This window comes from Ylistrum balloti, unplaced genomic scaffold, assembly GCF_031769215.1.
Source record: "Ylistrum balloti isolate Yb309-2 unplaced genomic scaffold, AGI_CSIRO_Ybal_v1 Utg370700, whole genome shotgun sequence".
Lineage (NCBI taxonomy): Eukaryota > Metazoa > Mollusca > Bivalvia > Pectinida > Pectinidae > Ylistrum > Ylistrum balloti.
In genome coordinates this window covers 854,882-915,970 of record NW_026782420.1, presented here as the reverse complement: position 1 = coordinate 915,970, position 61,089 = coordinate 854,882, and the positions used below count along the sequence as shown (strand labels likewise).

Sequence of the window (61,089 nt, the reverse complement as noted above, 5' to 3'; positions counted from 1 at the left end):
CTATCAGCAATCTGTCCTGGCTCATTCTAACACTTCTATACTACTACAATAGCACTTCTATACTACTATCAGCAATTTGTCCTGGCTCATTCTAACACTTCTATACTACTATCAGCAATTTGTCCTGGCTCATTCTAACACTTCTATACTACTATCAGCAATTTGTCCTGGCTCATTCTAACACTTCTATATTACTATCAGCAATTTGTCCTGGCTCATTCTAACACTTCTATACTACTATCAGCAATTTGTCCTGGCTCATTCTAACACTTCTATACTACTATCAGCAATTTGTCCTGGCTCATTCTAACACTTCTATACCTTAGACAGTTTGTTTTATTGTAGAGTAGTTGGGCTAGGAAACATTATGTATAGACCTGGAGTAGCTGGTCTGATGTACATGCTTTAAGGAGTTGCTGGCCCTAGTGTTGAATACCCAGCTATATAGGACAGCTGTTTGTAGTAAGTATAGCTATAACAATCTTGTTTCTATTGGGAATAAACTGTGGTTCTTCTCTGCTGATTATTATCTCATCATATTGAATCTATTCTATGATTTTGTCTTTGTATGTTGGACACTATACTGATAATATTTGGTTATATTTTAACATGTAATGTTCTGTATGGATGCAAAGGAATGGTTATTAATCTTTAAGACTTTTGCGATGAGTTGATAAAGTGTCATATAATTAAAAGTATGATTAATACCTGTAAGTGATGTTTCCTCATTTCCAGATCACCAGGTAGCATCCTGAATAGTACATTAAACACTTACAGACCTGCAGAATTCATGAACTAATAAGGCCATACCAATTTGAAAAGTAGTTCATCGCAAAATTTTAGAAGAAAAAAAAACAGGAACGAGAGGGTGTTTTTTTCTCATATATTTTTTTTCTAATTTTGGTCAATTTTGGTGCGAGCGGAAGTAAAATTTCACAGCTATGAATTTCAGTGCCTGAAAAGGTGCACACTTAGGCTAATTACATGATATTGGACTGTAAGTAATGTTTTTTCATGCTTTTAAGTGATTGCCTTTATACTAGGTACATTCAAAGACAGTTTTTTTCATTCTCACAAATGATAGATATATTTGGAAATGACATCCATTTTTCACTGCACAGTACTTCCACTGGTTCACACTAGATAAATTCAGTTATTAGTGGAATGGTAAAAAAAAAACAAAAATAAAGAAATCCAAAGTGACAAATTACAAGAAAAATAAATGCAGGAATTCTTACTTTAAATTCTGGATTTATTTAAAAGCATATCAGCTAGTACAAAGTTTGATGTTTACTGTCACACATGAGCATGAGACAAATCTTAGGAATAAATTATATTGGCATAACATATGTATAATCATTTTCTTCTTAGAAAAAGACAAGGTAAAAATAAAAAGCAAAAATAGTAGTCAATCCCAAACCCATAGGTTATACAGCTTCATAACAATTTCCACTTATATCACAATGTTAAGTTATGAAACATATGTTTTCATAGTAGATTCTCAAGCTTACATTACTTAGGTGCAATAGCCCAGTTTTATATTTGAATACCCATGCTTTAAACAGAACACAAAATTAAGTAACTATGAATTATTTTTGATTTGGTTGATGCAAAAATGTACACATCATCAGCAGCTATATAGAAATACATAGAAGACATATCGATAGCATCTATACCAAGAACAAATGGACACAGAAAGACAAAATGCACATTAAGGCCCATATCAAAAGATGTTATGATAAAAGTTTTCCTGTTTTAAATATGAAGTCTATCAAAACGTCTCTTCCTTAGCTCAGGGAAAATAGCAATAAACATGAAGATTTGAGAGTACTTAACTTTTAGTGTGCCATGAGTAGTAAACTCAATTTAATACATAAGTAAATTGACACTTTCATATGATACATCAGTATAAAACAGATACATAATTCAACGTGAAATATAAAGTTCACAAAAGCTGTAGGATGTCACCAAGATTTGCACCTTTACGTTATGCTAATTACTTATGATTGTAAACACAATGAACTATTTGTATATATGACAGACCTATGGGGAACAGGTCACAACACAGTATATCACTAACCCCCTTTGTTGAATATTTTATATAATAATGTTTGAGAGACATTTTCCTTATTTGTCATAAAGGATCTTTAACCTAAAGCTCAAAAAAAAAAAAAAAAAAAGCGGGCCTTATATTCAGAAATGTTATTTCTTATTTTGATTTTTGTATAACAAAAAACTAAGAAAATGATGCATATCTCTAAAATACTTTTATTTGTGTAATAATTGAAAATACTCTGAAACGAACCCATTAAGGTCACATAAGACCAATAAATTTTCAATACACTTTTTCATATACCTATGCTATGATTTATATTTCACTGTCAGATGAGTATCAGTGGCATTTATTAGGTCGCCTGAGCCGAAGGCTCATGGTGACCTAATGCCATCATGATTTGTCTGTCGTCGTGTATCGTTAACTTTTCACATATTTGACTTCTTCTCAAGAACCATTGGATGGATTTTGACCAAACTTAGCACAAAGCATCCCCATGGGAAGCCGCTTCAAGTTGCGAAGAAAAAGGGTGTGGCCCCAATAGGGGCCGCAGGAGGGGGAAAAAGGGGGTAAAATTAGGTAAATCTTTAAAAATCTTCTTCTCATGAACCAACAGATTAAATTCATATTTGATATTTAGGGTCCTTATGGCAAGGTCTACAAAGTTGAACTTTGACCGATTTCAACCAAATTTGGTAGACAGCATCCCTTAGTGAAGGACATATGAAATTATGTTGAAAAAAGTGATTATGTGCCGTTTGGGGCCCATAAGGGGTGTAAAAGGGGCCATATGTAAAAACCTAAATGACTTCTTCTCAAGAACCATGGGATGGATATTGACCAAACTTGGCACAAAGCATCCCCATGGGAAGCCACTTCAAGTTTGCGAAGAAAAAGGGTGTGGCCCCAATAGGGGCCCCAGGAGGGGGGAAAAGGTGAAACTTGATAGGAATGTTCTACACAAGGTCCTTGCAAGTGTTTTAACTTTTTGGGGCAATTCAAAATCCAAGATGGCCACCCTGGCCTCTGTTTGGCTAAGACATTATGGACTTCCTCTCAAGAACGATTTGGTGGGTCATGTTCAAACTTGGTACAGATGTTTTACACATGGTCCTGCACAAGGTTTCTTACATTTTTGCAACATTTTAAAATCCCCAGATTATTGACATATATTCCTCAGGTGACCGTTAAGGCCCCTTGGGCCTCTTGTTTAAAACGTGAATTTACTCAGTTTAATTTCAAGGATTTTCTTCTTGTTAATACTAATGTAATGATTATTTGTCCATAATTTGTGATCCGGAAAGACAATTCTTTCATGAGTCTGCTAGAAAAAAATAAGTTATCATTAGAATGTGTCTCACATTGATTGACCTGGAGAAGTTGAATACTAGGCCTACATAAAGAGTATCCTAATTACTTTCCACTCACATATGACATGATAGTGCCATGGAAGAACAAATCCTGTTTCAAATCGGGCCTTGTCTTAGCGGTAAACACTTTCTAATTGTTACAGACAGTGGCTCTTCATTGTACCACATAATCATATCTGCCAAAACATGTTCTTTACCACAGTTTTTTAGCTGCATTATAAAAATGAAGCATCTATGTGACTAAAATTAGAGATCTATACAATCAAAATCTTACCCAAAAAATCTGGAATTTTGATATTTTTTTGAAAAGCAATAATTTTTTAAAAAAATTCTCGACTCCAGATTTTAGGAGCAGTAATTCCCAAAGAACTATTTTTCAAATTGGTGTGGCCTGAATTGACTTGTTTAAAAGAAATAAACATTTCAGAAGCGATAACTTTTTTAATAAAGCTGGTAATACATATTTCAGTATTTTTCTGTCAAATATTAATTTCAGATATAGACTTAAATATCACAATTAAAACCTTGGATGTTTACCATTATTATGATTGCTGTTGTTACCATTTCCTCTTCTAAATCAGCCTTTACCAAGTCTCTTTTAACGGTCTGTTTTGTCATGCAGAGTAATGGGCTTGTACAAATATAATGAAAGGAATATGTTAAAAATTGTCAGATACAAAAACACAGCTTGGATCTATGTACAATATGTGTAGTATATATTCTATACTGAATGTAGAGATTACATCGAAACATTGTCTGATCACATAGTCATCACTGATTTATACACTCATAACACTGAATCTGACCGTATTTTACCTGTATTTGGTATGCCATTAATTACAGGTGTATACTATTTCCATGTTATCCTTGTCAAGGACACAATATATAGCTATAGACAGTTGATTGACTTGTCAGGCTGGACAGTCGCCTGGCTAACTTGTTCTTATTTCTTAACTCTTATGTGGGACGTAATGGATTATAATAGTTTTGGTAGGTATACGTTTCATCAGTATTTTATCAACCTTTCTAGTGTATTTCATTTAGGATTCCTTTGCTAGCATAAAGTTCCCATATTTATTACCAAAATATAGACAGAGGCTAGCTATCAAACGTCTGTCAATGGCAATCTGTTTTTATCTTTACTGGAAAAAGATCGGAAGAGATCAGTGCACGTTGTCTCTCCTTCTTTATTGTCACTACTCCTAAATGGGTGTGATATAGCAACAGGATCTACACTAGTGAGTATGGCATGGTCCCTATGTAGCCTTTATGAACATTTTATTGTTACTATCAAGATGGAACTTCCATTGTTGTGTTGTAAATGGTCCACAGATGTCATTAAAGATCATTGCATTTTGGACCCACTCTGTATTCAAACTAACTGCCAAAACAGTGACCTTAAGTCATCATGTTCCATGAGGTTTATCTTAAATTGAATATTAAGTTCCACCATGTAGATTTAGCTTAATTGTGCTTGAAATGATCCTGAAATGGACCAAGTGTTTTTTTTCCCCTGATCAGTCTGAAATCTAATTTTGCCACCATGCCTTCTACCTTGAAAAGTACATTTTAAACTACTCTATTTTCACTGGTGCCATTGAGCTGAAAGTTTGTGGGAATGTTGAGAAACTGAAATAGCGAAATTGTTGTTTAATTTGTTACTTTTACAGATAAAGTATTCAGAATTGATAATTTAGTGATCATTACCACTTCTTTGTGAAATATTTAGTATATGTGACATCTCACTGAATATGATGCCATGACGTCGTAACAAATCGTGATATTGTAAGTGTTACCTGTGTAATATTCTGATAACAGGGTTATGTTAAGTGATAAATCTTGCTAAGGATACTTTTCCCAAACAGCTGTTATAACCTATTGGGAAGTCTGTACATAATACAACCAGCATGTGTTAGATTGACTTGAAATCAAATGTTGACATACATGTCCATACATTTAGGACTAAGTCTGACATAATATGGATGTGAAACTGATTGTCCATATGTTTAGGACTGTGTCTGACAATGTGGATGTAAAACTGATTGTCCATATGTTTAGGACTGTGTCTGACAATGTGGATGTAAAACTGATTGTCCATATGTTTAGGACTGTGTCTGACAATGTGGATGTGAAACTGATTGTCCTTATGTTTAGGACTGTGTCTGACAATGTGGATGTGAAACTGATTGTCCATATGTTTAGGACTGTGTCTGACAATGTGGATGTGAAACTGATGGTCCATATGTTTAGGACTGTGTCTGACAATGTGGATGTGAAACTGATACATTTAGAACTAAGTCTGAATTGAGTTTATCCATATGTTAAGGACTAAGGCTTACATTTGTTTTCCACAAGGGTTTCTATAATAATTCTATCCCTTACTAGTACATTGTATTAAGGAATAATGTCTCCTATAAAATGTATAGAGAATCAAGTATTCAATATCCAAATAGACTGACTGAAATTCTGTAAGTATAAAGTTATATCTTATTGTGTAGGTCAATTCTACCAAACACTTTTTGGCAAGTCTTCTACTCAAGTGTTGCCCACTACAGTGTTGACTATGTTATATACCAGGACTGTGTATGTCAGTTCTACTAGAGTGTTGCCCACTACAGTGTTGACTATGTTATATAACAGGACTGTGTATGTCAGTTCTACTCGAGTGTTACCCAGTACAGTGTTGACTACGTTATATAACAAGACTGTGTATGTCAGTTCTACTCGAGTGTTGCCCAGTACAGTGTTGACTATGTTATATAACAGGACTGTGTATGTCAGTTCTACTCGAGTGTTGCCCCGTACAGTGTTGACTACGTTATATAACAAGACTATGTATGTCAGTTCTACTCGAGTGTTGCCCAGTACAGTGTTGACTATGTTATATAACAGGACTGTGTATGTCAGTTCTACTCGAGTGTTGCCCCGTACAGTGTTGACTATGTTATATAACAGGGCTGTGTATGTCAGTTCTACTCGAGTGTTGCCCAGTACAGTGTTGACTATGTTATATAACAGGACTGTGTATGTCAGTTCTACTCGAGTGTTACCCAGTACAGTGTTGACTACGTTATATAACAAGACTGTGTATGTCAGTTCTACTAGAGTTTTGCCCAGTACAGTGTTGACTACGTTATATAACAAGACTGTGTATGTCAGTTCTACTCGAGTGTTGTCCAGTTTAGTTATAACTATGTTATGTAAGAGGAATTTTTTGGGTCAGTTCTGCTCTGGTATTGTCCAGAAATGTGTTCATTGTCATGATAAGACATTCTGTAATATCTGTCTGGTACATATTGGATTTTAATAACCCAACAATAAGATGAAGCAGTGGAATGTAACATTTAAATGTTATATATAGCTGGTAAGGTGCTGTTTTGTGATTTCATTCAAATATTTCTTAAATTTCGTTTCATATGCCAAGGTAATTAGATTCTTTTTCTAAAATTATGAACAAAATTGCAAAGCTTTTGAGAGGAAGTAATGATTTTTATGAAGAGACAAGTGTGTACCTGAGGAATGTTACAGAGAACAGACCAGGAGGTTATTAGGAAATCATGTCAGCAAGCTTAGGGTCTCAGTGGGAGTTTGCTAAATAACAAAAAATATTTGTTAAATTTGTATGAAAAGGTAAGAAGTTGAAAGTGGGTGTATTTGATCATAAAAGTCCAGTGCTTCGACATTTTGGTGAAACTAATGACTTTTCTTTTCCTTTTCTGGATTTGGAAATGTCATGTGTAGTGTAACCAATGAGAGACTATCAGGAGTATGAGGGCCAAGTGGTTGAGAAGCTTAACTCTCTCCAATTGACTGTTGTCTCATTGACCTGGCCTTTATTTCCAGTCAGGAGTCTGATCTGTCAGCTCATTGTCATCTTCAGCGTCACTCTTTTTACTGTATGTTTGTTGTCTTCAGTACAATATCATGTTATCCATTGTCTTAAATTTTACAACTGGAATATATAATCACACTGCTGGTATGACATGGATTCAGTGCATCAAGTCTTTCAAACGGCATTGATTGTTTTGCCTGACTGATTGAGAAAAAAACCCTCTTCAGAATATTCAAATATATTGGTTTTTGAATTTGGATTTCATTCTTCAAAAATTTAATCTGTCTCCTTCTTTTCTTTGGGAAGTCTTTTTTAATCGAACATTTAAAATGTTCACTTTTGACAGTAGTACTAATAATCATTTTTAAAGCATGAAAAATATAGGTTTAAAGGACCCAGAGAAAATGACATTTGTATTCTGCCTGGAAACAATTGATGTTCTCTTCAGGTCTAGGAGGAATGCAAACAAATGTTGGTTAGCACTATAAGCCTTATGTACTGCTTGCATAAAAATCACTTCTTTTAGAAAGAGCTACTAATGCCAAAATTTGACAATGTTTTTATTTATTAATTTCTTCCATATTTGGTTAAGATTTAAACTTCATTTTCCTTTCTTTTAGGAACCTATCAAGATGTGACGATGTAGAGGTGATTAACCAGCTCAACACAGGTGCGGATACAGCAGGGGGGAAAATATTGCTTCATACCAAAACCAGAGATTTTCTTAAATAGAAAGTTTGACAGTACCTTTGGGTCATTCCTGATGATATATGGACAGGTGGAGGCACAATGATTTTGTAAGCTTGTTATACAGGGGGTATACAAACCAGTGGACAGAATGCAGCTAAATCAGAGTGACCATTAGCCCCAGCAGTTTACTGGTAGTGTGAATGATAGAAGACCAAGGAACTGATCTACGACCTCCTTGGCATCACAAGTGTGCAATATAGATACTGTGGACTAATTCATCCATCAACACCTATACATCACCCAAAGGTAAGCTCACCTCTTCTGTCATTAAGCACTTGACACTGGACAGCAATGGCCAAAATTGACATACCTTCCTGGGTGAGGACAACACATCACTACATCATCAACTCTCCACCTCATTCCATATGGTACATACTCATTCTTTCAGTTCACATCTAGGGTCATCCTTTCTCCATCATAGACTATGATTAACTGGCAATAGTTACGTCCATTAGTTTGTAGCCCCTACATTTTCACTAGAACAAGTAAAGGGGTTTGGAGATATATATTATTATCCATGTTTATCTATATGTGTCCCATCCTGCATCCATGTCATCATTAAAACCTCTTTATTTGTGAAGGAATTGGGATTAAACCTTATAGAAAGGTCAACAATGACAATACCTTGGATGAGTGTTTTAGTATTTCAACACCACGGTCACTTTGACTATTTATAGAAACAATGAGACTTACAAGCATGGAATCTCCTACCATCATCAGATGGTTGGCTGTTCAAATTACCCTTTGTCAGAACTGATTGGAAAACAAAATGGCCACAAGGTGCCATCTTGGATTTTGACAGTGATAGTCTGTTATCTGTTGTATGAAGTACTGGATATATCAGAGTGTTGATATGTAGGCTCTCATTGGTTTCATTTTTCCAGTTTTTGATTAGAAAAAAACCCAAATGGCTGATGACCTAGAAAAAAACCCCAAATGGCTGATGACCTAGAAAAAAAACCCAAATGGCTGATGACCAGCCAACTTAGATTTTCACAGATGTAGTATGTCATCGCTATTTCTATGTATTAGAGGGATATTTTCTGCAGATGTAGGTTTCTTGTTCAGTGAATTCAATGATGAAAGGCTACTAAGTAAGTTAAATGAATGACATTGACCCTCTTTCAGGGTCACAGGGGTCAGATGTGTTTGAACACCATAATCTCAATGTTAAAACAAGAGGCTACAAGTTGTGATATTTGTGTGATTGACAATGTAGCATTCTTTGGAATGAACTTTTTGTAAGTTCAAAAATTGACTCTCAACAAATATTCTTTTTTAAGCTGTAGAACAAATGAGCAATACAGGTGCAATGAGCTTCGTGTTATTTTCACTGTGTATTCATTACTATGCTTGTTGTGATAAATGGCCAAAGTTGTTAAACTTTCAGCTTGCAGATACATGGATGAGACATTGTGTGAAGTTGACTCTTTAGCCTATTGCATGAGGTCAATACAGCTATATACAGTAATTTTCTAGTAACAATGTGTGCACTCTTCCCAGTACAGTGATAAAGGATGAAGACAGAATTCTGTGATAGGTTAGGGTTGATACTACAGGAAAAGATTAGAGGATTTTATGTTTATGTATGTTTCATGTGAGGTTCGTTTGTTTATGCAGTTATTTGTTGGCAAGTTAGAATGAAAACTTCTGTGTGATTAATTTCATTACCTTTTTTTGGGACAAATTCAATGTCCTATTTTGATGACACCTGTGACAAAGTCTAAAATAACCTATTTTAGTCACCTTTTGTCTATTGATGTGTGCTGTCTCTGACAATTTCGACTTAGAAATCCCCTGAACTGATTCAATGAAATTTTGCACAAACCCTCCTTGGCCGAATATACATCTAAATTGTTAATTATAGGATTCTCCCCACCACAAACTCATGGGGTTTGAGCCAGGAGAAGTAAAAATCACATGAATTTTGACAATATTCTTATCCAGACTGAGCTATTCTGGAAACCATTAATTGTCATAGACGAAAGGTGTCTTCAGATGATTTATCAAAATTGTTCATCTCAACTTTATACAGAAAATGATCCTTTTGGACATGTTTTTTTCATCAGCTCACCTGGACCAAACCGAAAGGCCTAGATAAATGATATTTGCCTGATATGTTCCTAGGATGAAGCCAGATGAATTTCGCAAATATAAATTACTTTGACCTACAGTTGAAACTTGTCTTGAAATCATCAAAATTCCATTTGAGTTGAAATAATTTTCAAGTCCTGATTTTTTTCCTTCTATATTTTTGTAATTTTAGTTTGGATGACTCAAAATTAAATGAGTCGAAATTTTGGTTGACTTGAAGCGTTTTTAGGGTCCCTTCAATTGTAAAGCAAGGGAAAAGTCATTCGTCTCGAAATTAAATTTTGTCAAAACATTGTGTCCTCTGACGAAATTTGTCAATACATACACAGAGTAGAAAGTCACCTGTGCGTAACACATGGCTAATTACAGCTTATCGGCCCATTATACACACAACACCTGGTCTTTGGCGATTAATTTTCCAGTTTAATAATCCAATTAAAGGTTGGCTTCTTAATTAGTGTCAACATCCTGTAGCAGTAACTTACCTGTACATTAGCAAAAATAGCTTGTTTACACGAAACATGAAAACATTTATCTTGGTTGCATGCATCTTCAGGAACGATAAAAACAAAACCGTAAAACCTGTACAAGCTTTTGATGAAATCCGATCCCTACATTTCTGAGAAAAACTAATTTTGAGCTGCTGAAGAACTGTGATCAGGTACTTTGTCAGATTTAGTGTTTGGACAATGAAGTGCTGAAAGTATTTTTCATTGATAGAGTCTATATCTGTGGGGGATTTGTTAAGTCTAGTACTTGTACAATGTTTTCTGTAATAGGTAAAAACGTTCTAGTGCCGCATTTTTTCTATGATTATTTATTCATAATAAAGTCATATTGATATGATCCGTAGCTTCATACATCATTTCTTGTAGCGTATCAAAAGGAAATTTTTAATTTCTTTTTATTGCCCTTCCTTTGTCAATAAGGGTATTATTTAACACATGCAGGACGGAATGATGTGAGTACGAATGTATTTGATTGGAGTTATTATTAAGTTAGTATTACATTTGTTGTTTGTATGAATAAACAATAAAACGAAAAAGTAGATATTCATTTATTAGTTTATTTACTGCCATTTCAAATAACAGATTAAACTATCATAGCCCATCTACGTTCAACTGTAATCAACGTCAGGAAACTGATATCCTTAACCTTTTTTATACACTTCATTTGAGTCGAAATTCAGATAACTTGAAATATTTTCCATGGTCCCTTGAATTTTGAGATAACGAGTTTCGACTGTATTTTCAAGGTCACAGGTCAAATTTGTTAAAACATTTAAACAACTCATCATGAACTCCTAGGCCTAGAGAGATGATATTATGCTAGTATGTTCCTTTGATGAAGGTTGACAAAGTTTGAAAAAAAATGACCTTGACTTATATTCAAGGTCACAGAGTTCAAATTTGTTAAAACATTTAAGCGACTTCTCATGAACTAAAAGTCCTAGAGGAATGATATTTGTTTATTATATTCCTATGACAAAGCCTGACAAAGTTTGCAAAAGAAATTACCTTGACTTGTATTTAAGGTCACAGGGGTTGTGTCAAATTTGCTAAAATATTTCAATAGCTTCTTTTCATGAATTCATAGGTCCAGTGGCATGATATTTGGCTGGTATATATATACCAGGTGAGTACTTCAGACCCATTGGGTCTCTTTTCAATTTCAAATCATTCAGACTTGATTAGTATTGTAACATGAAGATATATTTTGATACTGCCATACTGAAAGACCATATTTTGAATATAAAATTTGAAAATCTTCTTCATTAAACGAAGATAAGCTGGAAACATCAAAACTCTACATAGTTTGAAGCATTCTTTGATGAAGAGGAATCAATTTTGCTATTTGATAGATACAGGCCATATGAGCCTCTTGTTTAAAACTCAGATGACCAATAAGGCCCTTGGGCATGTTGTATATCACTTTAGAATGTATGAAATTTTAATGAAAGCTTAAAATGTAGTATCTTTGACTTTTCATTTGTCATCAACCTTCTCCTTTGAAACAAACAGACTGTTATACAAGTCAGGGATTGAAGGATCACAGTGTATTAGAAAAGATTACTGCTACTACTGTTGAGTTACACTATTATAACAAAATATTACCTGCAAATGACACAGACCTATGTATGCATCCAGAAATGCAGTGATTCTTTAAAAGATTTCCAAACATTGAGTGACTGTACGACTGTAACATTCATATAGGGAATGTTCAGCTGAGTATCTGCCAAGCAGGTAGTATAGTTTGGTGCTAAAGGCTAGTTCTGGTGAAGTAGCCAGCTGGATGTCTGCACTACAGACTCTGTGTACCAAATATTGACTTTTACCTGCATGCTATATGGCCACACCCATATAGTGAGCTTTGCACGATAACATGATGCAAAACACCTTACATGACAACACCTGATTTTACCTGTTTGGTTGAAGTGGACTGCTATTAGAATGTTTTCCAGGTGAAGGTAAAATTTTCATATTTTGTATTATATACAATACTTTTCCTACCTGTGACACATCTTGTACCTGATTACTACAGCCTCTTACATATGTAAAACGATAAATGTTTTCATAGAATAGAAGTTCTTATAACACAACCATTAGAAGAATAGTGTGTGATGTTTTGATGACAACACGGTCACCTTCATCAGACAAATGACCAGTGTGGAGCGTAGTAGCACTGATGTATGTAATTTACTTTGGATTACATGCAGCTGAAAAAGTTGGTTGATTCCATACCATCTCGTATACTGTGTACATCAGTACTAGTACACGTCACAGTCAAATCATCTCGTATACTGTGTACATCAGTACTAGTACACGTCACACTCTAATCATCTCGTATACTATGTACATCAGTACTAGTACACGTCACACTCTAATCATCTCGTGTATACTATGTACATCAGTACTAGTACACGTCACACTCTAATCATCTCGTATACTATGTACATCAGTACTAGTACACGTCGCACTCTAATCATCTCGTATACTGTGTACATCAGTACTAGTACACGTCGCTCTCTAATCATCTCGTATACTGTGTACATCAGTACTAGTACACGTCGCACTCTAATCATCTCGTATACTGTGTACATCAGTACTAGTACACGTCGCACTCTAATCATCTCGTATACTGTGTACATCAGTACTAGTACACGTCGCTCTCTAATCATCTCGTATACTGTGTACATCAGTACTAGTACACGTCGCACTCTAATCATCTCGTATACTGTGTACATCAGTACTAGTACACGTCACACTCTAATCATCTCGTATACTGTGTACATCAGTACTAGTACATGTCACACTCTAATCATCTCGTATACTGTGTACATCAGTACTAGTACACGTCGCACTTTAATCATCTCGTATACTGTGTACATCAGTACTAGTACGCGTCGCACTCTAATCATCTCGTATACTGTGTACATCAGTACTAGTACATGTCACACTCTAATCATCTCGTATACTGTGTACATCAGTACTAGTACGCGTCGCACTCTAATCATCTCGTATACTGTGTACATCAGTACTAGTACACGTCGCACTCTAATCATCTCGTATACTGTGTACATCAGTACTAGTACACGTCACACTCTAATCATCTCGTATACTATGTACATCAGTACTAGTACACGTCACACTCTAATCATCAATTAGTTGTAATATAAGAACTCCTGCTATATTGACAATACCAACTGGAAGAAAATGTTTTAAAAAAGGAAATATAAAGGTTTTCCTCTTGTTAAAAATTTTGATGATCATTTTTGGTGCCATATTAATAAATAGTATTTGCTGTGTCATAAATATTGCACATGTAAAGAAACTGATAATAGTAAAAAATAATCAAAATAACATAAATATGTTTGCAGATATGTAATTAGGTAATAATGTTCATAAGAAAGGACCATATGTTTTTAGAAACTGAAAAGGTCTGAAGAACATACAGATTTTATGTATATATCAGTAGTGGGCCCCTTATCATCCATTTATATATATCAGTAATGGGCCCCTTATCATCCATTTATATATATCAGTAGTCAGCCCCTTATCATCCATTTATATATATATATCAGTAGTAGGCCCCTTATCATCCATATATATTTATATCAGTAGTGGGCCCCTTATCATCCATTTATATATATTAGTAGTCAGCCCCTTATCATCCATTTATATATATCAGTAATGGGCCCCTTATCATCCATTTATATATATCAGTAATGGGCCCCTTATCATCCATTTATATATGTCAGTAGTCCGCCCCTTATCATCCATTTATATATATCAGTAGTGGGCCCCTTATCATCCATTTATATATATCAGTAGTCCGCCCCTTATCATCCATTTATATATATCAGTAGTGGGCCCCTTATCATCCATTTATATATATCAGTAGTCAGCCCCTTATCATCCATTTATATATATCAGTAATGGGCCCCTTATCATCCATTTATATATATCAGTAGTCAGCCCCTTATCATCCATTTATATATATCAGTAATGGGCCCCTTATCATCCATTTATATATATCAGTAATGGGCCCCTTATCATCCATTTATATATGTCAGTAGTGGGCCCCTTATCATCCATGTATATATACATCAGTAGTGGGCCCCTTATCATCCATTTATATATATCAGTAGTGGGCCCCTTATCATCCATTTATATATATCATCATCCATTTATATATATCAGTAGTAGTCCCCTTATCATCCATTTATATATATCATCCATTTATATATATCAGTATGGGCCCCTTATCATCCATTTATATATATATATAGTGGGCCCCTTATATATATCCATTTATATATATCATTTATATATATCAGTAGTGGGCCCCTTATCATCCATTTATATATATCAGTAGTGGGCCCCTTATCATCCATTTATATATATCAGTAGTGGGCCCCTTATCATCCATTTATATATATCAGTAGTGGGCCCCTTATCATCCATTGATATATATATATATCAGTAGAGGGCCCCTTATCATCCATTTATATATATCAGTAGTGGGCCCCTTATCATCCATATATATATATATATATCAGTAGTGGGCCCCTTATCATCCATTTATATATATCAGTAGTGGGCCCCTTATCATCCATTTATATATATCAGTAGTGGGCCCCTTATATATATATATCAGTAGTGGGCCCCTTATCATCCATATATATATATATCAGTATATATATCAGGGCCCCTTATCATATATATATCAGTAGTGGGCCCCTTATATATATCATCCATTTATATATATCAGTAGTGGGCCCCTTATCATCCATTTATATATATCAGTAGTGGGCCCCTTATCATCCATTTATATATATCAGTAGTGGGCCCCTTATCATCCATGTATATATATCAGTAGTGGGCCCCTTATCATCCATTTATATATATCAGTAGTGGGCCCCTTATCATCCATTTATATATATCAGTAGTGGGCCCCTTATCATCCATTTATATATATCAGTAGTGGGCCCCTTATCATCCATTTATATATATCAGTAATGGGCCCCTTATCATCCATGTATATATATCAGTAATGGGCCCCTTATCATCCATTTATATATATCAGTAGTCAGCCCCTTATCATCCATTTATATATATCAGTAGTGGGCCCCTTATCATCCATTTATATATATCAGTAGTGGGCCCCTTATCATCCATTTATATATATCAGTAGTGGGCCCCTTATCATCCATTTATATATATCAGTAGTGGGCCCCTTATCATCCATATATATATATATATATCAGTAGTGGGCCCCTTATCATCCATTTATATATATCAGTAGTGGGCCCCTTATCATCCATGTATATATATATCAGTAGTGGGCCCCTTATCATCCATTTATATATATCAGTAGTGGGCCCCTTATCATCCATGTATATATATATCAGTAGTCCGCCCCTTATCATCCATTTATATATATCAGTAGTGGGCCCCTTATCATCCATTTATATATATCAGTAGTGGGCCCCTTATCATCCATGTATATATATCAGTAGTGGGCCCCTATCATCCATGTATATATATCAGTAGTCAGCCCCTTATCATCCATGTATATATATCAGTAGTCCGCCCCTTGTCAACCAACAGTAGCAGTATGTGTTGTTTGCTGTATGGGGTTTGTTGTTACAGGACCTTTGTAGTGCTGATGTAAGAAAAACAAATCCTGACTTAACATTGATCGCAGGATTGTCTTATCAGCATTGTTGTAGACTCGCAGACAAACCACATGATCCTGTTCACACTGACCGGTAATTTGGCCTTAATTGCCCAGCCTTCCATGCCATTCTGTACAAAAGATACATCATAAATCTTGTTTCTCTGTGTTATCAGAAAATATTTTTATTTATCTATTGGTTTTAAAACAACGCAGGCCAGTGCTAGGACGATAAAATAAAGTTTGTAAGAAAATTATCGATGTGTTGCAAAATCCATACTTTGTGTATTCCAACAATGGCTGAAAACTGGGAGTGAGTTAGCATTACTGTAGAGAGATAAAAAAGTGTTACGGGTCACAATGTGTTCATTAGCTGGTATATCACTGTGAAAATTGATGGGATTGTATGTTGATGGCTGATAGTTGTGGTGTACTTACATCCTGCCCAATCAATTATAATGTTAACGACATATAAAGAGAGGTCAAATCATTTACAAGGATTGTTTATAGTATTATTATATTATGATATGGTGATCAAACTACATCAAAGACTCAGTGTTGTGTTAAACAGAAGGTGGGATAAAGGGTTAGTGTTGTGTTAAATAGAAGGAAGAAAAGGGTTAGTGTTGTGTTAAACAGAAGGTGGGAAAGGGTTAGTGTTGTGTTAAACAGAAGGTGGGATAAAGGGTTAGTGTTGTGTTAAATAGAAGGAAGAAAAGGGTTAGTGTTGTGTTAAACAGAAGGTGGGAAAGGGTTAGTGTTGTGTTAAATAGAAGGTAGAAAAGGGTTAGTGTTGTGTTAAACAAAAGGTGGGAAAGGGTTAGTGTTGTGTTAAACAGAAGGTGGGAAAAAGGGTTAGTGTTGTGTTAAATAGAGAGTAAAAAAGGGTTAGTGCTGTGTTAAACAGAAGGTGGGAAAAAGGGTTAGTCTTGTGTTAAATAGAGGGTAGAAAAAGGGTTAGTGTTGTGTTAAACAGAGGGTAGAAAAAGAGTTAGTGTTGTGTTAAACAGAGGGAAGAATGGGTTAGTATTGTATTAAACAGAGGGTAGAAAAGGGTTAGTGTTGTGTTAAAACAGAGGGTAGAAAAGGGTTAGTGTTGTGTTAAACAGAAGGTGGGAAAAAGGGTTAGTGTTGTGTTATAGAAAAAAAGGTAGGGGTATGATATCTTTTTGATGAGATTAATAGATAAATAAAAAGTGATGTTTCTCTAAGGTAATGAGATTAACAGCTCTGACAGAAATTGTCTCTCTTTGTTCAAAGCTGATAATAATTTGGTTGACAATTATGTCCTATTACCTGTATAATTTACCTGACAGCATATACTGGTGTAGTGTCGTTCTGATGTGACATTAATTCAGCCACTTTGTGGGCTTTATTTGGTAACATTTTTTAGGGCATTGTTATGATAAAGCATAATTTCATACCTTTGTAAAATAGGTACAATTATTGTGACCTATCAATGTCATAGGCCTGAAGGCATTTGTCCCTATTTCACTTTCAATCATTACAAGCTATTTTTTCCTCATTACAGTAAAGAAGTAACAGAGACCTTTTTTAGATCACTTACCTGAAGGGGGAAAAAAATGCAGAATGAATTTCGACATTCTGAACATTCTGTGGAAGACGTGGTATTCCTGTTTACAGAGGGCCTGGAAGGGGTTACATGACTTAAATTTTAAGACTACTCCTTCAGTGGAGTTGGATTAATTTTAATCTAATTTGGTATATTAGCTGGTTGGGTCAAAGTAGAATCAACATTGTAAGATGAAGGAAAGTGCCCATCTGAAGGCAATGGATGGGGGATCTGTAGGTACTTCATTTATGTTGGGATAGTGGGGACATGTATGTTCAGCGAACAGTAATTCTTAAAAATTGACTACATAAGTACAGGTGAAGGGTTAAAAAACTGAGAACATCTGTGTGATCAGGCTAAGAGGACTTGGTGGGCAGATAGTATCTATTAGTAAACATGGTGCCTAATTCATATTAGGGGCAAGTAAATGAAAGGCTTTCACAAGTTGAAGATTCTTGTTTATGTTACTCAAATTCAATCAGATTGGTGCTTATTTTACTATAACCTTCTGTACTTGAATCTACTTAATTTAGGAATATAACACATAAGTTCGAGCAAGAATAATAGATTTCATATGAAAAAATCCCGAGTCAAAATTTTACGTTGGAGGTTGCTAAATATACTGACTTCTGCTGAGACTTGTGTATAGGTAATTACTTTAATGTTTTCATCATTCTGCCTTTACTTATGATCAACTTGTGTGTATTTTGATAACGTTTTCATCATTCTGCCTTTACTTATGATCAACTTGTGTGTATTTTGATAACAGGAAGACATAATGAAAGACGAGGAGTTATTTATACTCCAGTCATGTCATCTTTTTGTTAACAAAGTTATTCAAGAATTTTTTGATGATTTATTCACTTTTCAAGTAATTAAACTGTTATAGTATCCTAGTGGTTTTTTAGTTGTACGAGTGTTAACCACTAGACATGTTTAACATCCTGTAAACATGGCAGCCTTTGAAGTAAAACTATTACGTGTGCCATGGAGACAGAGTTATCTTGTTCCCAAATACAAACATACAATTTGTAGCCAACGACTTACAAAGGTTTCTGTTAACAAGGTCTTTGCCCTATCAAATAACAGACTGAAATTTGTCATCAAACGCTTCAGCCAGTATACCAGACAGAAAAGTTTGAACTGAAATACAAATGATATTCCCACAAATTCTTTGTTATAAGTCATCAAATAAAATGCCTGCAATCTGATATCATAGTGTTACATCTGTCATATGTCTGTCAGGATATCATCTGGTGTCATTTCAATTTAATTGATTTAATTGTACATTTTAACAGTAATCTTAATTTAGCATGTTTCAGGCTGAAAGTATTGGGCTGAAATATGATTATGCTAATTTCAATATAATAAGGTGTGTGGTTTATATAACAATTACTGTGTAGATTTGCTTTATTGTGATTGCACCAAATAACCCAAATACAACGGCAGAAGATTGTGCTATATATTCACAACTTACTGTGGTCATTGAACGTGGCTTAAAAAGGATTTACTGTATAAAATGACCAACATGGCCTATAGATCTTCAAGGAAGTCAGTGACCTATTTTTGTGCTAATAACTATGTTATTGACATAGAGTAGTTATAAGTCATTGTGGGACAGTTCACCAAGACTCTGATGATTGATCTCTTGAGTTACATGTGTATCTTTCACATTGTTGTCTTTGACAACAGAGAAACAGGCTATTACAGCGACATCATGACATTAATTTTACATGTTTACATGTTCAAATAGATATTTTTAGGAGACTTCAAAAATACAGGCTATCCCAAATGATCATGATAGGTTACAACCCTCCCTTCCTCTCATGAGAGAACATTGTCTAGTTGTTGCTGGTAGCCTAGAGTGTTAGATCATAGGAACACAGACTTAATCTCTGTCCCATCTGTCGTTCCCTCCCACTATCATCCTTCACTTATTGTGTTATCTATTCTTCTCACTTTCCTATATTTTCTAATCATCTGAATGACGGAAAGGTGAGACATAGAGCCTGTTAAATAAATGAATAAATTAAACATGTTTTAAGGTGAGAGCATATGTAGTTTTGTCTTACATATAGGTCAGTTGTATTTAAAATCAAAATTTAATTAACCTGTTGTATTGGTTTTATTTACGATATCATTGAATAGGTAAATCATGCTTCAGATTTCCTATATATGTATAAATATTCTCAAGGGATTCCCATGATAACACAAACATGAGCAATGTATTTGTGTATTTAACTTACAGAATTCCCATGATACCACATCACAATATTTGTGTATTTAACTTACAGAATTCCCATGATAACACAAACACGAACAATGTTTGTGTATTTAACTTATAGAATTACCATGATAACACATCACAATATTTGTGTATTTAACTTACAGAATTACCATGATACCACATCACAATATATGTGTATTTATTAGCTTACAGAATTCCCATGATACCACATCACAATATATGTGTATTTATTAACTTACAGAATTCCCATGATACCACATCACAATATTTGTGTATTTAACTTACAGAATTCCCATGATAACACAAACACAAACAATGTTTGTGTATTTAACTTACAGAATTCCCATGATAACACAAACAACATCACAATATTTGTGTATTTAACTTACAGAATTCCAATGATAGTACAAATAACAGATATATTTTCTTAATAATGTATCTGTAATTTAGAAAACAAAATTTCAATGAAGCGTCACATACTTACAAAACAGTAATGAACATAAAAGTTAAACATACACAGATAAATGACCGTTAAAAAGATGAAAGTTGTATTTCTGTAACAAAAAGTATAGCTTGGTAAAGCTTAATCACATATTGGACACCTCAACATTTCTATCTGAGTTTTGATGGTCCAGCAACTCTGAATCAGTGATGCTGAGAAGCTGGACTTTCTCAGACGGTACAAGTGCTATTCCAGTCAAACCTTTTATAATCTGTTAGAGGACATCTGAACCCATCAGATGTATTTTGGGGACAAAAACTTTCAATTTTGTAATTACTACAAATTGTAGCTTTGTTGTTTTCTTTACTTAGACTTTGTTTATTGGCATATTGAAACAAGTGCTGTAAATTAATAAGTGATTTTTTGCTTTTAATTGTTGGGAAGAATGATTTCTTTTTAATAGAAATGTTTTATTTGATTGACTTTTCAGATTGGAAAGTTTAAATGTATTTTAATGCATCAATATGACAACAGCATATCATGATGTTAACATATTAATACCATATTTTCTGGATTGTAAGCAATTGCCTTTTACTTTGTGGTCAATGCAGTATATATGTAGATGGAAAAAAGGCAGTATGGAAAATAAAAAAAAAATGAAGCACATACCATTAAGAGATATTACCAAGTTTGGCACGAGTACCTGTCTATCACATGTTCGTGGCTGAAACAGATCGTCTAGAACCATCATTTGTAATTGTATGCAAAATGATTTTAAGATTGAAATTAAAATAACATTCTTGTGGATTTAATTAATCATACCTTTTAATATGAATCCATAATATCTTCTGAACGTTAATGGTTGCTTTGGAAACCATAGTAGAAGTTTACAATAGCCTGTTACGTCCTGGTATTGATAGGTCATCAGGTTATAGGTCAAATTCTCTAACAAACGCCATGCTTGTTTACCACAAGGATGTCTTTGTGTAACTTACATGAAGAAATAATATGGGACTATAAGAGTTTTGTCAGCTTGCAAAAGCCTTTGCTAATATTCAACAGTACAGACACCGATGTTGAGATTGTTCAGTAAACCGTCTTAACATCAAGTCCTATATCTGTACTTAGACAATATTTGGAGGCTCTCAAGCCAAACAAGTTCAATAATTGCTATTTTATGTTTTTGAAACACATCAATAAAATAAAGGAATCTTGGTGTATAATTTATTTTTGCAAACTTTATTATTAAATGTTTCACTGTCAATCTTGATAAATTGCCTTCTGTTGTCTGTTATATCAACAAATCTTGGTCAACATAATGATTACCACATTAAAATGGTGTGACTTATATTCCAATGTGGCTAATTTGTGGATCATATTGAAGATTCTTTAAAAACTGGGTCTGAGGCTTATATAGTGGTGCTGTTTATAACCTGGAAAATGCGGTAATCAAATTTAGGTATTTGGGAGGTGAGAGACATCAATTTGAGTGAATTTTGCATTTTGTGCTTCTTGTGGCTTGTATAAGATCAACATTGGTACAGTTTTTGCAGATACAACATTGGTATAGTACAGGTACAGTGCTGGTACAGTATTAATATGGGTACAACACTAGCACAGTATGTACAAGTACAACACTGATACAGTATGTACAGGAACAACACTGGTACAGTACAGGTACAACACTGGTACAGTATGAACAGATACAACACTGGTACAGTATGAACAGGTCAACACTAGTACAGTACAGGTACAACACTGGTACAGTATGTACAAGTACAACACTGATACAGTATGTACAGGAACAACACTGGTACAGTACAGGTACAACACTGGTACAACATGTACAGGTACAGCACTGGAACATTTTGTACAGGTACAACACTGGTACAGTATGTACAGAAACAACACTGGTACAGTACAGGTAGAACACTGGTACAGTATGAACAGGTACAACACTGGTACAGTATGTACAACACGGGTACAGTACAGGTACAACACTGGTACAGTATGTACAGATACAACACTGGTGCAGTACAGGTACATCACTGGTACAGTATGTACAGGTACAACACTTGTGCATTATGTATAGGTACAATACTGGTACAGTATGTACAGGCACAACACTTGTGCATTATGTACAGGTACAACACTGGTACATTATGTACAACACTGGTACGGTACAACACTGGTGCATTATGTACAACACAGGTACAGTACAGGTACAACACTGGTACAGTATGTACAGGTACAACACAAAGGTACAGAATATACAGGTACAGCACCCATCTATTATTTACAGGTACAGCACCAGTACATTAAGTACAGGTACAACACTGGTACAGTATGTACAGGCACAACACAAAGGTAGAGAATATACAGGTATAGCACCCATCTATTATTTACAGGTACAGCACCAGTACATTAAGTACAGGTACAACACTGGTTGAGTACAATAGTGGGTACAGAACATAGGGATATACAGTAATAGTGTGGCCAGGCTGAGACAGCACATATGGCTTGTTGTATACATGTGGGTTGTGAGGATGCTCAGTAGAGATGTCAGCTGGGTTGGCATGTGTGTACCTGGCTGCTGGCCTCCTTCATACTGCTTGCTGCCTCTGACACAAACTAGCTCATCCTGCTCATCAGCCAACATCTCTTTTATTGCCAATCAAGATGAATGAAAGATGTGGAAAAAATATGAGAATCCCACGATAAACCATTCAAGGTTACTATCGCCATGAAGGTTTTTCCCCAGTCTTTTATTGCCAAGCGTTTGAAAATACCAATGTCTTTGTGAAGCTGTGTATTTTGGCTGTCTGCGTCTGGCTGTCCCTGCTTCAGTGTTGTCACTAGATAGGTGACTGTTTTACTATGATACAGCTGACATGCCGTAGTAGGTGGTGGGAGAAGTGATACTGGGAGAAGTGATACTTGGAGAAGCGAGTCACAGGTAGCAGTAGTGGTGAGAGTTGTGGGATTAACACAAGGATTGAATATTGATGACATTCTTGGGAATTACCAGAAAAATTGTGATGTAACTTTAGTGATGGAATGCACAGGAGGTTGTACAGACATCAAGAAAAACGTGTATTGAGGCGCTGGGTGGCAGCAGAGGAAAGACAAACAGGTAGTTATCCAGGTGGTAGAGGAAGTAATCCTGTACTGTGTTATGTAGGCATGAACTTATTAGTGCCAAGAAAGTAATGTGTAGTGATATCAATAGTATTCAGTGGTAATACTACTAAGTAGTAGAGGAAGTGGTATACAATAGTAATACCTAGTAGTAAAGGTAATTGTGTACAGTGGTAATATTACCTAGTAGTAGAGGAAGTGGTTTAGTGGTAATACTACCTTGTAGTTAAGAAAGAGGTATGTAGTGATAATACTAGCTAGTAGTTAATGAAGTGGTATGTAGTGGTAATACTATTTAGTAGTTAAGGAAGTGGTATGTAGTGATAATACTACCAAGTAGCAGATGAAGTGGTATGTAGTGGTAATACTACCTAGTAGTTAAGGAAGTGGTATGTAGTGATAATACTACCAAGTAGCAGATGAAGTGGTATGTAGTGGTAATACTACCTAGTAGTTAAGGAAGTGGTATGTAGTGGTAATACTAGCTAGTAGTTAAGGAAGTGGTATGTAGTGGTTATACTACCTAGTAGTTAAGGAAGTGGTATGTAGTGGTAATATTACCTAGTAGTAGAGGAAGTGGTATATAGTGGTAATACTACCTAGTAGTTAAGGAAGTGGTATGTAGTGGTAATACTACCTTGTAGTTAAGGAAGTGGTATGTAGTGGTAATATTACCTGGTAGTAGAGGAAGTGGTTTAGTGGTAATATTACCTTGTAGTTAAGGAAGTGTAATGTAGTGGTAATATTACCTAGTAGTAGAGGAAGTGGTATGTAGTGGTAATACTAGCTAGTAGTTAAGGAAGTGGTATGTAGTGGTAATACTAGCTAGTAGTTAAGGAAGTGGTATGTAGTGGTAATACTAGCTAGTAGTTAAGGAATTGGTATGTAGTGGTAATACTACCTAGTAGTTAAGGAAGTGGTATGTAGTGGTATATGTAGTGGTAATACTACCTAGTAGTTAAGGAAGTGGTATGTAGTGGTAATACTAGCTAGTAGTTAAGGAATTGGTATGTAATGGTAATACTACCTAGTTGAGGAAGTGGTATGTAGTGGTAATACTAGCTAGTAGTTAAGAAATTGGTATGTAGTGGTAATACTAGCTAGTAGTTAAGGAATTGGTATGTAGTGGTAATACTACCTAGTAGTTAAGGAAGTGGTATGTAGTGGTAATACTAGCTAGTAGTTAAGGAATTGGTATGTAGTGGTAATACTACCTAGTAGTTAAGGAAGTGGTATGTAGTGGTAATACTAGCTAGTAGTTAAGGAATTGGTATGTAGTGGTAATACTACCTAGTTGAGAAAGTGGTGTACGATGGTGTTAGTACTTATAAGTAGTATGTACAGTGGTAATACACAATGGTACAGGAAATGGTATGCAGTAGTGATTGACAATTTATTTATGAACAAAAATATTGAATGAGATAACTACTGTCTTTGATTAATGCAAATTATCAACCCATTATCATCCAAATATCGTGATAGCTACTAGCAAGACAGAAAACTATCGATCAGTACAGATAGTGGCCTGTTTGGGATATTGAAAATAATATGATCATCTTTTGAAACACTTACATGTTTGACTGTTAAGAAACGACTGGTTTCATTTTATTCTCCTTCATGTTGGATATCACACCAGAGAAGCCTTGAGCACATGCATGCTGGTGTATTGGTGGAAGTTAGTGTTGACATAGTAGTGTGCGCAGTGTGGATTAAGACTTGTGACTACAGATTTATTATTTATTTATTAAATTGGTTTTATTTGTATTTACCAAGCATATATAGGAGTCTTACAATAACTTGTTTGTCATAATAAATAGGAATAGTCTTAGTGGCAGTATTTTATCAAAACGTTTAGTGAAATGTTGTTCCTCTTTAGACATACACATATGCATACCTACAAAACACTCACTACTGTATATAATGATCGCTTGTATATACCGATTGCCTGCATATACAGAGTTGGGGCTTCAGTTTGTCACATAGAAGATGTTACAGCAACACATGAAAGAAAATCTGACTCATGGAAACTGTAATTACCTAGTTTGGTCAGTAATAGATAGATAATGACTAGTACCAGTGATTTCAACACTTAACACTGTAGATTAAGCCTAGTGTGAAGACAAGTGTTTTTGTATGCAAGGTAAATAAATCTTTGTTAATTGGATAGGTAAGTGTACAAGGTAGCTTTTCTGATGTCAAAGAAAACAAATAATTCGATTGTTTTCACTTAATTTGTATAGTACTTCATATTAAAGAAAAGAAGGTAACTAGAAATCAGTAAATGAGATGAAAACAAATTTTTGAAGAGGATACTTTCAAGTTTTGAACTTTATATAATTTATGTGACATGTTAGTTGAATATTCCTAGATCAATTTCTTGGCTCCAGAGATCATATTTGTATTTGCAAGTTATGTAAGTACGAGCATATTTTCAGCATTTGCAACCTTGAAAAATACCTACGCAAATTACTACCCAGTGGTACAGAAAGTGGTGAAAGGTTGTAACACTACCCAATAGTACAGGAAGTAATGTACAGATATATGACTACCTTGTGAAGTAAGTGGTATTTTGTGGATTTAGTGATGAAAGGTGGTGTATCAAGATAGATGATGATTATCATAACCTGAAAGTTACAAATGTGACAAACTTGGGTCCATTCACTTACTCATGGAGTTAGAAATGGTTATTTGTCATTAACAATATTTACAATTTTATTTCTTTGTAAAATATATTAGACTGAAGATATGTATGCCTCTCTATATTGCCCTCTGTCCAAGGAAAGACCAGTTATTCTAAAAATAGAATTTTACCAAAATTGATTTGTAATCATTTTGAATTCAGTTATTATTGACATTTTAAACTCAGTTGCCTTAGTTTTTGACAGAAGGTAAATTGCATTAGTTTGAGTTACCAGTACTGAATAAAATAAAAATAAAAATAAATAAAAAAATAAAATAAAATAAAATAAAGCAGAAGAATGATTGTTGTGTAGACTCCCAGGGGATGTAGATATGTGGCTAAATTGTAAATGGTAAATTGTAATACAGTAAGTTTTGTAAAGTGGTCACTAATGATACAGGGAGCGTCGTAGTGGTCCCAGGTGATACAGGAAGTGTTGTATAGTAGTCACTTGTGATACAGGAAGTGTTGTATAGTGGTCACTAGTGATACAGGAAGTGTTGTATAATGGTCACTGGTGATACAGGAAGTGTTGTATAGTAGTCACTAGTGATACAGGAAGTGTTGTATAATGGTCACAGGTGATACAGGAAGTGTTGTATAGTGGTCACTAGTGATACAGGAAGTGTTGTATAATGGTCACTGGTGATACAGGAAGTGTTGTATAGTAGTCACTAGTGATACAGGAAGTGTTGTATAGTGGTCACTAGTGATACAGGAAGTGTTGTATAGTAGTCACTAGTGATACAGGAAGTGTTGTATAGTAGTCACTAGTGATATAGGAAGTGTTGTATAATGGTCACTGGTGATACAGGAAGTGTTGTATAATGGTCACTGGTGATACAGGAAGTGTTGTATAGTAGTCACTAGTGATATAGGAAGTGTTGTATAATGGTCACTGGTGATACAGGAAGTGTTGTATAGTGGTCACTGGTGATACAGGAAGTGTTGTATAATGGTCACTGGTGATACAGGAAGTGTTGTATAGTGGTCACTGGTGATACAGGAAGTGTTGTATAGTGGTCACTGGTGATACCGGAAGTGTTGTTTAGTGGTCACTGGTGATACAGGAAGTGTTGTATAGTGGTCACTGGTGCTATAGAGTGTGTTATATAATGGTCTGTAGGAACTGGGACCCTATAGGTCTGTTAGGGACAGTGTCATGTGTAGGAACTGGGACATTGTAGATCTGTTAGGAACAGTATCATATGTATGAACTGGGACCTTGTAGATCTGTTTTGGACAGTGTCATGTGTATGAACTGGGACCTTGTAGATCTGTTATGAACAGTATTTTGTGTAGGATGTGGGACCTTGTAGATCTGTTATGAACAGTATTTTGTGTAGGATCTGGGACCCTATACTATACGGTTTACTACAAAGGAAAGTTACTGCTTTACATTGTAAGAACACAAATTGTAGTCACTAGAGGGAAATACTGGAATTGTGCGATATATTGGACAGGAGGAGTTAGTGACACCTATTGATGACAAATGTAACTGTGAGTGTGGGTCAGCTGCTTGGTAGGGCAGATCAGTAAAATGTGAAGGACATAGCTGGATGCTAGGACACAGAGATTGGGGTTTGTATAAATTTTTTGGATTTTTTCTTTTGATGTTAAAGGGTAACTGAGAAAGTAATTATTTATTAGTGTAGTTGTTACAAATTTACATTGTTCTACTTTGTAAAGGTTATTCATATTGACAGACACTACATTCTCAAAACACCCTGTTAAAATGGAAGTTGTCACCAGAATTTAATTGGTAAAGTAAAATAACAGGCATATATTGTTTTATACCCATGATCACTTTATCATAGGATGCAAAAACTAGACACAACTATCTTAAGGTCTCTGTACCCTGTTTCTTTGCAAACAAACTTTTGATTTGATTTAGACCTGAAATATTGTTTGTTTACTGGTTACACCCTGTTGAGCACAGTAACAAAGTGGAAAGGTTAAGTATTTGCTTGCTGTTTCTGTATTAACTTCATGTTATGTTAAATAATTTGTTATAAAAATGTATACACAGTTGAAGTTCATATGTGAAAGCACAGAATTTCATAGCAAACATTTACTAAAATCATTTTTGAAAATTTATGTCCAAAATATTTGGTTGAAATCAAATTGGCAATTAGATGTAAGAAACTATTTAAGGAAAAAATGGTGTGTGAAAATGTGAATACTTTTGTATTAAAGTACATGAATTTGAGCATCTTCTGTATTTGGGAGGAGATGCTTTTTTTTTCTAGATTTATATTATACACCTCACTTACTTAATGTTGGTATGTAATAATCACTTTGTCTGCATTTCCTTGCGTGCTTGCATAAGTCTGTTCAAGCATATATCCATGCATGCCAATCTTGTGCATAAAATAGTTCATTAATCCTTGGATGGTTCATATTCATACTATATCATGACATCATGTTCTGCAACTGATCATGTTTGAATTTTGGTGGACATTGGTTAAGGTTAAAGGTTAAATGTCACTTAGTACCACTTTTTAAATAAAAACCCCTGTGTAAAAGATATCTGAGATCCTCGACAGATTTAGTTAAACCATTAAAGGATCAATCATTGGGAGGGGAATAGGGGGTTGGGAGGGGGATGGGGGATTGGGTTGGGGTTGGGAATGGGATGGGGGATTGGGTTGGGGTTGGGAATGGGATGGGGGATTGGGTTGGGGTTGGGAGAGGGATGGGGGATTGAGTTGGGGTTGGGAGGGGGATGAGGGATTGGGTTGGGGTTTGGGAGATGGTATACATCCATGAGAGCACCTGCTCATATTGTTTTCAGTTGGAAATACTTTGACCCATTTGGGTTTTGAATAAAATAAGTATTTCAGGGTTTTCACGATGTTCATATTCATAAGACTGTTCGAATTTTTTATGGATGGCAAGAAGTTGTGTTTTTTAAGTGGCAATTAGACTGAAAATGACTGATTGAAGCATGGCAATATTGCTCTCCTCTCTCTGTTTTCTGACACATTGACACTTTCTAAGCTTTTTAAGTAAGAGACATGACTTTGTTGACTGCTGATAAGAATCATAAACATAGTGACTGATGTTGGAATTCCTTAAGTAAAAATTGTACCCACATTGACTGATATTAACACTCCATAAGTAAGAAACATAATCATATTGACTGATATTGACACTCCTTAAGTATGATATACAACCATATTGACTGATATTGACATTCCTTAAGTATGATATACAACCACATTGACTGATATTGACACTCCATAAGTAAGAAACATAACCACATTGACTGATATTGACACTCCATAAGTAAGAAACATAACCACATTGACTGATATTGACACTCCATAAGTAAGAAACATAACCACATTGACTGATATTGACACTCCTTAAGTATGATATCCAACCATATTGACTGATATTGACACCCCATAAGTAAGAAACATAATCATATTGACTGATATTGACACTCCTTAAGTATGATATACAACCATATTGACTGATATTGACATTTCTTAAGTATGATATACAACCATGTTGACTGATATTGAGACTCCCATAGTAAGAGTGATCCAATGTTCTTGTTCTACAGTCATTTTTACTATTGATTCTGTCACTCTTTGTTAGCATTTCATGGTCAAGTTTCAGAGCTCAAACTTGAGTCCAGTAAGGCAGCTGATTCAACAAGTTGACCCCAAGGGACTAAACTCACAGTGACCGTAAAGGGTGTGTAATTAGCACTTTTGTGCTAACAGATGTGGACTGGATAAGTCATCATTTCATTAGGTAGAACAGGTCATCTCTGAGGGTTGATTAGTACTCTCAAATTCTGATGTTGCAGCAAAATATAGATTGACATGTATAAGCCCTAAGAGTTTTAATACTGGGAGATGTTCCCCTGGGGTGACATGGCTTTACCACTTTGTCTGTCCGGCCATTATCTTATCCCCATCATATTTAACAAGAGTTGTGCAAAACTGTTCATATAGGACATGAACACTTCTGATGAGTTAATGAAAAGTTTTGGCATTTTGAAAAGTTCTATCAGTGTTTGCCTCTGACCGAGTGTTCTGTCTGTCACATCATGGTCACCTGTCGTCTACAATAAACACAACTTCATGACAGCTCTATAACTGATGGCCCTTACAAAAATCAACACATTCTTTTGTTTTTGGTTCTGCAAAGGATACAGGTGTTGTCAGAATGGAAGTGGGTTTGTACGCCCTAAGCTGAAATCGAATCTTTTGACTACACCAGGGAAAACAACCATGTCACAATCTATTAGCAGCATCTTGATGCTTTCCTGTCAGTATGTACCATTGGCCCACATTTTAGTGTAGTTTTCTATAAAGATACGTGAATGTGTGTCATATTAGCATAATTTGTTCATTAGGACCAACACCAGCAATGTTGATATCCTGCAATGGCTACTTAATGATTCTTTATCTAGAAAACCAAACTGTGGAAACTCGGAAATCGATCACCAGTACCAAAGATAAGACAAAATTATTTGTCCAAGTTGCAATTTTCACAAGTGCTAAGGAGGTCAGGTTGTCCCGATCTAGAATCTGGCTTTTGGCAGATTATGGTTGTATTTAATGGCAATGTTAATCCAACCAGGCCTGACCTATTATGTTAGTTCCATCAGGCCCCAATGTTAAACCACCCAGGCCTGACCTACCTTGTTAGGTCTATTAGGCCCCAATGTTAATCCACCCAGGCCTGACCTACCTTGTTAGGTCTATCAGGCCAATGTTAATCCACCCAGGTCTGACCTACCTTGTTAGGTCTACCTATCAGGCCAATGTTAATCCAACTGAGCCAGACCTACCTTGTTAACACCACAGGGCCTGAACTACCCTGTTTTATCTTTCAGGCTCCATGCTAATCCAACTGGACCCGACCTGCTTCGTTAGGTCTATCAGGCCAGTGTTTACCTACCCAGGCCTGATCTATCCAGTTATGTCTGCCAGGCCAATGTTAATTCACCCAGGCCTGATCTACCCAGTTATGTCTGCCAGGCCAATGTTAATCCACCCAGGCCTGATCTACCCAGTTATGTCTGCCAGGCCAATGTTAATCCACCCAGGCCTGATCTACCCAGTTATGTCTGCCAGGCCAATGTTAATCCACCCAGGCCTGACCTACCTTGTTATGTCTGCCAGGCCAATGTTAATTCACCCAGGCCTGATCTACCCAGTTATGTCTGCCAGGCCAATGTTAATCCACCCAGGCCTGACCTACCTTGTTATGTCTGCCAGGCCAATGTTAATCCAATTGAGCTTGATCTACCTTGTTAACACCACCGGGTGTTACCTACCCTGTTAGTCTTTCAGGCTCAATGTTAACACAACTGGGCTGACCTACCCTATTATATCTGTTAGGCCAATGTTTGCTTTCATCCAGCTAAGTTAATATGTTATTGATTTGGTAAAAATGGAGAATAATTTGGGATAATTAAGTTGAATTTGTCCGTTATGCATTTAATTTGTGTCTGGAAACAGCCTAACCTGTAACTTACATGAAGGGCTTTCAGTGGGATGAGGCAGGAGTGTCACCATATGGGAGAGGTCAGCTGTGTACAGCAGTCTGTGTAGACAGGTGTCAGAAAAAACAGTACAACAACAGTACCAATAGAGATTACAGTGAAGACAGTAGTCCATATAGACAAGTATGAATAAACACAGTACAACACAGTCCAGTGAGGGATTGCTATAGACAGTTATCACGATAGACCGGTAACAGTTAAGACCGTAGACATCAGAGAAAGATTACTGTAGACATTAGTCAGTGTAGGCTGGTATCAGCAAAGACAATAAAATGAAAGAAAATTAGGTATTACTGTAGACAGTAGTCAGTAAAGGCAGGTGTCAATAATATGTTAGAATAAGAAACTACTGTAGACCATATGGTCAGTATAGACAAGTTCAGTAAAATATTAGAATTATAGAGATAGCTTTAGACAGTAGTCAAAAATGGCAGGACACTGTTGTAGATATCCCTTGTTTACATTGGATGTTGTTGTGCTTTTGTATAAGTCTGTGCATGACAAGAAGAAAAAATGTGAATTATAGTATTAGCAAATCACATTCTCTGAAATAATTTTTAACTGCACTTAGATTTGCAGTGTGTATCCTGACCATATATGACTACATGAATGTCTGCCATGTACACAGTGTTTCTCCCTTGGCACTATAGTCTCAAGTCTCCATTCACAAGTAAAATGTAAATTGATTATTTGGGGTAGTGTATTGGTGATGGATATGTAGGAGGGCATTGACGTAAGAGCTGGCTGGATATAATGGGGAGTAATGTGGTGAGGTATATGTGGGGGCGTGATTGGAGTGAGGGGGTGTACCAGCTGCTTCTTCTGCTTCTGCCACCTACTTACAAAATCTTATTACCACAATAGTACTGGCCTTGTGTTGGCCTACACATCCCCAGCATTCTCCGTAATTACTGCTAGTTTACTCCAGGCTGTATTGACTTCTGGTAAAACTATAAATCTTTGTTTTTACATCTGATTGCCTCAAGTCTATTTGTTATTGAATGATAGCTTTTTAACAATGGTTTATATGTGTGCAGTATAAATCTGTTTTGTAAGTATATCCATGGATAACTCTCCCCCTCCCTCCCCCTTTCCATCCATTAGATCGTTCCAGTGACCATTGTTCTGAAAGTACACTGGTCCACTTTGTGACTTATGACAAAAAAGGTGTAATTTTCTTATTAACCAAACCAAAAATTATTAATTAATTTGTCTACATGTAGCTACCATAATTAAGATTATTTCTGATCTAGACTGGTCATTTTGGTTTGTCAGTGTTTCCTGTTGGGAGAGTTTGTGTAGATTGGCTTGGTGTGATGGCAGGAGGATTGTTGTGAATGTGTACACGGGTTCCTGAGTCTGTAGTGTAAGGCATGTACCTTTCATTTAATCACTCAAGACATTTGGACCATATACCAACCAGGTTACATAACACAAAGAGAGTGAGGTGACATTGTTTTGTCCCTGCCAATTATATATATAGACTGGTCACACAAAGTAAATAGTCACTAGCAGAAGGCAACATCGTAATGATAGTGGGTTTAACTATGGCAGATACTGTGGCTGCCAAGCCTGACTACTATAAACATCTCTGTGTAATAGCCGCACGCCTCCATTGACGTCATATCACCACAGCGAGCAGCAGAAATGCCTGGTCTGTACTATACAACGTAGAATAGTGGAGGAAAAGGGATAAAAAATGTGTTACATCACCACACCATTCAATTTACTGGGAGAAGGGGACAAATTGTTTTAGTCCTGGTGTAGTGTATGTGTCCTATCTATAGCTGTGGTCTGGTTCTGTCCCTGTGTTGTAGTGTATGTGTCCTATCTATAGCTATGGTCTGGTTCTGTCCCAGTGTTGTAATGTATGTGTCCTATCTATAGCTGTGGTCTGGTTCTGTCCCAGTGTTGTAGTGAATGATGTCCTATCTATAGCTGTGGTCTGGTTCTGTACCAGTGTTGTAGTGTAGGATGTCCAATCTATAGCTGTGGTCTGGTTCTGTCCCTGTGTTGTAGTGTATGATGTCCTAGTTATAGCTGTGGTCTGGTTCTGTCCCAGTGTTGCAGTGAATGATGTCCTATCTATAGCTGTGGTCTGGTTCTGTCCCTGTGTTGTAGTGTATGATGTCCTATATATAGCTGTGGTCTGGTTCTGTCCCTGTGTTGTAGTGTATGTGTCCTATCTATAGCTGTGGTCTGGTTCTGTCCAAATGTTGTAGTGTATGATGTCCTATCTATAGCTGTGGTCTGGTTCTGTCCCTGTGTTGTAGTGTATGATGTCCTATCTATAGCTGTGGCCTGGTTCTGTCCCAGTGTTGCAGTGAATGATGTCCTATCTATAGCTGTGGTCTGGTTCTGTCCCAGTGTTGCAGTGAATGATGTCCTATCTATAGCTGTGCTCTGGTTCTGTCCCTATGTTGTAGTGTATGATGTCCTTTCTATAGCTGTGGTCTGATTCTGTCCCTGTGTTGTAATGTATGTGTCCTATCTATAGCTGTGCTCTGGTTCTGTCCCAGTGTTGTAGTGTATGATGTCCAATCAATAGCTGTGGTCTGGTTCTGTCCCAGTGTTGTAGTGTATGATGTCCTATCTATAGCTGTGGTCTGGATCTGTCCATATGTTGTAGTGTATGATGTCCTTTCTATAGCTGTGGTCTGATTCTGTCCCTGTGTTGTAGTGTATGTGTCCTATCTATAGCTGTGCTCTGGTTCTGTCCCAGTGTTGTAGTGTAGGATTTCCTATCTAAAGCTTTGCTTTGGTTCTTTCCCTGTGTTGTAGTGTATGTGTCCTATCTATAGCTGTGGTCTGGTTCTGTCCCTGTGTTGTAGTGTATGATGTCCCTATCTACAGCTTTGGTCTGGTTCTGTCCCTGTATTGTAGTGAATGTGTCCTATCTATAGCTGTGGTGTGATTCTGTCCCAGGTTAGTTAGTTTTGAGTTTCCAAATCCTGCAAAATCATGTTTTACCTTGTCTTGAAAAATAGTGATGTAACAAGAAGTATTGTTTATGGTTTATCAAAATAGGATTATTTCGCAGACATTTTTGAAGATGTGTCGCTAAATAAAGGTTACAGTGACCTTTTGTTATTGTTCCACTCTTCATCAAATGAAATTATTTACAAGTCATAGTTTCTTTCCATTTTAAGCTTCATAATGTTTGTGTGCAGTTAAAATATTTGAGAATTGTATGTCATGCATAAATTAGTCTTTGTTAATTATATTTTCAATGAAATATTGAGGGAAACTGGTTTTAGTACATAAATTCCAAGATAGTCACAAAATCCACCTAATAACAGGGTTACCATGGCATTCACAAAGCTTCACCTAGCAACAGGGGTTTCCATGGCAGTTTCAAAGCTTCACCTAGCAACAGGGGTTTCCATGGCAGTCACAAAGCTTCACCTAACAACAGGGGTTTCAATGGCAGTCATACAGCTTCACCTAACAACAGGGGTCTTGTTATGTATAGAGTGAATACCTAACATCTGGGTCCGTTATATATCAGGTGAACACCTGACATCAGGGGTTGTTATGTATTGGGTGAACACCTGACATCAGGGGTTGTTATGTATTGGGTGAACACCTGACATCAGGGGTTGTTATGTATTGGGTGAACACCTGACATCAGGGGTTGTTATGTACTGGGTGAACACCTGACATCAGGGGTTGTTATGTACTGGGTGAACACCTGACATCAGGGGTTGTAATGTATTGGGTGAACACCTGACATCAGGGGTTGTTATGTACTGGGTGAACACCTGACATCAGGGGTTGTTATGTATTGGGTGAACACCTGACATCAGGGGTTGTTATGTATTGGGTGAACACCTGACATCAGGGGTTGTTATGTACTGGGTGAACACCTGACATCAGGGGTTGTTATGTACTGGGTGAACACCTGACATCAGGGGTTGTTATGTATTGGGTGAACACCTGACATCAGGGGTTGTTATGTATTGGGTGAACACCTGACATCAGGGGTTGTTATGTATTGGGTGAACACCTGACATCAGGGGTTGTTATGTATTGGGTGAACAGCTGACATCAGGGGTTGTTATATATTGGGTGAACACCTGACATCAGGGGTTGTTATCTATTGAGTGAACACCAGACATCAAGGGTTGTTATGTATTGGGTGAAAACCTGACATCAGGGGTTGTTATGTACTTAGTGAACACCTGACATCAGGGATTGTTATGTATAGGGTGAACACCTGACATCAGGGGTTGTTATGTATTGGGTGAACACCTGACATCAGGGGTTGTTATGTATAGGGTGAACACCTGAAATCAGGGGTTGTTATATATTGGGTGAACACCTGACATCAGGTATTGTTATGTATAGGGTGAACACCTGAAATCAGGGGTTGTTATGTATTGGGTGAACACCTGACATCAGGGGTTGTTATGTACTTAGTGAACACCTGACATCAGGGGTTGTTATGTATTGGGTGAACACCTGACATCAGGGGTTGTTATGTATAGGGTGAACACCTGATATCAGGGGTTGTTATGTACTGGGTGAACACCTGACATCAGGAGTTGTTATGTATTGGGTGAACACCTGACATCAGGGGTTGTTATGTATTGGGTGAACACCTGACATCAGGGGTTGTTATGTATTGGGTGAACAGCTGACATCAGGGGTTGTTATGTATTGGGTGAACACCTGACATCAGGGGTTGTTATATATTGGGTGAACACCTGACATCAGGGGTTGTTATATATTGGGTGAACACCTGACATCAGGGGTTGTTATCTATTGAGTGAACACCAGACATCAAGGGTTGTTATGTATTGGGTGAAAACCTGACATCAGGGGTTGTTATGTACTGGGTGAACACCTGACATCAGGGATTGTTATGTATAGGGTGAACACCTGACATCAGGGGTTGTTATGTATTGGATGAACACCTGACATCAGGGGTTGTTATGTATAGGGTGAACACCTGAAATCAGGGGTTGTTATATATTGGGTGAACACCTGACATCAGGTATTGTTATGTATAGGGTGAACACCTGACATCAGGGGTTGTTATGTATTGGGTGAACACCTGACATCAGGGGTTGTTATGTTTTGGGTGAACACCTGACATCAGGGGTTGTTATGTATTGGGTGAACACCTGACATCAGGGGTTGTTATGTATAGGGTAAACACCTGACATCAGGGGTTGTAATGTATTGGGTGAACACCTGACATCAGGGGTTGTTATGTATTGGGTGAACATCTGACATCAGGGGTTGTTATGTATTGGGTGAACATCTGACATCAGGGGTTGTTATGTATTGGGTGAACACCTGACATCAGAGGTTGTTATGTATAGGGTGAACACCTGACATCAGGGGTTGTTATGTATTTAGTGAAGCTTGTTTCCATGTGATCCTCATGGTGGTTCACCAAACAGCTTGTTCTTATATAGCTTGTAGCAAAGATATCAAGCCATACAACTAGAACTTGTTTACCAATTTTCTTTTCACCAACAAACATGAAAAGGGATTTTAATATACACCTTTAGATTAATTCTTCGACCTGAAATAGGTTAACATCTTCCCTGTAACTGTTATCTTTTGTATATCACAGTTACTAAACTACCAATAGATAAGAAGCTGTGATATTTCTGTACCTTTTTGTTTCTATTGGAAAAACTTTGAAATGTTATATCAAAAGGAGCACATTGATGATTTAAATTTTGTGTATATAAAGTAGTCTTTCTATTACAGCCCACCTCCATGACCATGGCCACTGAATATAGATCTGACAGCAGAGGCACGAAAACTCTACGCAAGCAGCCGGAGATAGAGGAGGCTGATGAGGAAGAAAACAGTCCAGGATCTGACCAATCAGATGCCACTATTGTAGCAGGTATACGATTATATTTTTTCTTCCTTATGAAATAAGAATAAGTGGTCACTTTCCGATCTCTTTAATTCTTTAAGTTTTGAATGACCAGCACAGATCCTCTGAAAATTTCATGTACTTATATATGTCAGTATTTAGATTTATTATATCTTGTTAATAGCATGGTCTGTTCCTTGATCCAGGCTTCATTTTTGAGTCCCCATCCCATCAAAGATTCATCTTCAATCCATTGCCCTTCATTTTAGTGTTCTAAATTCCATCACAGATTCCAGTTTAATTGCTTGTTCCATGTTCTTATATAAGCATTCCATTTTCAGAAAAAGTAGATGTCTGTCAGTCCTACGGAGATACTTCTCCCACCACAGACTTAACCACCAAGCCTGAAGTTCTGTGTGATGAAACCAACAATCACACATCACATGTAAGTATTATACAATCCCCACTTCTCATGATTTCTTTCCCACTGATTCCTCTAAAGCCTCACACAGTGCTTCTCACATTGAAAGAACTAAAACCTCACACAGTGCTTCTCACATTGAAAGAACTAAAACCTCACACAGTGCTTCTCACATTGAAAGAACTAAAACCTCACACAGTGCTTCTCACATTGAAAGAACTAAAACCTCACACAGTGCTTCTCACATTGAAAGAACTAAAACCTCACACAGTGCTTCTCACATTGAAAGAACTAAAACCTCACACAGTGCTTCTCACATTGAAAGAACTAAAACCTCACACAGTGCTTCTCACATTGAAAGAACTAAAACCTCACACAGTGCTTCTCACATTGAAAGAACTAAAACCTCACACAGTGCTTCTCACATTGAAAGAACTAAAACCTCACACAGTGTTTCTCACATTGAAAGAACGAAAACCTCACACAGTGCTTCTCACATTGAAAGAACTAAAACCTCACACAGTGCTTCTCACATTGAAAGTTCTTTCTTGGTATTGCTTTAAAAGTCAGAAATCAGGGTCACTATTACTACTAATATAAAATTGATAACTTTATAACATATAATGTTCTCTTGGGCCAGTTAAGCACAAAGACATTTTCTTTCCTTGCATGCAAAACCCTGTACCCTGTATATGTACCCTTGTAAGTTACAAATCTGTGTTCCCTGTAACCTGGTGGTTGTGTAATAGTCTTCACTGTATCCTTGTAAGTTACAAATCTGTGCTCCCTATAACCTGGTTGTTGTGTAATAGTTTCACATTATCCTTGTAAGTTACAAATCTGTGCTCCCTATAACCTGGTTGTTGTGTAATAGTCTTCACTGTATCCTTGTAAGTTACAAATCTGTGCACCCTGTAACCTGGTTGTTGTGTAATAGTTTCACTGTATCCTTGTAAGTTACAAATCTGTGCACCCTGTAACCTTGTTGTTAAAAAAATTGTTCTCACTGTTTCCTGTATGTTACAAATCGCTGTATCCTAGTTGTTATATAATAGTTCTCCTGGTGTGTAAAAATCTGTGCTCCCTGTAACTTGGCACCATCTGATCTATATTGCCTCAAAAGCTTTCAAATATTTAGTAGGTTTCACACTGTGAAGAATTATAGTCCCCTTGTGTGTGGTTACATTCAATAATTCAACCAATTAGCTTTGTCAAGGGCGTCTTGCCTGGCAAACTGGTAAAAAATCATTAAATACATACAGAGTCTGGAGTTTGATCAACCTACACTTGTCAGTCCATCCAATTGTATAGTTAGATACCCTTTGTTTAAAATAATCAATTCTTCAAATTTCATATGATTAATCAAATCCAAATCTCTTACAAGTGTTCTTTCTAATAATCAGAAGTTGTACAAGATGTCTCATGAACCACAGGACAGATTTAGTTCATATTGACATTATAGCATCATACCATCAAGGTCTACACCCGAATAGGTTTTGATGGTCATTGGTGAAGATTAAAGGTCAAAGTTCACTCTTAACTAAGTTATGAAATAAAAAGCTAGTATACAGGATATACATGAACTCCTTTGATAAACAAACCCTTCAATGAACTTAGATCAGAGAAAAGACGAGGGATGGGGGTATATCTATGTGAGCCCATGTTCATTTTGTTTTCATGAAATGCTTTAGCTCCCTACTTGATTAAGTGGTTATTTCAGTATCAATTCATTGTGTTATATAAGAGGTCAAAATATATGTACATTGGTGTATGAAGCTAACATCTGGAAACGACCCCTGAGATAGTGCTGATGTAGTTTGTGATCCTATGCCGTGTAACACCCACACTTCTATACAGGGGCAAACAAGTAAATGTTTTAACAGATCTCAAAATATATTTTGAATGTGGGGAAAAATTTTGATTTTTATTGAAACATCCAAAAGTTGTATGAAATATACTTATATTGCAGTTACTATCAATTGAAATGCATGATCTTTAAAACTTACGATGAATTTCAAAATTATTCAGGGTGAATATATGAAGTTCTGAAAGCAAATGTCCAACACATTTACACTAATTCCATAACACAGTTTGGCTTCCTGCCAGTTACAACATGCCTGCTGTTTGCTGCCATTTTAAATGTATGTCCATATGCACATAGAGGTGCTTGGATGCTAGTTCAATTGAATTATCAGGTTGTTGTATCTTGGCTAATACATGTTAAAGTGCACCTTTATTTCTGGTATATTGTATGAGAAGTGTAAGTACAGATACACATCTTAAAATAGGTCCATGAGCTGCTTATGAAAATTATAGCTCAACATAAGGTATGAAGAATTCAGTTGGTCTTGATCATGATATTACAAAGCTGTTTGATTTATCTAAATGCCATATTGTAAAGTTTATCCCTGGAATTAAATCTTACACTGGTATCCTGGAACACCGCTCTGTTTATGAGGACAAGGTGAGTACCATTATATATGTGAAGCATGTGTTCACTGTATGTCTGCTAGGATTCAAACATGTAATTGCAAGGTCAATGCCCCCAAGGTTGATACTTTCTAGACGAGTCATAAACAAGCAACAATCGTGACAGAAGCATTGGTGTTATCATTGATATTTCTATTATCATCCTTACAGTATTTAATAGTTCATTGTCATTACAGGTTCACCCTAAAATCAAGCAGCTTACTAGGAGTCAGGCATTTGAAGACCACTCTCCCCCACCAGAACAACAATGTTCCCACAGCAGTCCGGACCTGCCGGGAACCAATGGCGTGTACTTAAAAGCACAGGTGAGTCTTTCTGACACATGATTCAGCATCAACAAACCTCCGACTGTTATGTAGTAGAGCATTGGTGCACAAATGTCAGAAACATGGATCAAGTACTATTAAGACAATTCAAATAAAAGAATACCTTAATAAGTAAGAGTTGATGAACAGCCAAGTTCCTTCTGTGCTTTGCTCTTGATTTATTTATTCCTAGTTTCAGTATATCCGCCCCACAAGGTATATGGAATGTTGAGTAAATTCTCTGAATTTCACCTAATGTGTACAGCTTTGCTATCATGCACAAATGTGCCTCATTAATATGTTAAGTGTATTTTGATAAAGCAAGGGTAACTCTGACTCTAAATGTTAAATTTTCAAAATCTGAATTTTCAAAAAAAAAAAACTGGTTATGGTTTAACATGACACAATTGTCGATTGATACTTTAAACCCTCAGCCTTACTTATTTGGTACAATAATTGACCATTGATACAGGACAGCCTAATCCACATGTGTTATTGTTATTTTTTTTATAGTACTGGCTTTTTGGCCTTTTTATTCTCTGCTTTTCAAAGAAAAAAGAGGGATATGAAATTGAGGATGGGCATATGTCCCACTTGTTTCCATTCAACTACTGGTGGTTATTTATAGATGTTCATGCATAATTCATTAGGTGCTTCATTTTTTATTGGCCCATTGGTTTCCAAACAATAACTTCACTAAATGTACATGGATTTTGATCAAATTTGGTCTGCAAGTATATCTATCGACTCGTTTCATTGACTTTTATACATGATCAATTAGGTACTTGACTTCTGATTGCAAACTTGTTTCTTTGTTTTAACTTTGCTAAATACCAATGAATTTCAAGGGAATTTGGTTAATGATGCATTTAAATATCCTTTAGCCAGATTTAACTGCCATACAAATTAATTCTTGAAAGAAGGGATATAAATTCTGCCAACTTGCTTGTTGAACTTAACTTGACTAGTCACACTTGTTGACTCGGACCTTTCAGATAATGCATGTTTTATTTCTGTCCAGTTCCACTGTGCTTGACTTCTCATCAGGTTTAGTTCCTGTCAGCTTCCACTGTCCTGAATTTCTCAGTTAGTGGTTCCACTCTGCTAAGTTTGTCAAATTCCTTTTTCTGAATTTTTCAAAAAAAATTTTCATGTCAGTTTCCACTCTGCTGAATCAGTCAACAGACTTAATTCATGTTGGGCTACACTTCCCTGAATTTGTCTGTAGATGTATAAGTCAGTTGCCTCTCTCCTGAATTTGTCAACATATTTTGTTCCTGTTAGGTTCCACTTCACTGAATTTGTCAATATATTTTGTTCCTGTTAGGTTCCACTTCACTGAGTTTGTCAATATATTTTGTTCCTGTTAGGTTCCACTTCACTGAATTTGTCAATATATTTAGTTCCTGGTAGGTTCCACTTCACTGAATTTGTCCACAGACTTTGTTCCAGTCAGGTTCATGAGTATTTTTTAGGGCAATTCTAAAAATAAAATGATCTTGGCTTGAAATAAACTGATTTAAACAAAAGACTATACATGCTGTTTGAGTACGTTTCAAATTAAACATAAAGCAGCCTGGTAAACATATCATTTTGTTTGAAGACATCGAAGGGGACGTTAGAGAAGACTGGATCCCAGAGTTCTGAGGCGGGTACCTCATCCAGCTGGTCACGAGGTAAGCCTTCCTCTTGCTTGTTTGGAAAATCAATTAATGGATACAGTGAACTTTTTTTCTCCTCAAACTGGTTGGTATGAATATATATATATTGAACATTGTTTGACTGTAGATTGACACTTACTGTCTGTCAGTCAGTTTATCCAGTTATTCATATACTAAACTTGATATGTGAAAGAGGAAATCAAAATAGGTTGGAAGAAATATCAAGATTTGGATGGGGAGGTGCTCCAGCTTTAGCAGCCACACAATCAGTAATCAAAGAATCGAATGTTACATAATTATAGACTCCCTCCATTTATCTCCAGGTACAGCAGGCCTTGTGGTGAAGAATGGAGGTTGGTGTAAAATGAGTCTTTAACTGATACTGATCTGTTGACAATTTGTTTTGTGAATACTAAAGCTGATGTTTTAGTTTTCATTGTTGTTAATGGTTGATAAATGACTTGACTTTCAGATTCCAGTCTAGACAAAGGAACATATAAAGATTCCACTGGCATTAACCTTGAAGACTTCATTAGGAAGACTATGAACAAAACCCCAAAAGACAGAAACATGCTCCTCAAATTGGAGACAGACCTAACCAATTTCATTAATGAACCAAAGTAAGTATTAATCTTTGTACATAGTAGAACTATCTGCCATTGCAAAGTTTGTATGTTGGCATTGAGTGGGTATTGGTACTGTTTTATACTGTAAGTAACCTTATTATAAGTATGAGCACCATTCATTTCATGGTGTTGATATGTTCCTGGCATGAAGCCTGATAAAGTTTGTGAAAAGAAAGAACTTGGTCACATAAGTAAAAATTCTTAAAGCACTTCAAAGGATTTTTGATTTAACAAAATGCCTAGAATCATTGCTGGTAGTCTTGGGGATGAAGCCTGACTAAGTTTGTTTGGAAAAAATGACCTTGACCTGTATGAGAGTTCTCTGGGGTTAGATTTGTTAAAACCTCTGATGGACATCTTCTGATTAACCAAAAGGCCTGAAATCATGATATTTGGCTGGAAGGTTGCAGGGATGAAGCTCAGTAGAGTTTGCAAAAAGAAATGACCTTGACTTGTATGAAAGGTCACTGATCAAATTTGTTTTAACAATCAAAAAAACATTCTTCTGATCAATCACTTGTCCTTAATTTATGATATTTATCTGGTAGGTTCCAGGATAAAACTCTGCAAAATATGTGAATAGATATTTGATTAATCATATTCATGCAAAATGTTTAGCAGCTTACAGTTGGTTTGAATGTGACCTGTATCAAGTTTCATGTGAAGGGTCCCTTGGTCCGTTGTTAAGGCTGTTGATTTTGAAAGTGATTTTTGGAAAAAATTGGCTGACAGGCAGCTGTTTTAGATTTTCACCTGGAAACTGGTATTACTATTTAATTGTCAGAATATTTGAATGGACAATATCCAAATTTTACATGTAAGCTCACTTATGTCATTTAGAGATGTTTTATCTTTGAATGTTATAATCTATTTCATGTTTTCTTTAGGTTTTGAGAAGCTGTATTTAGTGTACTTGATCATATAAAAATTGAATGTTAACCAAAACTTTAACAACATTGCAGGCACCATTACCTCAAATTTCCACAGATGTCCTCATATGATCGTATGTTAGTTCATCGTATTGCTGCCTTTTTTGGCCTTGACCACAATGTAGACCAGACTGGCAAATGTGTCATTGTGAACAAAACTTCCAACACGCGAGTGTAAGTATCTGTCATCTTCGATTAAATTGAGGGTAATTAGCAGGCTGTTTTGTGTTGTTTCAATTGACTTTCATAGTACATTTTTCCATCTAATGTCAGTATGGAAAATAATCAGCCCAACACTTGTTTTAACAATAATCTTGTTACCATCTCAACTACTGTTGATTAATTGCCATCTAGTAACAGATGAAGGTAATGATGTGGAAAAGTCACACATGGATTTTCTTATCGGTCATGGTTAATATGGTTGTAAGTGTTTGTCCAGTCAAGAAAGATTTGATAATGATAAAATCATGATTCAGTGAAGAATATAATTTATTTATACAACCCAAAATATGTGTTATACTGCAAATTGAATATCAACTGGATTTCTATACAAAAAGTGGGCATAGTATTATCCCTGGTGGGTAAAGCCCTTCATGTTTGAAATATCTATTGTCCTAATTGATAAAGTATCAGATGGGTAAAATATCAAATGCATAATTGGTTAAACACCTGATGGGTAAAGTACCCAGTGCCCTGATGGGTAAAGTACCTAATGCCCTGATGGGTAAAGTACCTAATGCCCTGATGGATAAACCTAATGCCCTGATGGGTAAAGTACTTAATACCCTGCTGGGTAAAGTATCTAATGCCCTGTTGGGTAAAGTACCTAATACCCTGCTGGGTAAAGTACCTAATGCCCTGATGGGTAAAGTACCTAATGCCCTGACGGGTAAAGTATCTAATGCCATGACGGGTAAAGTACCTAATGCCCTGATGGGTAAAGTACCTAATGCCCTGATGGGTAAAGTACCTAATACCCTGATGGGTAAAGTATCTAATGCCCTGATGGGTAAAGTACCTAATGCCATGATGGGTAAGTACCTAATGCCCTGCTGGGTAAAGTACCTCATTCACTGATTTTTCCCCTGCTTTTGCTGAATGTAGATTTTAGCTCACCTGGCCTGAAGGGCCTAGTGAGCATATTCTATGGCGCAATGTCCAGCGTCTGGCAGCAACTTTTTTATTTAAACAATAACCAATAGACCAAATGTTTGATATTTGGCTGGTTTGGACTTAGGATGAAGCCCTATAAAGCTTACGAAAATTAAATGACCTTTGCTTATATTCAAGGTCAAAGGAGTCAGATTTTCTTAAAGGGTTTATATTACTTTTTCTCATAAAGTAAAAGGCCTAGAGGCATGGTATTTGGCTGGTATGTTCTGAGGAAGAAACCCAACATAGTTTGCAAAAAGAAATAACCTTGAAGTATATTTAAAGTTGCAGAGGTCAAATTTGTTAAAATCTTTAAATAATTTCTTCCAATGGACTAAAATGCTTAGAAGCATGATATTTGCCTGATATATATACCAGGTTAGTGCTGCAGGCCCATTGGGCCTCTTGTTTGTCTGTGCCATTGAGCTCTTAGAGTATCCATCTGCAGATAAAGAAAATTGTATGTCTGTACTGTCTTATGTAGAGTAATTGTAAATCATGACTTGTGGAAACAGATTTAAAACCATTTTTGAAAGTTATTGAGTTTAGGTACTGACATCCCATATATATAATGTATCACTGAAAACTTACACATTTCAAGGGTTATTGTATGTAAACATCAGTTTATTACTTATTCTGATCTACGGTATGATAATCTTACAAATTTTCACTACTGTTGTTAGCAGAAGAATAATAAAAATCTGCCCCCTCTATTTCTAATGCCTTTTTCCTGTTTAGATTAGCAAACCATAAAAAATATGTGAAGATTGAGGCACCTTGGGCCTCTTATATTATAAAGAATCATAGCCAGAGAAAGTAATGTGCAAATTGAAAGTGATGGTATAGTATTTTATGTGGGAGGGAAGGCAGTTAGTGAAAAGCATTAGGTAGTAATCTTGGCCAACACTGTTGTGCCTTGAAAGTGTTCTTTATAAATCTGTATTTATAGACTGCAGAGGGTTAACATAGTTTGTTCCTAATTGTGTGGGAGGGTGTATAAATAACCCAGTCTTATGTCACTAGGCTGTCAGAGTGAAAACACCTGTAATGTAGCCATTAAAAGTAACTAACCAAGAGTATGGAGTAAATAGTAAGGCACACTGTAGGGGAGGGTTGTGTACAAAAAAGTGTTAACTGTGAGAATCACGGTAGGGGAGGGTTGTGTACCAAAAGGGTTATCTGTTAGAATCACGGTAGGGGAGGGTTGTGTACCAAAGGGTTGTGTACCAAAAAGTGTTAATTGTGAGAATCACTGTAGGGGAGGGTTGTGTACCAAAAGGGTTATCTGTGAGAATCACTGTAGGGGAGGGTTGTATACCAAAAAGTGTTAACTGTGAGAATCACTGTAGGGGAGGGTTGTGTACCAAAAAGTGTTAACTGTGAGAATCACTGTAGGGGAGGGTTGTGTACCAAAAAGTGTTAACTGTGAGAATCACTGTAGGGGAGGGTTGTGTACCCAAACGTTTAACTGTGATAATCACTGTAGGTGAGGGTTGTGTACAAAAACGGTTATCTGTGAGAATCACTGTAGGGGAGGGTTGTGTACCAAAAAGTGTTAACTGTGAGAATCACTGTAGGGGAGGGTTGTGTACCAAAAGGGTTATCTGTGAGAATTACGGTAGGGGAGGGTTGTGTACCAAAAAGTGTTAACTGTGAGAATCACAGTAGGGGAGGGTTGTGTATCAAAAAGTGTTAACTGTGAGAATCACGGTAGGGGATGGTTGTGTACCAAATAGGTTATCTGTGAAAATCACTGTAGGGGAGGGTGGTCTACCAAATGGGTTATCTGTGAGAATCACTGTAGGGGAGGGTGGTCTACCAAAAAGTGTTAACTTTGAGAATCACTGTAGGGGAGGGTTGTGTACCAAAAAGTTTAACTGTGAGAATCACTGTAGGGCAGGGTTGTGTACCAAAAAGTTTAACTGAGAATCACTGTAGGGGGAGGGTTGTGTACCAAAAAGTTCAACTGTGAGAATCACGGTAGGGGATGGTTGTGTACCAAATAGGTTATCTGTGAGAATCGCTGTAGGGGAGGGTTGTGTACCAAAAAGTTTAACTGTGAGAATCACTGTAAGGCAGGGTTGTGTACCAAAAAGTTTAACTGAGAATCACTGTAGGGGAAGGGTTGTGTACCAAAAAGTTTAACTGTGAGAATCACGGTAGGGGAGGATGTGTACCAGGAGTGTCAATTGTGAGAATCACTGTAGAGGAGGGTTGTGTACCAAAAAGGGTTATCTGTGAGAATCACTGTAGGGGAGGGTTGTGTACCAAAAAGTTTAACTGTGAGAATCACTGTAGGGGAGGGTTGTGTACCAAAATGTTTAACTGTGAGAATCACTGTAGTGGAGGGTTGTGTACCAAAAGGGTTATCTGTGAGAATCACTGTAGGGGAGGGTGGTGTACCAAAAGGGTTATCTGTGGGAATCACTGTAGGGGAGGGTTGTGTACAAAAACGGTTATCTGTGAGAATCACTGTAGGGGAGGGTGGTGTACCAAAAGGGTTATCTGTGAGAATCACTGTAGGGGGAGGGTTGTGTACCAAAAAGTTTAACTGTGAGAATCACTGTAGGGGAGGGTTGTGTACAAAAACGGTTATCTGTGAGAATCACTGTAGTGGAGGGTTGTGTACCAAAAGGGTTATCTGTGAGAATCACTGTAGGGGAGGGTGGTGTACCAAAATGGTTATCTGTGAGAATCACTGTAGGGGGGAGGGTTGTGTACCAAAGGGGTTATCTGTGAGAATCACTGTAGGGGAGGGTGGTGTACCAAAGGGGTTATCTGTGAGAATCACTGTAGGGGAGGGTGGTGTACCAAAAGGGTTATCTGTGAGAATCACTGTAGTGGAGGGTTGTGTACCATAAGGGTTATCTGTTGGAATCACTGTAGGGCTGAGTTGTGTATCGGAAGGATAAATTGTGAGAATCACTGTTTAGGAGGTACGAATGTCTGGAGAATAAACTGTTGAGCTTCAATCTAGGAGAAATTTGTATACCAGAAGGGTAAACTTTTATGATCACTGTAGGAAAGAGGGGTGTAACAGAAAGGTTAAGTGTGAGAACAACTGTAGAGGAAGGCTATGTATTATGAAGATACTTTTGTGAGACTAATGTCTGTTAATAGATAGATATTACTTATGGTTATGTGATTTCTAGTAAAGAAGGATGGGTGTTTCTGATTCATTGTAATTTTTTATATTTGCAGACCTGAGTTTAACTTTAAAGAACACATAGATGCTCGTGATTCCCAGAAAAAAATAACAGGTATCATGAGGAGGATGGGTGTCGGCAGCCTAGATGAAAAAGAGGTAATGTCTGTTGATCCTCTAGAGCTTGGTTATGATATGTTTTCTTCATTGTATTGTAATATTCGGTTATTAATTGCTGATAAAAATCATGGAAAGGTTTCTGGAATTCCCTATTAAAATTCAGTCCACTTCCTTTCCAGTTTAAATCAGATGTGTTCATAAAATTAATATGAATGGCTTGATTGTAGTTCCCTAATGGCTTCAAGGTACTGGAGGGCATGTTTTTGAAAGTCTTGAAATATCTGTGGAGGAAGGGTTTTATCATTTTCTTACCTACAACCAGGTCATATGACTTTGTGATTACATGTAAAAACGTAACAATGGAAATCTGTCCTATCTGTTATATCTCAGGTTCTCTTAGTCATACAACATCTGCCCCTCAGATTCATATAATCCAATGTTTCGTAATTTTTGATGTAGAAGGCATTTCCTGGTGGTGAATAAATGAACTTTGCAAAAATGCAGACTGTTTGTGATATTTTTACCACATTATGAAATGTTAAACTAGTCACTGTTTCATCACTCACATTTACCAGTCCAAACCTTGGGCATTATTTAAAGTCTAAGAGGACAGTATAAAATATTGTGTTACATTGGTTACCATTATAGAATTTTGTATTTTGATTGAACAGAGCTATTCTAAAAGTCTCGAGAAGCCTATGTTAGGACAGAAGAAAGCACAGTCATTTGAGGAAAGGCAGCAACAGTACGAGAAAGTACGACAGAAAATTTTCAACAGTTGTGATGAGGTTAGTTCCCAAGATAACAAAACATTGTTTAGATACACTTCTGAATAGTTTAAAATTGTGGTCCAAGAAGATGATTTACGTAGTCAAAGGGAAGTAACCCATCCCAGGTCTGGTCAAATAATGTTAAATATTCCTGTTAGTTATGGTAATAGTCAAGTTGTCGTGATGTTTTGTATCATTGTAAACTTGTAACTCACTCCTTGGCTGATGGTACTTGTTTGACAATTCAATAATGGGTATATTTTTGGGAAAATTTCACAGGATGGAGTCATCATTTTAAAGGCATTTATTATTATCAAGCTTTAATGATATTAATATCATTAAATTATCCCGGGAAAAATGTTTTCCAGTGATCTTTAATCAGGTTCTACATGATAATCATTCATGCTAATTTCCCTGCAAAAGATGGTCACAAAATAGATTGTCCTAGTGTTGAATTTTCACTTTTCATTAGTTATGAATCATGTTTACATTGTTTCGGCCCAAGGTTACGATTATCTTCTTTATTTATTGTAATCATTGAGTGGGAGGATGCCACCATTTGCACTCATTTTTTTCCTTGTGAATAGAGAAACAAAATTGATCAATCCCTTTCTGTTTTTCAGCCTATTCATTACACTGAAGAGGAAGCACCACGTATAATGTAAGTTTGCTGGTAATCATGTAAAAAATTGAACAACTTTATAATTACAGAGTACTTTTCAGTACAAGAACTACTGTCTTTATATCAAATTTCATCACCCATTTAGAATATATAGGTCTTTGTCAGAAAAAGAAAAATACAGGGTAAAGCTAATGGCTTCATAAAATCAAGTTGACTGTTGGAAAAAAAAGTATTTCTCAAGAACAGGGAACTCAACATTACAATGTTATAAATTTATACTCAGTATATGCCATCATAACTGAAAGCTATCAGAAGTTCTGTCAACACAAATATATTTACAATCTGTTTTGCAGCAAAAAACCAAATCGGCCTTCTAGTCTTAGTAAAAGCAACAACGACGGGCAGCCCTGGAGTAGCACCGACTCGAGTGGTTATGGAACAGATTCTTCGGTGTCACGTTCACGGGGTGTCCCTAAGGCAAACAGCTTTGGGGGCTTGGGCACTGTGTCTTACAATAACCAGGCCTTAAAATTTCCACATAAATCACTTAGTTTGTCTGTGGGTAAGTTTTCATGCGCCTCACAGTCCGTCTATGTTGGTAGGTTTCTTGTCTCTCATTGGGTATGTGTCTATAGTTGTTTTCTACATAATACAATTCATGAAAGTCTCTCTGCATCCTCCAGCATTAAAATCTATCCATGGTTAAATCTCTCACATGAAGTCTCTCTCACTGCTAGGCAAATAATATTTAACCAAATTTTTCAAGGCCATTACTTAAGCTACAAACTATGATGTACCATTTTAATCTTTTGTGTTAACATACCCATTTAAGATTTTTAACATTTGTCTTTTACCTTTTGGTTTGTTCAATGTTATTTCCTTTTGGATCACTGTGTGTTTTACCATTTGATGGCCCAAATGACCTTTTATGAGTTGATGTGCCGTTACAAATGTAATAATAATGATAATAGCTTAAGCTACAATATTCATAATAAATTCATCCTACACAGGCATTGTTATTGAAGGGAATGTTTCTGTATTAGAGCCATCAAGAAGCCCTATACACAGTGGTATGAGCAGTCCAATGGGTCAGCGGACACTGCCAACAGCTCCTACTCCCCCAGGCAGTCACTCGGACAGCTCGCCACTCTCTCGCTGCAGCTCCTCGGGGCCAGTACAGTCCCCGCTCACTACAGGTGAGTCAACCTTAGTTTGCTCAACTAGTAAAAACATTTTATCTGCATTAGTCAAGAAATAACAATTCTATTCCCATTTCTTTCTTATTTAACCATCTGGTCAAAAATATTTTGTCCTTGAGATGATTGGACAAATGGCTTACTGTTTGATCTGTTGTAAAAATATTAAATTTACTGAAAAAGTAATCTTGGAAAGCAAATATTTGCCTCTGAGCTGTTTTTGTTATTGAATGGAACATGTAGTTGAATAGGTAAAACTTTTAAGATATACCATTGTCCTGTAAATGAAGAGCGAAGCATGTCTGTATAACAAAAATAATTTGTTAAATGTTACAGGATACACACCAGGGCCTGGCCAGGTGTATTGGGTGGCTTCAGATATCCGTAACATACCACCAGGTAGTGTGGTGATAAATCCACAAACAGGGCAGCCCATCTCTAACCCTGACGGCAGTCTTTACCACCATATGCCAGGCCCTACTCCCACAGGCCAGGCAGTGTACACCTCACCCACATACTCCTCAGATGTCTGGACGCCTAGCTCTGTATGTACAAAGCACATTTTCAACATTTTGCTCTTACTTTAAGATAAAATAAGACAATGAGGATGATAATGCCTTTCTTATCAGGGCTTGATATTAACTTTTTTTCTCACTTGTCTGTTTGGACAAAGGATTTTAAAACCACTTGTCCTACTGTTAAATGCACTTGTCCAAACTTTTAAGCTAGAATGATTTCCATTTCCAATAAACAATGATCAGGATTTGTCAACCAAAGCACTGAAGTCACAGCAAATTAGACAAAACAATCTTCCACCTGATTCACTTTCAACATGAGCTGATTCCGGCAACTCTTTCAACCAGTTTTGTTGAAATGTCTTTACTCTCTTTTGCTCATACCATTTTATAGCTTTTTAGATCACTGGAGACAAAGTCTCATGGTAACCTATCACAGTCACCTTTATCTGACATTGTCTGTTAACAATTAAACATTTTCGACCCCATTTCGACATTTTGTGTGCCTGAGGGGCAGGGTCAAAAGGATCAAATTTACTAAAATTAAAAAAACATCTTCTCAACACCTAGATATGATAGAATCAAATGATCTTCGTTGATGGAAGCATGTTAAGGTGGTTTACCAAAATTGTGAATTTTACGGCACCAGGGAGTCATAGTTCTTTGTGAAGAGGAAGTTAGCTTTAATATAATTTCTATATAAAAGTTGAATTTTTAATCATAACTTTATTCTCCACTAGAAATAACTAAGATTTATCAGTATAGGATGACAGTGTTGATGGTATGCATGGACACTGGCTTACTATCATCAATGTCTCAGGTTTCTTTTTCATGACACTTGAAAGCTAGTTTCCCTTTTAACTTTTATATTCAATAATGCTTATCTCAAGTGACCATCAAGACTGCTAGACCTCTTGGTTTTTTGATCATATACAACATCAGTCTTTTGGTTTTTTTACTTTTACCTTCTTAACTAAAACCAAACTTAAATCCATCGTCTGACAGCTTCCAACATAAACAATCTAGCAGTTGACAGTATTCAGTGCCACTAAAACTGTCTGTGCAGCTGCACTTGAAAACAACAGTAGCTACGATGTAGATTATATTCGGAACTTTTCTACTTACCCCAGGGAAATCAACATGCAGTATCTCTTGCTCATTATTAGGTTAAGTGAAGGTTAGGTTATTTGATATTTTTAAAACTTTCACAACTTTTTCAGTTGGACAAGTGCATGTTATGACATATTTTTGTAGTGATACAGTCAGACAAATGTTAATATCGAGCCCTGTTTATATTCACTCTTCTTCATCATTACAGCAACTGTATTTTGACAGCTAAGCATGAATAGATAATGAAATTTAAACAGGTATTTTGAACTCTGACCTACTCTGAACAAGTTCACATACAAGAATCATTAACCATATGTCAAGGTCAATGTAATAGATTTTCATCATTACATTCATAAATACTTTGTTACCTCTGACATATTTTTAACAGTGCAGGTACTATTGCTCTTGTTTCAGGATCAAGGTTGCAGTTCCCAAATGTCATTCTTATAGGCAAATTTCTCCCCAGAATTTCCTGAAATATTTTAAAACCCTGTCTATTATTAATGATCCAGTATAAGTTTAGTTGTTACCGGTAATAAAAAAAATAAATGGGAAAGATGGTGGTTCCATCAAGCAAGCTGCTAGGGAAGGCTGCAGTATTATGGGCATTCCTACTCCAAAGATTTCTTTGTAAAGATATCTTTCTGACCAGAATCACAAGATATGTCTGTTTACATGTTTATGACAAGGCATATTAATGATGAACATCAAATGGCTTTACCAGTTCTTTGACAGAAAATACTAGTTCTTTGTAAAACTTTCAAATAAACTGACCAAAATAATTTGTTAATTCTAGCTAAAATTGCATGATGACTGTGTTTTGTGCAGGAGGCACCTGCAGCAGAGCTGTGTCGCCACCTCTCCATGGTGAGCATTAATCAGCCATCGCTGGATAGTGTAGAGGAGCCCCCGGGGCAGACAACAGGCACAAGTCTTCAGGCCACGCAGTATGTTTTGGGGGCCCAGCCCCAGGGACAGCAGCAGCCTGCACAGATGGTCCAGGTATGTGAGAAAACTCAGGAAAACTCTCCGTGTCTTTGCTCAAATATGTTGTGGTGTCTACCATTAATCAGCAGTTTCTTTGACAATGACTTCTTGAGAAATGAAAGGCATAGGATGCGTGATATTTTACAAGTAGATACCTAAAACGAGAGGTTGTAAAGTTTCCTCAAATAAATTGCAATTTATTATGTTCAAGGTAACAGTGGTAAATGATGATTAGCACATAAAGAAAAACTTAAATAACAAGTAATGTCTGACAATATGTGACCTTTCAATGACAATACTGTCAACTTTCTACACAGTATTTATATCCAACCATTCAAGTCATGATGTTATGTATATAATTATAAGTTATGAAATTATCACTGAATGACCTGATGTATTTATACTGCAACACAGACCAAGGAAAAGTCAAATTAATATGACCTGCATAATATTTCAGACTCAGTATTTCCCTGGGGGACAACAGAGCATGACAGGAACAGTGAGATATATGTACCCTGTGAACTATCAAGTTCAGGGTCAGACCCAACAAGGTCAAGGACACCAAACAGTTGTTGGTATGGACAACCAAAGTTTTCCTCAAACTGGCAACCAGTTCCCACCTCAGGTGACTGGCACATACCAGGGGTTTCCAGCTAACGGTGCTGCGGCAGCTGCTCCTAATGTAGAACAATTTTCATCTAACATTGCACAGAACACATATCCGGTGATACAGCAAGGGGAGGGTAGTGTACAAACTTTCTCATCGTACCCGTCTCAGTACAGCCAAAGTAACTATGTACAGCAGCCTCAAGGCACAATGTTCTACTCTAATACCACCAATCCCCAAATGGGGACAAGTACAGGGTTCCAGTTCCAGCAGCCGTACCCTGGTCAGGGGAACACCTCGGTGACAATGTCAAACCAAAGTGTTGCCTTACAGAATGTAGCCCAGCCCTTAGGGCCTGGGGTCCCAGGTCAGGCTACAGCTCCAACTCCCACGACACCCCAGTACTTATATTCCACTGTTCCACAGTACCAGGGCTCCACACGACCAGCAAATCCTCAGCTTCTACATTTCCATAATGTACAAGCTCCTGGACAGTCATCACAGTCTGTGCCCGTGCTTCGAAATATGCAACTCAACATGCAATTTCCTGTACAAGTTACAGCCTTGCAGCAACAACAACAGCAACAGCAGCATCAGCAGCAGCATCATCAGGGAGGTATACCCGGCCAGATGACTGTCAATGCTAAGGGGTATCCTGTGGACTCTTCACTGCCCAAAGTTGAGGGTATTGACATGAGTGGCCTCTCTAACCTTGGCCCTGGTCTCTTGGCTGGTCCTCCCAGACCAGCTGCACCAATCATACGACCTAATCCAGGTACATAAGTCCAGGCTCAGATAGAAAACCATCCTAGATAACCATTTAGTGGTAATGATTTCTCAGCAATGCCTGTTTCCTTAGTGATAGAAAACAAAGTGCCAAATTGTAGAATTAGAAAGCAGGTTAATGTTAAATGCACATTAGAATGTATATTAGTTGTCTGAATTGGAATGTCATGGTAAGTATGGATATGAAAAATCCTTGAACTATCATATAAGTGGCCCAGTTATCAATTTTTATTATCTCAATGATTTTCTTAGAGACGATTTCAATATTTCTGATTTGTATTGGAATGATGCTTGGTGTTTCAGATGTACGCTTTTTAGGACAGGCAGGATTTCACCCACCATTACAAGTTCCATTTCCATCACAGCCTTTGTCTCATCAACCACAGAAACTAAGGTATTAACATGACTTCATCATCAGATTTGAAATGTTCATCAAACGATGTAACAAAGACCAAGCTAAACAGGGATGGTGGTATAAAAACCCCACATTTATACAATAACAATCTAAAGTTTACGTGTTTAACACCTTGTGACGATTAACTGGTAGTGTAAAAGTTTTCTCCCTTAGTCTGTGATGACTACTTAGCCTGGCGGAAACAATCTAATCTGTACAGCATTATAATTATAATAAACACTGCTGGCAAACCAAGGCACCTGCATCAGATGTAAATGCCATCAATAAATCTCCAAATGAACAGTTCAAGAATTTTTTGTTAAACCTAAACAATGAACCAATAATAACATATGTTTTGTTCTGAAAACTAATGATGTAAAGCCAATGAGTTTCTGACAAATAAGGCTGTCCTCAAACTGCATGTGTGGAGTATTCTGCAGACAAGGTTGAGTCCAGATCTGTACTTCATGTTTATCTTGCAGGTTAAGCTGGTCCAATCATTTCAAACACTTATGCCAAAGCAACCTTAGTCACCAAAACAATTCAGGAAATCTTAAATTTTAATCTGTATCTTCTGCTTCAAATTTCTCACGGATCTTAATTTCTGATTTTTGATAAAAGGTCTGAAATAAGAATGTAATCAAGCAACATGTTCCTCCTGCATTCCAGCTTGTCCTACAGTTTTAGTGAAAACAACTTAGTTGTGTAGTATATACATTGTTCCTATGATTGAGTTAGAATCCATTCCTTGTTAACATGCACATATTACACCTGGAGACTGGTCACTAAGATAGTAAACCATACTTTCAAGTTATGGAGAAAATATTTACTATTTATCCAACATTTACTGAAAATTAAAGAAAATGCATGGACCCTTACTCTGTTCTTATTCTCAGTGTTTTTACCATAATCATGCTGAACAATTACAAATCTATAAATACAGACTGCAAACAGTCCTGGCTTGACTTCCTAAGTAAGACTTTGGTATGTTTCAGGGCAAGTGTAGGACAGTCAGGTTCTAAGCAACAGCGACTGAAAAAAAGCAAAAGTAAGGAGAGTCAAGATGGATCTCTACACAATCAAGACAGCACAGAACTACAGCAAAGTAAGTTTGTGTGTAGAGAGATGATAGTTATAGAATTACAGCAAAGTAAGTTTGTGTGTAGAGAGATGTGATAGTTATAGAATTACAGCAAAGTAAGTTTGGTGTAGAGAGATGTGATAGTTATAGAATTACAGCAAAGTAAGTTTGTGTGTAGAGAGATGTGATAGTTATAGAATTACAGCAAAGTAAGTTTGTGTGTAGAGAGATGTGATAGTTATAGAACTACAGTAAAGTAAGTTTGTGTGTAGAGAGATGTGATAGTTATAGAACTACAGCAAAGTAAGTTTGGTGTAGAGAGATGATAGTTATAGAACTACGATAAAGTTTGATGTCATTAAAACATTTATCCTTATGGGTCTGATATATAGCAGGGCACTTTCTGATATGTCATTGTTCTAGTTGTGACTTACCTTGAGTTTTTTTTTTTACAGGCAATGTTGTGGAGGTATATGATCTGCCTGGAGGTCTGAAGCGTTCAGAAGCTGACATCTATCTGAAGGATTTGGTGACATGTGGAGCACAGGTCCAGTTCATAAATATGGATGGTAGCCATGGAGACCATCCTAATCTGACTATTTCTAACTGTAAAAAAGTTTTAGCAATATTCCCCAGCTCTTCAGTGGCAATGAATGCCCTGCAAAATCACAGGAGTGGTAGCAACAGTAGTCGATTCAAGCTCCAGCTCACCAGCAGTACCACGCTATCAACAGGGGCAGACCACTCTAATATAGGTGTCAAAAGCTAATTTAAAAAGTGTTTAAGTCATTGCTATTGTATTTTTATATGAGAAGTTTTAAGATATTTTATTGTGAAGAGCAGAACTACTACAGACAGAACTATTTAAACCACAGAGGTGAAGTAATGTTACTATGAAAATATGAATCATCTCGCCCCTTTACTAGATCGTCAAACTTTCTGTGCCATGAAATCTGTTGATTTTGTCTATTTCGTTGGTAAACATCATGAACCTTTTGGTTGAAGCATCTGGTCACTGTAATTATGCTTTTTCTCTAAGGCTCCTTTTTATATTAATATATTATATGACTTATTTCAATCTGCTGTGTCACATTTATTTTTTTTTTTTTTTTTGTTTTTTTTGTTTTTTTTTTGTTTTTTTTTTTTTCGTTAATATTTTTTTAGGATTTTTTGCTACCTTTTTACATGTTGTATGTATGTGATGACAAGGGTGACGGGGTGACAGGGGGGCAGGGCTATCAGTATGCTGACTAATCAATCTAGCCTTACTGCTACAGGTCAGCAAAACAAGATGGTCTGAATTAATATCTCTTACCAACAAAGTCTGGGTTCTCATACTGAAGGTGAAATTTCCTTTTCACAATACCTTGAGCAGCTGAGTGCTAGGTAGTAATTAACTTCTCTAGCCATGCGTGTCGTTAGAATCGTATGTCTGAGGGAAGCACAATAAGAATTGACAGTGTATCCTTAACGTTTGCTCTGTTTTGAGGTATTTATTGTCTTTGTAGATAAATTTGCAAGTAAACACATTAGGTGGTGTGTTTTACTTCAGAGATTTAACTCTGTTCCTACCACCAGTCTAGCTGTCTGATGTGTATTGTCAACAAGACCAATACAGTTTAAAAGGAACAGGTGCAAAAACAACCTTGCTTTTTAAATGATCTTGACTTCAGAGTCCATTTCCAAAACCAGTTGGATACTCCATTCATCATTTATTTCCTTTCCTTTTTTTTGACAACAATGACACTTAAGTTACAAATGTAAGTATTTTGGTAGACTCTTGGATGGGAGGGGACCTATTAACAATTTTTTTGGAACTACTGAATTATGCTGTAATTCCATTATAAGCTCACCTGACCAGAAGTCCAGATAAGTGCATGCCATGATGTAATGTCTGGTATCCATGCAGCATTAACTTTTCCCTTAAAACAATTTTTTTTCTCAATAAAAAAGAGGCTAAGAGCCATTAAATTTGGCTAATAGTGTCAAGGGATGAAGCTTGACAAAGTTTGAGGAAAGAAATGACCTTGATCCAAACCTAAGTAAACAGGAGTCTACTTCAAAACTTCAAACAACGTTTGATTAACCAAAAGGGCCATATAGTCATGATATTTGACTCAGAAGGTACTAGGATTCAGTCTGACAGGATTTGTGAAAAGAAATTACTTTGACCTATTTTGAAGGTCACAGGGGTCAAATTTGTGAAAGTCTTGAAAGCAATGTAAGAGTCTAGAATCATGATATTTGACTGATATGTACCTTGGATGAAGCCAGACAAATTTTAAAAAAGAAATGACCTTAATCTATATTCAAGGTCACAGGGGTAAGATCGGTTGAAATATTTTGAATTAATTAGATATACAATTGAATCGACTTTAAATGTCAATGACCTGGAATGCTAATGTATTTGTGAAAAGCATTGAATACTAGGTGAGTGAAGCCTCCTTGGCTGCATTAATACGGTAATTGTAGTATCGAGGACTGAAATAACACCTATAATATAAAAAACCTAATTGTGATAATAGATAGTTCAATAACATTAATATAGTGGCAGTGGATCTACTGTTCATTGTCTGTTACTATAACTGGTATCTGTAGATAGATCTACTGTTCCCTGCCTGTTACTATAACTGGTATCTGTGAGTAGATCTACTGTTCCCTACCTGTTACTATAACTGGTATCTTTCTGTAGATCTACCGTTCCCTACCTGTTACTATAACTGGTATCAGTGAGTGGATCTACTGTTCCCTGCCTGTTACTATAACTGGTATCTGTAGATAGATCTACTGTTCCCTGCCTGTTACTATAACTGGTATCTGTGAGTAGATCTACTGTTCCCTACCTGTTACTATAACTGGTATCTTTCTGTAGATCTACCGTTCCCTACCTGTTACTATAACTGGTATCAGTGAGTGGATCTACTGTTCCCTGCCTGTTACTATAACTGGTATCTGTAGGTAGATCTACTGTTCCCTACCTGTAACTATAACTGGTATCTGCGTGTAGATCTACTGTTCCCTACCTGTAACTATAACTGGTATCTGTGAGTAGATCTACTGTTCCCTGCCCGTTACTATAACTGGTATCTTTCTGTAGATCTACTGTTCCCTGCCTGTTACTATAACTGGTATCTTTCTGTAGATCTACTGTTCCCTACCTGTTCTATAACTGGTATCTTTCTGTAGATCTACTGTTCCCTACCTGTTACTATAATTGGTATCTGAGAGTAGATCTACTGTTCCCTGCCTGTTACTATAACTGGTATCTGTAGGTAGATCTACTGTTCCCTGCCTGTTACTATAACTGGTATCTGTAGGTAGATCTACTGTTCCCTACCTGTTACTATAACTGGTATCTTTCTGTAGATCTACCGTTCCCTACCTGTTACTATAACTGGTATCAGTGAGTGGATCTACTGTTCCCTGCCTGTTACTATAACTGGTATCTGTAGGTAGATCTGTTCCCTACCTGTAACTATAACTGGTATCTGCGTGTAGATCTACTGTTCCCTACCTGTAACTATAACTGGTATCCCTACTGTTCCCTGCCCGTTACTATAACTGGTATCTTTCTGTAGATCTACTGTTCCCTGCCTGTTACTATAACTGGTATCTTTCTGTAGATCTACTGTTCCCTACCTGTTCTATAACTGGTATCTTTCTGTAGATCTACTGTTCCCTACCTGTTACTATAACTGGTATCTGAGAGTAGATCTACTGTTCCCTGCCTGTTACTATAACTGGTATCTGTAGGTAGATCTACTGTTCCCTGCCTGTTACTATAACTGGTATCTGTAGGTAGATCTACTGTTCCCTACCTGTTACTATAACTGGTATCTTTCTGTAGATCTACTGTTCCCTACCTGTTACTATAACTGGTATCTGTGAGTGGATCTACTGTTCCCTACCTGTTACTATAACTGGTATCAGTGAGTGGATCCACTGTTCCCTACCTGTTACTATAACTGGTATCTTTCTGTAGATCTACCGTTCCCTGCCTGTTACCATAACTGGTATCTTTCTGTAGATCTACTGTCCCTGCCTGTTACTATAACTGGTATCAGTGAGTGGATCTACTGTTCCCTGCCTATTACTATAACTGGTATCTGTAGGTATATCTACTGTTCCCTACCTGTTACTATAACTGGTATCTGTGAGTAGATCTACTGTTCCCTGCCTGTTACTATAACTGGTATCTGTGAGTAGATCTACTGTTCCCTGCCTGTTACTATGACTGGTATCTGTAGGTAGATCTACTGTTCCCTGCCTGTTACTATAACTGGTATCTGTAGGTAGATCTACTGTTCCCTGCCTGTTACTATAACTGGTATCTGTAGATAGATCTACTGTTCCCTGCCTGTTACTATGACTGGTATCTGTAGGTAGATCTGTTGTTCCCTACCTGTTACTATAACTGGTATCTGTAGGTAGATCTACTGTTCCCTACCT

General features: G+C 36.7%; 1 protein-coding gene across 1 annotated transcript; it reads left to right on the top strand.

Moving 5' to 3' along the window:
• Positions 1–8,171: 8,171 nt before the first annotated feature.
• Positions 8,172–57,718, top strand: LOC132557612 (cAMP-regulated phosphoprotein 21-like). The gene is made up of 18 exons (XM_060222119.1): positions 8,172–8,251; positions 37,609–37,750; positions 38,065–38,168; positions 40,811–40,939; positions 42,543–42,615; positions 43,073–43,220; positions 44,189–44,329; positions 48,509–48,611; positions 49,244–49,360; positions 49,966–50,003; positions 50,318–50,526; positions 51,008–51,160; positions 51,497–51,705; positions 53,614–53,787; positions 54,230–55,154; positions 55,469–55,559; positions 56,555–56,664; positions 57,096–57,718. The coding sequence occupies exons 2-18, from the start codon at positions 37,618–37,620 to the stop codon at positions 57,407–57,409; spliced, it is 3,171 nt and encodes a 1,056-aa protein (XP_060078102.1). The 5' UTR covers positions 8,172–8,251; positions 37,609–37,617; the 3' UTR covers positions 57,410–57,718.
• Positions 57,719–61,089: the final 3,371 nt, after the last annotated feature.

Excerpts from the sequence above, each read along its gene's own strand:
- LOC132557612 (XM_060222119.1), top strand. The coding sequence starts at position 37,618 with ATGACCATGGCCACTGAATATAGATCTGACAGCAGAGGCACGAAAACT. Across the intron at positions 40,940-42,542 it reads GCGTGTACTTAAAAGCACAG|ACATCGAAGGGGACGTTAGA; the intron begins GTGAGTCTTTCT and ends TTTTGTTTGAAG. Across the intron at positions 43,221-44,188 it reads AATTTCATTAATGAACCAAA|GCACCATTACCTCAAATTTC; the intron begins GTAAGTATTAAT and ends ACAACATTGCAG.